General features: G+C 37.5%; 1 long non-coding RNA gene across 1 annotated transcript; it reads right to left on the bottom strand.

Moving 5' to 3' along the window:
• Positions 1-54896: 54896 nt before the first annotated feature.
• Positions 54897-64257, bottom strand: LOC116993095. Its single transcript, XR_004417184.1, has 3 exons — positions 63523-64257; positions 57125-57186; positions 54897-55140 (listed from the first exon to the last, which is right to left on the bottom strand). It is a non-coding gene; the product is annotated as an uncharacterized LOC116993095 (long non-coding RNA).
• Between the last annotated feature and the right edge of the window lie 7832 nt (positions 64258-72089).

The following is a 72089-nucleotide window of genomic DNA, read 5'->3' as shown; positions in this document are numbered from 1 at the left end:
CATGTGCAGATAATTACTACAGCTAAGAGAACACAGAAAACTTGACTAACAACTATTTGCTTGTTTTACATTAAAATTCTGCCAATTCTTCCGTGTAACATAAATGTCCATGGAGCTACTTGCATCTTGATTTGAATCAATGTCTCTGCTGAAGCTTCAGTCTCCAGAACATGGTTGGAATGCAGAATTGTTTAGAATAGGAAGTCACTCACCAAAAAAATAGTAGTTCAAGTGAAAAATTTGCTAACTTCTTTTCATGACCATTTTACATGAGCTAAACACAAATGCCATAGGAAAATCAGAATCTGATCGTGTTTCAGCAGTGAGGAATAAATTTAAAAACTCAGTTATATTGTTCAATTCACATGTGCACAAAACTCTGTGCAGTTATAATCACAGTTCCTGAAACTAATTGAACAGCCCATTCTCACTATTGCTTTTGTTCTAGTTTTTTTCCCTTGTAAATGTACTGTCATATTCGTACTGATGTGTCATCCTTCCTATCTTACAGTGACTCAAGAAATTTATACTTAAGATGACTTCCAGACATAATTTACTCAAGATTTGAAAGCTGGTTTTTATTCTAAAGGCACATCACCAACAGGAAGAAAGATTCTGGAAATGGTGTTGACTGAATAAAACAGATGTACAAACAAAAATAATTGAACTCACTTTCTCACAGTTGTCTTGACTCCAAGTAGACCATCTAAGTATAAATTGAGCATTTTTTGCAATAAAAATTTATATTTTTTTATCTTCCCACAGGTTACTTCGATCTGAGACTGATGCTGAAAAAGTTTGCAACAACTAATTCTTGCTACACCTTCTACATCACCATACTCCAGATGAATGGGCCAGACATTATCACTGAGCTCAGGTTACAAACATGTTAAAGATGTCAGAAAGACATCCTTGTTCCTGAATTTTCTTTTCCTGTGTATGCACTGACTTTATATGGCTATAGATATGTGAACACAACAGCCTTTTTGTTCGTTATTCCTTTTCACTGAAGGCATACAAAATAAGGGGTCTGTAAGATCAGAAGTCCAGAAGACCAAGGTGCACTGCATGAGGCATCAAAAACTCTTTGTGCAGTTTGAAAAACTACCAGTCCTTGCAATGAGCTTCATATCCAATCTAAAATTTTCACTTATGGGTGTTGAAAAGTCAGTATTCAGCTTCCTATCTCAGTACCTCTGGGGAAAAAAAGTCAAACTGCTGATAAAAGCCTAGGATAGGGATACCACCAGTACACACCAGCTTTTATATACCACTGTCAATAATTCATTTAAAATCATTATGTGATTTAGAATCAGATCTAGGTTTGAGTTCCTGTTGGTACCTGTATAGTGGCTTCAGACCATTGCATGAAAAACAGATGCTTTGGTGGTTTGCAAAGTTTGTTTGGGGACTGGGGGTTGTTTGTTGTTTGTTTTTGGTTTTTTTTTTCTTGATGAGGCTTTTCTAATTCAACTTCTATTTCATATTATCCAAAGAAAGATTTGATTTTCCTTATCATGGTCCTTAAAAGACAATAATTAAAATGTTATGGATCTGAACACCCTGGATCTATACACTATTAACCACAGCACTTTGGGGGTTTTGTTGCTCTTTATCATGTGCTCATCCATAGATGTGGCAGCATCTATCCTTACAAATTGATTTAAGGTCATAGTTAAAAAATGCAAGTAAGATCAAGGGAGAAAGAAGGAGAAACACATGTTTGTACCTAATACTTGCAACACTCAATTCTGCTTGCAGCATCAGATCAGATAGCTTAAAAGTACTAATTTAATGGTCTGCATCCAATATGCTCTGTTCCTTATGATCCAGGCAAGTTTATTCTCTGGTATACCCTGGAGGGTTTTCTCACCATGTGAAGAGAGAAATAAATTTAATAGGCAATACATCCTTCCCATAAAATATCTGAACTAGCTCATTTTTATCTGAGCAATGATGCATGACAGAAGGACCTGGCCACTTACACCACATATTGTATCACTTCTGAGGAAATCACTTTTTCAGGTACCATCATTATCCCTAATTTTCTACATTTAAGAAGCATCCGGTCATTCTGTGTAAATGTTGATGGTAGGCTCAGCTATGGCATTTATCAGCGCACTGGGATGAAACTGAAGTCTTCAGATGGCCTAAATTTATCTGATGAATATTTAATCTGGAAGATGAAATCAAAAGCTAAAAATAGCAATATTCAAGGATTGGAAATTTCAGAAAATATAGCAGCAATGGTCAAATCACTCTAGATGCAAAAATTGTAGAAAAAAATTTTAAAAACTCTCTCATTTTTTTGTTCCTTCAAAGGATCTCCATAGTTGACTAGGATTCCAGTGCATGCGAAATATATAAAACTGAGAATATCCCTTCTGCAAAGAGAGAGCCAGAAGTGAGAAAATAAAAATGAGATACTGGGGAATAAAAACTGTACTTCTGACACTTCTCTCACCTTAGATCTGTCTGGACATGATAGCAAGGCAAATTTTAATTAAATGATTGAAAATAAGAGAAACGAGCAAATACGGGAAATGGATATAGGAAGTGCATCCCAATCTTAAAGATAGTAGAAGAAATCAGGAGGGCACTTGATTAAAAATCTGTTTGAGGCTGGTTTTGTGGACCAATCAATAGCAGGTGTCAACTACTCTTTACTGAAATGTAAAGATCATTTGTGAGGTGGGGAAGGATCGTGGAAGCATTTTGAAGGTGAAGCCAAACCGCTTGTGTTTGAAGTGCCAGAAAAGAAGTAGCTAGTGAAGGAAGGTGTGGAGAGAGGTGAAATGGTTGAAATGACAGGCCAGGAAAATGATCTTTGCAGAAGCTGAGCAAGATTGCATTTGTCAAAGGGAGAAGGGGAAAAGGGTGTTTCAGAAGCTGAGACGTGAGATAGTTCAGCTGTGCAGATAGATAGCAAAAGCCACTTCTTAGATATCGTCTGTAAAAAGAATCTATGAAAACTAGACATTACATGAAAGTGAGGATTTAGAAAGTAGACTCAGTCAAATGAGATAATCGCCATTCTAGGTGTCACCATTACCTAAGGAAAAATTCTTCCAAAACAAAAATGGCTGACTTTTCAATAACCCATGACTGTTCATCACTATAAAGTCCCTTTGGAATATACATAGCTTTGCTGACTTTCTATATTCTGGTTTCCTACATTTCTATTTCCTCTATCACTGTGTTTCCTTCTTTGTCATCACTTTTCAAGTGCAGTCAGATTTAAAGTATGACTGATTTGCAGAACTGGTGCATGACAAAATGCAGTTTTATGATAAAAATCTTAAGCACTTTCTAGCAAACACATAATTTAGAGCTGAGTGCTGATGCCATAGCTTTATAGCCAGGAGCTCATTCTCTGGCATCTCAGGTCAACAGCTACAGGAAGTGCTAGATGCTTCCTGTGTGCAGTAACATTTGATGTTTAATATTTAAGGAGATGTCAGAATCTTTGACAGTAGGTACTGAATTAACTGTGTGATGGTGTCCAAAAGGGTTAGGTAGATGAGATTTTTAAGCCCAGAGGCATGTGATCTGAAAATCACTGGGAACCAGCACTGCTGTTTATAATGAGCAGGAAGTTATTTGGATAACAGATCTACTAATTTCACACAGATACTCAGAACGATCAGAATATCAAAAGAAAAAAATCCATCAGTTTATAATATAGTTACTGGAGTCTTGGGCACATATTAGTGAGTAAAATACAAAGTAAACCCAAATAAGGTTTTAGTGACATCTTCAAGAGCCTGAGGTCTTCCTGATACTTGATTTATGTCTCTCCACCATGAGCTGTGATCATATACCAGAACAGCACAAAAGTCCTGTTTAGATTTAGTATTTTTATCCAAACTTGCCATACACCTTGCCGTACAATTTACTTCTGCAGCAATTTATATCTTTCATCAGCATTGAGATATAGTTGTGAGTTTTATTTCTGAATTTTTAAATGAAACGTACTATATTAATACTTCATGTTCTTCTTCTTCTGCAGCCCTTTGTGTGCTGGTCATTCAGGACTAGAATCTTTTTCAACTGGCATAAATATCCAGGGAACTGTTGTTCTAAAAAGGGTTTTATTTTTTATCCAAATTTCTAATAAAATTGTTGACCAGATTCATGTAGTATTTAATACTGAGGTAGGTATTTTATCAACAATGGGCAAACCGAAATTTTTAGGTCAAACTCTTTGGTGACTACATACTATATAGAGAGATTGTTGCATAGCTATCGTTAACAGCCCTGTTTTATAAATTATTTCCTTCTGGAAAAAGCTCCAATTTTTCATATTGATTGAATGTATGCTACTGAGGGTATGAGCTTCAAAGCTCAGCACAGAACTGAATTCAAATATGCTTTTGAGCAGAGGCCTTGTTCCACTTCAGTATTTCTAGCTGGAAATTTTAAGTATTGCAGTACTTCCTGGAGCATCCTCATACCTTGCAAAATTATATGAACAAAATGGGTCTCAAATCTTGTTGGTTCTCTGAAAGGAAGACCTACAGACTAAGCCAATAGTCTAAGCTTATGTATTCAGTGAAAAAGTGTGCTGAAAAAATGATTTATTCTGTTCCAGGATAGCTGTATAAAACATTTGAGTTTCTTACAGAGCAGTCCATCTCTACACTGATTAGATGACTAACCTAATACTCAAGTCTGAGAAAGAGCATTCCCACTTTATTCAACTGAAATCCAAAGTATTGATTCAGATGAATTTCTGAGTTATCTATCTAAATATCAGTGACAGTTGGAGGAACAAATAAAGTCAAGGTTTTATTTTTCTGAACAATAGACCACTCCATATTAAGGAAATAATTTACCTATAAGTAATTTTCATTGCGTAATGGGAAAAAGGAGGAAATTCTTACTTTGTGTTTAGAAAGACACTGGGGGAAAAAATAGCAACATTTCTCCAGGTTGAATAGAAACCCAAATACTTTGAATCCTAATCCACTCTTTGATCATTGACTAAATTCCTCATTACAAGCAACCGTGTCTGCATTTGTCTGAGGTATGCTTGGGAATCCCTGCTGCAGCACTGCACTGAAAGATTTTTATTCCCTTGTGTATTTTTGTTTTATTAGCACACAAATATGTAACACTACTATAAGTTGTAGTTGAGAATACAAGATTTTTCTATCGTCTTCCACGCAGTTTTGCTCTAGAAAATGCCCCCAGGTGCAAACACTGAAAAAAAAATGAAAGTCAGTCATCCCTGTTCATGCAGTCCAAGATAAAGGGACTGGATGTGCTCTCTGCTGAATGAAATAACACTGGGGTAGAGAGAAGGCACTATGTTCCTATGTGATAGGGCATAATTCAAGTGATATGCTTCTAGAATCCATCCTTTAGTTATTTTCTTGGGTGGTTTGGGCAGAAGAAACAGGTTGGTTTGGAATTTGGTTTGTGAGGATTTGGGTTTTTTCTGGATTTTTAAAAGTCTTTCATGTCAGCATGGTTTCTATACTTTTGAAAAGGATACTGGAGCTAGGGTAAGAAATTATATGTATTTCCTTCTTATATTTAAAACTGTTTTGACTTTATCTTCAGTCCTTTATTGATCTTTTGACATGCATCTCTCCTGACTTGTCTGATATCTATTCTAAGAAGTGAAATCATTGATCACAAAGTATTTCAAATATACAGTGTTTGGAGAATGTAATATCTAATACTCTCTTAATAAAACCAACACATACAACACAGGTTTTATCTGACACTAATGCATTTTTAAATCCTTGGACTCATCAATATAATTGTGGCTAAAACACTACTAAAATGTATTTGGCACTCCCTCCTCATGTAGCTGGCAGGAGCAGGCTGTACACAGACCCCTTGGCCTTCATTTTCCTCTGCCTATTTTTGCAGATGAGTCAACCTTTGATGCTGTCTGAGAGTAGAGCTGGCAGTTGCTGGGCCCAGATGCCACACTCAGGGCTCCAAGTCCTGAACAGAAGGATTTGTAGCTGGCTGCTGCCATGTGCTACTTTAGATTCACTGTCTATAACCTGGAGGGTTTATATATAATGTGCCTGCTGCTGCCTTGGTCATTGGTATCCATGAGATGTTCAGTGTTGCCTGGCTAAGATCGAGCCTACAGTCCACAGCCGGTGCATGTCCAGCTTTGTGCTCTACGTTTGCCACTCCTGTCACACAGCAAATGTGTGCGCTGGGTGGAAGAATAATTCTCATGCCAAACATGCACACAAGCAGCGGACGGAAAGTTTCTCAGAAACAGAGAAAATTCTGTGAAGTCTTTCTGTAAAGTCACTCATTTTAAATGTCTGAATGCAAGTGATTTCTTCTAAAAAAAAGTCTTTGTGCCAATACAGTAATTCAGGTTGAGGATCTATAAATGTCCTTGAGACAAATATTTTTAAAAGAAGGTTGATCTTCACCTTTCTCAGCTACTACATAAGAAAAAAAAATTAAAAAGAAGACATTTTCTTCATAATCAAAAAAGTTATTTATTTTGAAATAGGCAAGTTGGAAAAGTAGCCAAAGGTTTCCCCTATGTAATCTTACAAGAACTTCAAAATACAAATTATCTCTTGGAGTTAACAGGGTATTTAATAATTTCTCTACATGAGGATCAGTTACTAGTAGCCACCATATATAAGAAAATTACTGCAAGAAATAAACCTTGTTTTTATACAGATTACATTATTGGGTTATCAGGAAGATTAGGGACAAGGAGATCATATATTTATATCATAGTATGTTCAATGCAGTCCTGTATTCAGTACAATAAAGACCTATTTGTTTTGTTTTTTGTTTTCCGCCAGGCTCTTAATCAGGTTCTTTTAGTGTATTTGTTTGCACAAATAATATTCCCAATTATGTTTGTAGTAAGAACTAGATACTTGAGTAAAAGACAAAGAAGCAGGTCTAGATTTGTGAAATGGAGGAAAGAGGCAGCATAGGAAAAAAAGTGAAAATCTGCAAGAACTGAGTTAAAAGTTGAATAAAACCCTATGGGATGTATCAGTGAAGGCCAAAGGAATACTAAATAAGTTTGCCAATGACACCTGACTGGGAGGAGTTTTAGACACTCTCAAGGGAAAAGTGGCCCTGCAGAGAGACCTAGACAAATCAGAGGACTAGGTAATCACCAACCCTTTGAAGTTCAACAAGGGCAAGTGCTGGATTCTGCACTGGGGACAGGGCAACCCTGGATGTACAGACAGACTGGGGAATGAGAGGCTGGAGAGCAGTGCCGTGGAAAGGGACCTAGGGGTCCTGGTCAATGGCAAGTTGAACATGAGCCAGCAGTGCCCTGGCAGCCAGGAGGGCCAACCCTGCCCTGGGGTACATCAGTCACACCATCACAGCCAGGCAAGGGAGGGGATTGTCCTGTTCTGCTCTGAGCTGGGGCAGCCTCACCTCCACTGCTGAGGGCAGTTTGGGGTGCCACAATGTAAGAAAGACATTAAACTGTTAGAGAGTGTCCAAAGGAGGGCAATGATGATGGTGAAGAGCCTTGAGGGGAGGCTGTGTGAGGAGCAGCTGAGGTCATTTGGTCTGTTTGGCCTGGAGGGGAGACCTCTTCCTCATGAGGGGAAGGAAAAAGGGCAAGTATTCATCTCTTGACTCTCATGACAGGTGCCAGTACTCTAAGTTCAAGAAGTGTTTGGACAATCCTCTCAGGCACATGGTGAGATTCTTGGTGTGTCCTGTGTAAGGCCAGGAATATGCCTTGATAACCCTGACAGTTCCTTTCCAACTCAGCATATTCCATGATTTTATGAATCTATGATCTCTGTTCCTTCCAGAGGTGTCTGGTTCCACAAAGAAATGGTTCCAAAAGTTTGTGTTTTCCCTCATAACATGGAGTCCGATAGATAGTACACTAGAGGCAACTAAACTACTACTTAGTGATATAAACAACATAGGACCAAAATTTCTGCATTGAGACAATATTTTACAAGCTGGTCCCTATTATTTTTAATAAAATATGCATTTAAAAATATTAAATATAAATTTTGCAGCAGATATAATATTTTTTCTGGGTCAGACAAAGAACAGCTATTTAACAAGAGTTTTGACCTAATTCAATGACTTCACGAAGGAGAAACCTTATTTGAAACCTATAAGAAACCTTATTGCATTATTTGCATTAGTAAGATTAGCTATCTTGGCTTTATATGATGGTGTTAAAGAAATCAGATACTTTTCTTCAGCATGTCACAAAATCCAAATTGATATTATATTATATTATATTATATTATATTATATTATATTATATATATATATTATTTATATATATTATATTATTTATTATATTATATTATATTATATTATATTATATTATATTATATTATATTATATTATATTATATTATATTATATATTGTTATTAACTATTTCTTTATTTGTAGATCAAGACTCTAAAACAGACAGGGTTTAAGCACAGAACTGAATGGTTGCATTGACTTTATATGCTTTTCAATCAGATAATTTGTGTCAGGTATAGAGATAGAGCAGGACGTGGAAGGATTATGAGGAGTATGATAGGCAGCCTGGAATTTCAGTATTGCAGCTGGTATTTTGTAACCATCACAACAAAAAGGAGATTTAAAAGAGGTATTAAAGAAGAATAGCAAAGAAACTTATCTGATTGATTTTTTCTTTTTTTTCCTCTTTCACTTCAGTTTACATGAGGCAAAATATCATTAAGATCTGTGAAAGGGAGTTTTCAGAACCATTACACATAATATATGCATATGGCAAAGCTGAAAAATGAATACTTGTGAACAGCAACAATACACACGCTGTTAATGCTTGTCTTGCCTGTGCACATCCAACAGCTGTACTGCAAAGCAGCTCTAATTAATGCAGAATCATTCAATGTATCTTCAACTGCTACAACTAACATGAATGCTAGTCATTCTTCCTGATAATGTTGTTGAAGGCAATGGTGAGGGTTAATTATTGCTGTCTGAAATATATCTGTCCAAAAATAATTTGGTTGTATAATGGTTAGAATATAAAATCAGAGGGGTTTTTTTTTCAGATGAGTTGTTTGGTTACTCAAACCTGTCTAAAAAAAGAAGCTTTCTACATACAACAGAGTATTTTTCAAATATTGTCCATTTATTCTCATGTGTCTCTTTGTCTAATTTGGAAGCTTTGGGTTCTTTTTGTAGTTCTTTTTATTAGGATGTGTGCTCTGTCTGCAAGGTACAGAGAAAACAGTGAAGAGTCCATCCATTCTTGTTTCTTATGATTTATCATGGTTGTTGATATGGATTAGAAGAATGAAATCTAAAATAATGTGGTTTTTTGTTATTGTACAACAGAATGCTATACTTCCAAATGTAAGAATTACAAATTTTTGCAGAACTCTGTCAGGCTCAGCTATATGAAATTAAATATAATATAAAGGGAATGTAACCTCTGTCATTTTCAGAATTATTTCAAATAGCTGTAGTCCCACTCTTTTTTTAGCAGAATTTCATTTTAACTTTAAGGTTAAGGATATATATGTGGCCTGTATTTAGATACATATATGCTGGTATGTTTACATAATTGTGTGAGTGTCTGTGTTCATGTATTAGATGATATAGATAGATTAGATATAGATTAGGTATAGGCATAGATATATAGATATAGATATATAAATGATAGATATATATATAGATATATAGATATAGATAGATATAGATATAGATATAGATATAGATATAGATATAGATATAGATATAGATATAGATATAGATATAGATATAGATATGATATAGATAGATTAGATAGATATAGATATAGATAGATATAGATATAGAATGATATAGATATAGATATAGATATAGATAGATATAGATAGATAGATAATAGATATATAGATAGATATAGATATAGATGATAGATATAGATATAGATAGACATAGATAGATACAGAAAAATTATATAGATGATATAGATATAGATGTAGATATAGATATAGATATGTGTATATATATACATGCATGCATACATATGTGTACAGATTTGCATATCTTCAGGTTTACTTCTTTGACTCATGAGGGGATAGATATTCCATATCAGTCTTGGTTTCCTTATTTCTGGTGTACAATATTAGAAAATAAGTGTTTCTCATTAAAAACAAACCAAAGAGACACAAAAAGCTGGTGGAGCTAGCACAGTATTCCGAAACACAACAACTGCATATAAGGAAACTTCACACTTGTTGCAACCTAACAGATTTCCTGGTCTGACTCCTACAAGCTAGGCAGAGATCCAGATACAAATCCAAGAGTATGTATGACAGCTGATTAAGTTCTCTCAGACTGAAATGAGAGTAAAACAAACCTTGAAATGCAAAAGGTAGACCATCAATTTTTCTTTCTTTTAATATTGGGTTGCCAACTTGTCATTTCTGGGGATATTTCTGCTGTTTTCCCTTTTAAAGCCTCTTCTTTCCTTTTTAGAGGACAGTCTTTTAAATGCGTGCAATATAAGAAAAAGTCTAGTTTTCTTTTATAGTAAGAGTAAACTGACCTCAAATTTAGATTAGGTTAAATCAAGTTTGGTGAAGAACACTACCAATTTAAGTGTACTTTTGCAAGGTTCTTAAGAACTGGTAAATATGAACCAAGGACTAAACTTATCTCATGAGGAAGTCTTGTGAAATGTTTTTGAATTTTGCAGAATCCTGAAGGACAGGTCTTTGTACGTCTGAGAAGTTTGCCTTGGTGACTCGCTCATGCTTTCAGCATATTCAAGAACTTCCATGCTTACAAAGTAGTTTAACTGAGAAGGAAAGATGCAAAGAATGTAAACAAAATGAATTGTGATGAACAACATTACAAACTGTCGTTCCTATTCCAATATAAAGTTTAACCACAGGATATTTTAGTTCTAACTTAAGAAAAGAATTTTTCAAAACTCCTGAATGAAAAAAAAACCAAAAAGGCAGAACAAACAAACAAAAAGTCCCTGAAGGACTCATGTCTCAAACTAATTAGGGTTTTTAAAATTAATATTCCAAATTTTAAGGGAAAAGGAAAGGAAATTCAGGTGAGGACTGGAGAACGTAGTTGATTAGATGTAAGGCAGGGCCACTCTGTGGACAGGAAATAGAGACAGAGGTACACCAAGAAGCATCATCTAAGAATGCCAAGAGCAGCAAAACTGTGTCAATTACAAGAGACACGAAATAAAGCAGAGTAGTACTGGAGCCCATCCACAGTTGCTTGAATGAGCCTTTCAGAAATGCTCTCAGCTACTACTCAGGGTCAGAAGTGGGACAGATTATTTCATGAGAAACCAACAGAGACAGGTATTGTTCAGGAGCATTTTTTGTGCACTTCAAACATATCTAAAACACTGTTGCCAGCTGATCCATAACTGCCATCTGAATGTTTGTCAAAGGGCTAGGCAAGTCAAAATAATTGTTTAATTTTCAAATCACCACTCCTACGCTGCTTGAAGATTGCCTAAAGCTCCAGATCATACAAGAGAGAGGGGTGGAAGAGATGCCAAGTTCTTGTTGCTGATGCTCCTAGGAAAATAATCTTCTTCCATTTCCTGTATTAAAGGTGGCAGAAACTACCAGAAGTCAGTGCTGATTATTTTGTGGAGGCTCTGACAAAGAGTGTGATTGCTCAGTGAAAATAAGGGAATTACCAAGTGGATTAAATTTTGGAATAGATACTAATGTTTACACTTTAATACGACTAAATATTGCAGCCACCATTTCATACATAATCAGTTGGCTAAATCAAAATAGGGAGACAATTTACTAATTAATTGTTTAACTCATGTAACTACTACTGGATAATAATTGAATTGCTGTTTTAATCTCTATTAAAAAAGAACATGTAATTTAAATATTTTTATAAGGAAACCATAGAAATCATAGAAAGAGTTTCATTGAAAAGAACCTTAAAGTTCCTGTAGTTCCAGCCCCCTCACAGGAACAGGGACATCACCTGCTAGATCATGTTGCTCAGAGTACTGTCCTGACTGGCCTGGAACACTCCCAGTGATGGAGCATTTACAACTTTCAAAAATGATGTTATTGCGGTATAGGAGTTGCATTTTTATTTTGAGAATTAAGTGTACAGGTAAATTAACACTGATCATAGTCGAGCTTCCATATTTTTCTATGAAAACATACCAAACCAAAACAAAACCAGAGAAGTTTATGAAATGAAATATGACTTTTTTTGTCCAAACTTTTTAAAAGTGTGATGAGTCTCTGCTAAACTTATTTATAAACCACCATACAGTGAATCAAGGAGGTGTGTATCCTGGTGTATAAGTTTTACAAGTGTCTTGAAATCAAACTCTAATAATTATCTCTTCTTGGAGTTGCATTTTAATAGGTATTATCATTGACATCAACAGGAATTGATGTCTAGCGGGTCAATTAGTACTAAAAAGACATAACAGATGACTAAAATCTTACTTCGATTACCTTATTTTTTCCAGCTTCAGTGGGGGTACCATTAATATTCTTAGTGTAATTCTAATGGCATTTAATCTTTTTTAGTTTTTTAAAACTCCATCTCCAAAAGTCACATAAAAATTCAACTGTAAAACAATAAGAAAAGTTATTTCTAATTTTTGTATTTGAGAAGAAGGCATTAAAAACTCAAACAAATTCTGAAGCTCTGAAGGACAATTGATCTCCAAAATTATTCTTTAAACACTTTGTGATAATAAACATATCTTAAAATCTTTTTGCATCAAATTCATGATTCTAAGAATATTATGTTTGGCAATATTATTAGTTCAGCCATAAATTGCCAGTTGCTGATATTAGCAACTAGCAAGCTGAAAATCAGAATATCTATGACATTAAAAATTTCAGGGTCTTAGATAAAGAACCAGATCCTTTTGAGACTATATATGAAAGCCAATATATTCAAAAACATATTTTTGAAAAGTTTCAAGCAGCAGTTTGAAGCTTTTTTCAGAAGAGAACAAAAGGCACTTTGATCTCCAGATGATGCTTCTATCAGTAGTAGCTACAAAAAAATGATTATACAAATAGCATATTTCATTATTTTGACATAGCAGTAGCAGAATTATTTTACATCTCTGTTAAAACTAAAGACAAATTGTAAAAAGAGAATGCAAAATGTAATTTTTGAAACTTTTAGAAGAATTTTTATGGAATTTTGGAATAGTTATCTATTCTCAGGTAGAATTTTCTCCCTTGGTTTCACAGAATTTCTCTGGGAAGACAGTTTTTTCTTCCACTGCACAACCATCTCGTGCAAAATGTTTGGACTATTTCATCTCACAACCAATTTATAAGCTGTAGGAGACTACCATACATAACACTCGAAGGAAACTGAGGGTGTCTCTTGAGATCAATATTTGAGAGCCAAGACAGACTTCAGCTCAGCATTACCTCTTTTAATAAATGGAAAAAATCCAACCTAAATTGTTCTCCTACTGCTTCAAGAATTACATGCAATTCTTGTATTAGCAAAAAGATTCAAGGATGTAGCTCTCTGCATGCTGAGATGAAGATTTGCCACTAAAGCCTAATTTGATTTATCAATCAGCCAATTAGTGTATTATTAAAAATTCACTGCAGAGTCAATCTCTTGTTGATTTACATAATTAAGTTATCTGCTTTCTAAGCTAGGGTGCTTGGTAATCAGTAAATTCTGTAGGCCAAATTCCACCCTCCCCTTTCTGCACAACTTTACAGCCAGGAGCAGTCTCATGGACTTTTGCAGAAATACTCACAGAAGTAACAGGCCTTGTGGGCCTTATTGCCTATGAAACAAGAGCAGCACATTAGAATGATTCTAGAAAGACCTTAATTTCCATAAAGGCACAAAATGAAGGGTGTCAACACAAAGAAGAGTCTTGCTTTTCTCCTAGTAGATTCAAATTAATATGTCATGATACACAATAATGTCAGTTTGTAATATTAAATTCTAGCTACTGTTCATGACACTTAATGTGAAATCTAATTTGAAATTCTTGGTCAGAAATGAGTGAAGATAGAAAGGTATGATGGAAAAATTCCTTAAAATATGAATCATGCAGAATTTAATACAAGTACTAATAGAGAAATTCTTTTTATTTTGAGAATTTTGGAGTTCCTTTAAAATATTGAAATATTATTTCTGCTCAGTTACATATCAATTGAAATTGCAATGGAAGCTTCCATAAAGTGCCACAAAATTTCAAGTGATCAGATACTTCATTGCCATGGGATTTTCTAGAGCTTAAAATACCAGATTCAGCAAATTTATCATTATGTATGTTCCAGTGCTTTCAGTGGAAACAAAGTAGGATGAACACTAAACACTTCAGAAAACTACTCCCCACAATTACTGTGTCAGGTCTTTGCTGGTCGATCTCACCTGCTAAAGGCGAACAAAAAATTTTCATGTCAAGAATTAGTGCATATGCTGATAAAATACCATACAAACAGGTGTAAGTTCATCAGAAATTTATATAATGCAGTGAAGACTTCTGCATTATTTTTTTAAAATAAATACATTCTTTAGCAAACCTTGATGTTCAGATGGTTCTCAAATCACAGGATGTGCTATAAATACTCATTAATTGGGATTGTAAACTAAAAACAAGAATTTTTTTTTTGCTTTTTGTGCGACTTGTAAATGAGATACTTGAGAAAATAAATTTTTCCTCAACAACCTCTTTTAAAGACTGGGATATTCAGGGATATTCAGGAAACAATGATTAGTTTCTGCAGTGAATCATATCAAAGTGTTGCCTTTGGCTAATGTTTGGACTCAATGGTCTTAAAGGTCTTTTTCAATGCAAGAACATCTGTGACTCTAGAATTCTAGATAAAGAATCCTTTTTTGTGCTTTCACACTTCCAACAGACATGCCATCAGAAAAAAAAGCAAACATAAAAAATATTTAAATAGACAAAAATAATGTGACTATTTGAATCATAGATATTGCTGGGGAAAAAAAAAAACCAACTAAAAACCAAGAGAATTATTTTTCATTACAATTTCCTAAATAGCTTAATAAATACTACCCATAAAGTTAGCTTCATCCTTCTTTTTTGTTGTGTGTTTTCTCTAGGATGTTACTAAATTAATATTTTGCTATAACTTTCCTTTATGTTGAGGATTCTGTTAGTTCTTAAATAACATCCTTTATTTCTAACTTAAAAGACCAAGGCGACTCTCTATTAAAAAAAAAAAAAAGGAAGTTTTGCTTATTTGGAAAGGACAAAGAGGAACAAAAGTCAAATTGCACTATAAATTTAGAAGATTGTGAATATTAGTAACAAAACCTTTATGGTTGTCCAGGTCTTTCTTTCAAATATATTACTATTTCAATCTTTTTGAGTTCAAATCATTAAGACCCACCAGATGAGACAGGAAAAGAAAGAATTTTTAAAGAAGAGTCAGGGGCATCCCTTAAAGGTGTGCTTAGATGTCTACATATTTCAACTGAAAAACGATACATGATTGGCACTCAAAATAAATACATTGAAACACAAGACTGACCTGTCATTCATTAGAAATTATATTAAGTGGCATCCAAAGCCAGTCCATATATCACCCAGACATTTTTACCCTAAAAATTTCAAATGAGGTGAATTTTAATATGTAATACAAGAAAAAATAATCAGAAAAATACAAGAAACGATAATTCTTGCTGTTGTTGCCAAAAAGAATGGGACTATGAATATTTTACTCAAAAACTTAAAAAGCACAAAATTGTCAGCAGCTATAAGCTAAAGGCATCTGTTTTAAACTGACATATGGAACTGGAAAAATAAAACTTGAACACTAAAAAGGAATGAAAGTTGTGAACACTAACCTTTCCATTATGAATATTAACAACCGATACATAAGCACATATAGAAACTGATGCAAGGTTTTGAAATTAGCAACTTCTTTTTCTTTTATATTAGCAGAAAATGTGTTGTCTTTCTTCTCAATAGTTTAGAGATTCATGAAAGGGATACTACTCAAGACTGCACATATCAGCATGCTGATTATTTTTCTTGTGCAGAAATGCTTTATGGGGTTTATAGCATCATCCCTGCAATGTACAAATACAGGGCACATTCTCATTGAGAACTTCGGAGGTTAACTTATTTAAAAGCAAGGAACTGTTCTTACTTGTTGGTTTGATGAACTCAAAACTATTTAACTGAACGGTGTCAGTGTCAGAATTATGCACCTATTGCTGTATTAGTAATTTACTGCACAAAACATTTTCCAGATAATCCAGAAGGAATAATTGCCACAAGAAATTTGTAGTCAAAGACCAAACAAATATGTAAAAAGTGAGATGAAAGTCATCCACCACATGTAAGTTTACTGTGAGCAGCACAGCTGAGATATAATGTTTTCAGCCAAATAAAAATTCTTTCTAAACAAGTATCCTGTCCTCAGTAATGGGCAGTCTTGAAAGCTTAGGCAAAACCATAAAACAGGAAAAACCACAGGGCAAGTATACAGCATCTCTCAGTGATCTATAATGTCAGTAATTCTGCGAGACAGAGATACCATCATGCTCAAGTAGCACTAAAAATATCATCTGACAGACGAGGCACAAGGGAGACAGTAGTGTAAGTGAGTCCTAGATTTGGCTTAGCATACAGAACTTTTTGGCTGAAGTCTTTTGAAAGTGTCCTCTGATTGTAAATGCTCACCTCAAAGGCTGCCAAGAATAGTAGCACTCCACATTAGCCAACAATAAAAAAGTCCACCTACTTGCAGTTTTCTCATCTGAGGAAAGGAGAATAAGAGTCTTAATTTGTGTGGTTCTTTTAGTGGAAAATAGAAAGACATGATTAAACTTTGTGAAAATATGACATTTAAATACATTGAAAGAGCTATCAACATAATAAATGCCTACAGTTCATTACCATTTGAGATAATTAAGTTAATTTATTTCAAGTCCCAGTGCCCTCTCTAACTCATTCGCTGCAAAGTAAGTCCTCTAATGATAGGACAAGGGGTTGTGGTTTTAAACTAAAGGATGGTAGATTCAGACTAGATATGTAGAAGGAATTTTCACAGTGGGGAAACACTAGACTGGGCTGTCCAGAGGGGTTCTACATATCCCATCCATGGAAACATTCAGGTTCAGGTTGAATGGGACTCCAAGCAACCTGATCAAGTTGACGATGCCGTTGTCCGTTGCAGTGTGGTGGGGACTAGATTAACTGTAAAGGTCTCTTCTAACCCAAACCACCCAATGTTTCCACAAAATGTAGGCTGACACTTTGTGTTGTTACTTAAAGTGATCATCACAGGTGTGATCTTACTCCCCAAAGACTGAATATTCCCGCAATAAATATACTTTGGGTAAGGACCCTTCCCTTGAAGTGTATTTTAGCTTCTGTACCATATGTGTTGCCATACATTACTGTGTATAACGAGCACTTACAGTGTGTCCACCAACACATGGATTCAGGTAAAATTCGAACAGTAGATGTATGTCAAAATAGTGTTCCACTATTTATTTTACCTACCTATAAGGAATGATTTAAAATATACTAAACTTTTGGCTTAAAAATTTCTTCCTAGCAGGATAACATTCACAGAAGCTATCCAATCTCAAAACTTCAGTATATACCTCCAAGTTAGTCATCAGATTGCAATTACTGCAATTAGGCTCTATTGTGCCCGTAGCTGGTGCTAATTTATGCTACTTTAGAGAATATAAAACCATGTCACTAATGTTTAATTAGAAGGGAAGGGTAGATAGGTGGAGATATTAAAGAATGACAGTGCCATTAACAGAAGAGATACATAGAAGTAAAAAAGACCATCTGCCACATCAGCAATGCTGTACCTTAAGAATCCTACTGAAAACTCCAGAGACAGTGGGTCTGAAAAATGCATGCCAAGGGGATCACAGCAGGGTGCCAACATTGCTGCCTCCACAACTTTTAGGCTTGGGCCATGTATGGTGATGGGGATCTCAGCACCAAAATGCTATTAGGGTTAGGGGTAGGGTTCAGAGAGCCACAGAGCCTAGAGTTCCAGGGAAAATGGGGCTGGAAAAGGTATTTCAAGGGGATCCTGGCAGAGTTCCTGCATTGCTACCTGCATACAGTAGTTTCACGAATACAAGCCGCACGGATTATAAGCCGCACCCCGGTGCCTCGACAATGTTGCTGTCTTTGTCAATAGTTAAGCCGCACCCCGAATATTAGCCGCACTTTCGTTCGTCGCGAGAATCCGTGCGCAGCTTTCACAAATTGGCCAATTAGTAACAGGATCGCGGTATAGCGGGCTTTACTGGCTCGGGGCAGGGCCAGGAAGGCTTGGCCTGCTCATGGTTGCCGACGGGGCCGGGTTGCCCAGCTCAGCGCCACGGCTCGGCGGGGCTGGCCGGGTGGTACTGCCGCCGCCGCAGGGCTCGCTGGCCCCCCTCTCCCGTCAGCACCGCCCCGCTGCCGCGTTCCCTAGCCCCGCCGCCGGGCTCGCCGGCCGCGGCGCGCCGCGTTCCCTAGCTCCGCCGCCGGGCTCGCCGGCCGCGCCGCGTTCCCTAGCCCCGCCGCCGGGCTCGCCGGCTGCGCCGCGTTCACTAGCTCCGCCGCCGGGCTCGCCGGCCGCGGCGCGCCGCGTTCCCTAGCCCTGCCGCCGGGCTCGCCGGCCGCGGCGCGCCGCGTTCCCTAGCCCCGCCGCCGGGCTCACCGGCCGCGCAGCGTTCCCTAGCCCCGCCGCCGGGCTCGCCGGCCGCGGCGCGCCGCATTCCCTAGCCCCGCCGCCGGGCTCGCCGGCCGCGGCGCGCCGCGTTCCCTAGCTCCGCTGCCGGGCTCGCCGGCCGCGGCGCGCCGCGTTCCCTAGCTCCGCTGCCGGGCTCGCCGCCGCGCCGCGTTCCCTAGCCCCGCCGCCGGGCTCGCCGGCCGCGGCGCGCCGCGTTCCCTAGCCCCGCCGCCGGGCTACCGCCGCCGCCGCCGGGCTCGCCGGCCGCCCCCTCCCATCTGCACCGCCGCCGCGTTTCCTCGCCCTGGCCGGCACTGCAGGCCCCCACACCGCCGGGCTCCCCCACGCTGCTGGCCCCGATTCTGCTGGGCTTCCCCCGCTGCCAGGCAGCCCCACCCGCCGGCCTTCCTGCTTCTGCCATGCTCCCCTGCACTGCTAGCCCCAGTTCTCCCGGGCTCCCCCGCCCTGCTGGCCCGGGCTCTGCCTCCCCCCTGCCCCGCCCTGCTGGCTCAGGCTCTGCCGCCCGCCCCCCACACTGCTGGCCCCGCCTCTGCCAGGCTTTCCCACCTCTGCCGGGGCCGGCCGGGCTCCAGCTTGGCTTGGGGCTGCCGCGGGCTCTCACTTCCGTGTTGGCAGCTTTTAGAATTTTGTTAATGTATTAGCCGCCCCGGAATATTGGCCGCACTTCCGGGTTTCCACCAAAATTTTGGTCAAATTGGTGCGGCTTGTATTCGTGAAATTACTGTACTTAATATAGGTCACCAGTGATGGTGGGATTAGTTGAAGTTATATGAAGATAGGGCGAGATCACTTGACTTGTTTGCCATAGACAGAGACTGAACGGTGAAGAGTTTGCAGTCTGCAGTTTCCTCACGAGGGCAAGTGCTGGGGTAGGAATCAATATCTCCTCACTGGTGACCAGAAAGAAAACATGAGTGAATGCTCTCAGGTTGTGTAAGGGGAGATTTAGCAAAAGATTCTTCATCCACAATGTGGTTGGGCACTGAGAGACGTTCCCCAAAGAAATGATTGTGGCACCAGGCCTGCAAGATTTCAAGAAGCATTTGGACAATGCTTCCAGGCATGTGGCATCATTCTTGGGGTGATTATGCATGGGGCCAGGAGTTGGGCTTTGATGATCCTGGTGTATCCCTTCTCTCTCAGGTATTCTTTGATTCTATGGTTCTAAATAAAACCCACTGTGTTTTTAATGGATATTAGGTGGAGAGATTTTGCCCGTCCCCTAGCTATTAGTATCAGAAAATCTAGACTGAAAATCTGTAGAATATAATTTGATTCAGATTTAGACTACACTTTTAAAAATAATTTTCCTAGTAGCAAAGTGTTTTTATAGAACATAAATGACATCTTATTACCCAGCTCAATCCCAGGGATATATTTTTTATAGGTTGTTAATATGTATCAACACAATTTTCCTTCTGTATCAATATCCTGGATTTACTGTATTACTTGACTGAAACAAAACTCCAAATCTGTTGATTTCTACAAGTTGCAGCAATGTTATTTCTAATCTTACATATTTACAGCTGCAGCTCCTCTTTTATAGCAGCATCAATTCTCACAGAGCAACCTCCAATAACTAACTAGATTTGCAGCTAACCAATGTATTTATGTAAGCAGAGAGAGCCAACTGTCTGTAGTCTGACAAATCATAAAAGGAACTGTGGCATAGTCTTATATTACAATAAAAAAGTATCTATCAAATGGGAAATTGTAATACTTGCTGATATTTTCAGCTAAAAGAAACAGTAGCACACCCCCTTGATCTCACCAACCATTTTCTCTAAGTACCTACAAAGCAAAATTATACACCAATCTAAGAAGTGCAGAACAGTTTGTGTGCGAAATACTGCTATCAAGTCTTCTAGGCATACATACTATCCTTTAGAAAATTCCTTTTGGTAAATCACTGATTTTCGGTCAAACAAAGATGTAATCCAAGGGACCTGACGTTTGTTACCAACTGAATGAAATTTTCCAACATATATAAGTGACACAAATGCCATTAAAATAAAATAAGTTATGGTCTAGAAGGAGGGGAGGGGAGGGGAGGGAGGGGAGGGGAGGGGAGGGGAGGGGAGGGGAGGGGAGGGAGGGGAGGGAAGGGAAGGGAAGGGAAGGGAAGGGAAGGGAAGGGAAGGGAAGGGAAGGGAAGGAAGGGAAGGGAAGGGAAGGGAAGGGAAGGGAAGGGAAGGAAGGGAAGGGAAGGGAAGGGAAGGGAAGGGAAGGGAAGGGAAGGGAAGGGAAGGGAAGGGAAGGGAAGGGAAGGGAAGGGAAGGGAAGGGAAGGGAAGGGAAGGAAGGGAAGGGAAGGGAAGGGAAGGGAAGGGAAGGGAAGGGAAGGGAAGGAAGGGAAGGGAATTCTGAATGCTGTAAGCATAATCCATTGCTTCTCGTTTTCATATCACACACTCTAGCAGCTTTAGAAGGCAAACTTATGGTTTTTGTCCAACTAAGGTAAAGTATGCACAGCTATATTTTTTATTAGAAATAACCCTAAATTGAACACAAAAACAGTCAATGTTTTCCCTTGTGTAACTGGCGGATCTTTGATGACTGGCAAAATTACAAATCTCTCACCTCAGTGTTATTGCATGTGCCATCCTGTTACTCTGAGATGGTTTTTCTTTCCAGAATGACTGTCTAGACCAATCACATATCACATATGCAGTAAGACTCATGTCTTAACCCTGCTGCATGTGCACTTCTGATACATGATGCAATAAATCCATAATGTTTTTAATTTGACATATTTCCTATGTTTGGTTTTAACAGGTTTTCCATAACCTCTTGTTTTCTGATTGAAGCAAAGGATTCCCTGAGTTTGTTATTTTCCCAAAGAAAATGAGGAACAGGGACGTTTAATTTGCCAGTGTACAGTAAAACATTCTGGGGTGGATCAATTGTCTTAACAGAACTTCTTTGCTGAGAGGATTTGTTAGTTCAATGTCAATGGCATAGCACGCTTTGTGTGTGGAAGCCATTTAAATACCTGTAGCTGGTTTCAACTTGAAATAATGACTTACACAGTAGCATTTATCTCATCTAAATTTGTCTACCTAAAAGTTCAGCATAAATCCCAATATAATTTTCAAGATTTGTTGTAATGTTAATGAAAGAGACAGGTGTCTTCATGGGACAGTCATTCCTGCCATCATTTTGGTTGGGTATGCAGCACCTTTGGCAATGGTGGTTTGTCTCTTGCCTGTGGAATTATTCTGGATGGCTAGTTTGCCATTGGCTGGCTAACTTAACACACACAGTGAATTGTTCTTTGTTTTAAAAATTCATTATACATATCTCAAGATAGCATGTCTTACCTCTGGCTTGTTTCTAGGCAGAAAGTGTTGAAATGTTCATGTGCCCTAGGTGAGTTTTTTGGGGTTTGCTTTTGGTTTTTGATCCTGGCTTTAAATCAGCAGGAGAGTACACCTGGTACACACCCGGCTGTATGGGTGTATGGGGGCTCTTTATGTATGAGTGACTGCTTTGTTCTCATGCTTCTGAAGCCAGTTGAAGGACAAAGCAAACACTGAAAGATTAAATAAACATGAGACTAGATACTGGGCTGTATCAGGGCTGAGTTGGACTCAAAAGACTCTAACAACTAGCTCATACCAACATTGTGCTTTTATGCAGGAGGAATCTCAGAAAATATGCAGCTGTCATGAAATCTCTTTCATCATCGCCAGTCTCTAGAAATGGAAGAGGTCTGAAACTGTCCATAAGTACAGTGTTTATGATCACCATAAGTGTTCACTGAAGCCATGCACAGCCTAAGTTTTCTCTGAGTTGTCTGCATATATGCTATGAACTTGGATTGTGCTGCTGGTGATATTTGATGGAAAACAATATTGTATAAATGCCTAAATTCTTAATTAGCATTTTATCTGCTCTTGCAAAATAAATTTGATTTGCATTCAATTAATGACACAAGTGTGCTTCACTGAAAAGTATCCTAATCCAGTAAGTGTTGTGCTATCTTCCATAAAAGTAAAATAAATATGTTTTCCTTGAGATGCTGAGTTAATAAAAAAGCAGCATATTTTCCAGTCAAATAATTTAAGTCTTTTAGGTCTTTTTTTGTCTCCCATGAGTTCTCTACTACTTTATCAAAAGAAAGAACAGAGAGAAAAAATAACTCAGAGGAAAAGAAGAAAAGAATCATTGCTTACCAGCTTAGCAATTATAAAAAAAAGGAAGAAAAAAAGAGAGTATCAGATAAATTTTCTTATTGCCAGCAGTAGCAAAAATCCCCAGAGGAAAGGATTTTAATGCTATCCCTAGAAGAGAAAAAAAGCCTGAGCCAACAGCTTTGTATTACAATATTTCTAAGGTATCTCTAGGGATGCTAAGGAAGAGAAAATAGATCTATATGTAGTGGTGGTGAAGAAGACTTAGACTTTGATCTAATGCAAATTTCAGTTCAATTTAACTAGTTAAATCTCCTCAGATACTTTCATCCTGGAGAATTCCTGAATACAGGTGTGCAAGAATAAAATATAGAAAAAAATAGAGCAATACATGTCACACAAAAATATTGTCCCATCAGATGCCTTAGGAAGCCCTTGTGTTTCCTGAAGCAGAGCCTTTCCTGTGACTACAGGTGCTAAAAGGGGAAGGAAACACTATGAGACCTTTATTTTTTGAACCTGCTTTCTGGTATGTTCTAGGAATTGCATGTTCCCTTTGAAAAACAGTAAAGCAAACTACCCCTTAATTCATAGTACTTAAACTGCAAAATCACAAAATCTCTCACCTTAGTGCAAGCAAAAATGCTACAATTTTTGCCAGTGAAAATTTATGGTAGACAAACTGTATTACCTCATAACAGAATGTCAAATTACTTAATCCTCAAAGTCTGTTTCTCTTCCTTGGTTATAAAAAGATGACCATATTAATGGAACTTATTCTGGTTCTGGTTCATAATAATTGAAGTACAACATTTTTCAAATGCAAAAGCCAGAGATTAGGCATGTCTGTGAATCTGACTCCTCACATTTAAATATTCAGCATGCCAGATGTCAAAGACAATAACCTCATAGTAAAGGCATTAACAATTAGAAATTTGCAGTTCTAGAGTACACAGAGATTCAATCAAAAGCTAGTTGCTCAAATACTTTTGGGATGGGATGAGAAAGTAATCTGCAAGAAAGGAAGAAAACCTTTGAAGTTTAGATATCCAGTTGCATTTTAAGATGTAGAAGGTATTAAATACACTGAAAGGCTTTATGGGATATTAGAGGATTATTTAGGTGCTTGCTTCCTGATGATAACATTGGTTATGACACTGAATCATTATAGATATATTGATGCAATAGTATCACAAGATTGCCTGATAAATGTTGCAGAAATACTGTTTATGCTGTTGGATGCTGTGCAAGCAGCTTTTTGGTTAGCTGGATATTAAAGCAAACTCCTCAGAATATGAGATCTTGAAGAAATTCAGGTGGAGATAAGCAACGTTTAGATAAAGGAAATGAAAGAAACTGATTTAAGTTCAGAGGACAAGCAAGCACATCCATACATAAACAAAAGTAGGCATGCAGTCACACTCAAGAGACTTAATAGATGAAAGATGGAGGAGGGAAAATAGAAGGCTGCAGTTCAGTGAAGATCCTTAATTGATTAGAATGCCCACAGCAGTAAGAGACAACTGGAGGAATCAATTAAATATTTCAGATGAGTTATGGCAAGCATAAAACTCTTAAATAATCAAGAGAAATTTAAAAAAAAATAGACGAGTGAAAAAGATCCAAGATAACAAGATATACTAAAGGTTTCCTTTTTGTGTCATGCACAGTCAAATGTTTTATTTCTCCACATGTTGTAATTCTTGTATTTAATACTTCACTTTATGGAAATTAAAAGAACACATTAATATTGCTGTGAATATTCAATATGACTGTCATGTTCAAGTGTGTCAGGAAGGGATGCACCACATCTCTAGCTCAGTCTGCTCATCATGAGAGGAGCAAAAACTTTCAAGTGAAATATGGTTTAACAAATTTGCATAATAAGATTCTATACCACCCCTTCACACAGAAGCCATAAATTTCTTCAAGCTGGCTATAAGTTATCCTAACACAGTTACACACTAACCACTGACATTTTAGCTCGAAGTAACTCGTTGCAAGCTTTAATAAACTCTCATGACTCTCAGAAGGGACTAGCAGTCATCTGCAACTGAGGTAGAGACTCAGTGGAGGTTGTAGGAAAGTTGTTTAGAGACCCTATAGACGCCAGCTAATTTCATCATGTTGCAAAAGAGTTCTTAGGACTTGTGGAAGCCTATTTTGAAGAATATTGGTTTACATAAAGTGCTGTAGGTATGTTTGGGTTTAATGGAATCTTAGAATTTTTGGATTGTAAAGGATTTCTGAAGTAAAACACCACAAACACAGGAATATATGTACAGTTATACTGACTTTATTATAATAAAATAATCAAGTAGTTTAACCTGCAATACATTCCAAGATTGTAACTTCACTTATCCCAGAGCATTTCAAATGCCACAGTGAAATTACAAGATACGTCTCTTAACAATAACTTACATACATATATGATTTTGCTTTTTTGGTTTTTTACCTTAGAGGATTGAAGAGCACCTTAGAAGCCACCTTCAGCTTTCTGTGGGTATTTACTTGTCTGAGGACAATATTTGAAAATGTTTTCATATCATCATACAGCTGTTTGACCTTTAGCTGCAGTCAATCTGAATCTTCTGTTTATGAAGAAGGACACCACCAAAGACAACATGAAAAGTCACACCGGTCTTGATTTGTGTGAAGGTTCACCTCATTTCCAGCAATTTTAAATTAAGGGGAAAGTGATTTTTAAGTTTCTGCAAGAAACCCTTAAATTGCACTTGTATAATTTCTCAAGATGAAGGTCAAATGCGCCACCTGAATATTGACCCCTAATTTTATTGTATAAACAACTTATTACAGAATTTCAGCTGTTGTTTTATAAAAGCAATTGCCTTATACTGTAAAGTACGTATGAAACTTTATCCTTTTACTTTTGTGACAGTAATTATGCTGCTGTCTGTGAGTAGACAGAACAAGAATTAAATATTATTTATAATTTTCTACTCCTTTGTGCACACAAACTCATACACCATACAAACACACACAGTCTATACATGTTAATTATTTGAACAGATATAAGTGGGGAAGAAAAACATCACTGTGAGGGTGATCAAACACTGGAAAAAGCTGCCTGGAAAGATTGGCTGTAGGAACACTTTCCTCAGACACAAAACACCCTCAACCAGAATGGGCCCTGATCAACCAAGTGTAGTTGGACCTGCTACATTCTTTGGAACAAGGGTGATTTCAGAGCAACTCTGTTGGTCCTTTCCAAACTAAATCATTCTGTAATTCCATGATTATGTAAATAATAAATCCTACTTACTATGACAATCTCTTCTGTACTGGGAAAAAATCCCAACTTTTAAAAAAAAATCGTTCCTCTGAAATCCTTCAAAAAGATGCAGCTCAAGGAAAAGGCAGCTTTCCAGGTGATCTCCTTCCAGATGTGACTTCTCAGGTGATTTTTTCCACGTCCTGAAAAAGTGCCACAAGGAAAAGTTGTAAGTTTTTTATGAATGACAACCATGCATTACATACGTATGACATCCTAAGTAAGATCCTGTGAACAGTTTTCAAAACCTTTCAAAAGTCTATTTTAGACAGGCATTAGGATCTTTTGTAACCTGTCACAGGAATTATTTACCTATCCCTTTATAACTACAGTAATTTCACAATTATAAGCCACACCATTTTGACTAAAATTTTGATCCCATCCCGGAAATGTGGCTTACACTTAGGAGTGGCTAATATGTGAAAAATTTTCTGAAATTTCCAACCCTGGAAGTGCAGTCAAGGTGCCAAGCACCTGCCAGTAAAACCCGGGATTACGCGATTGTTACAAATTGGTTACTCCGTTGCGCGACGGATGCAGGTAGGCTTAGTGCCGGCAGTGTTGGGGGGGACAGAGGCGGGGGCTCCGTGCTGCCATCCCCGTGGCCTGGGGGGGAAGCAGAGGGGCTCCCTCCCCCGTCTGCCACCGCCGCAGTAGCAGGCAGGCTCTGCCCTCACCTACCACTGCGGGTGCCGGCGGGCTCCATCCCTTCCTGCCACCGTGAGGCAGTGCGGGGTCGGGGCAAGCGAGCCTGGCAGCAGCGACGGCCGGCCCCGAGTGGGCTGAGCCCGCACGGCCTGAGCCAAGCCAGTAAACCCTGCGATCCTGCGGTTCTGTTACTACTTGGCAACTTTGTTGCACGTGGGTCCTCGCTGTGAACGACAGAGTGGCTTATAATCAGGTGCAGCTTATTTATGGACAAAGAATGAAAAGTTGCTGCTTTAATTTGGAGTTTCTCTGCTGAGAAAGGCAGGAGCTTCTCTTTGAAGCGGAGAATGTAAACCCCCTCCCTCCAAATTATTAGAATTTCGAAATCAAACGACTCTCAGGCAAAAATATGCGAATTAGGAATAACAGTTCTTTTCTAGGGAAATTAAAATAGAAATACAGTACTACAAAGAAACAAACCCCAAACCCTGACAAAGTCAGAGTACAACCTAACACCCTGTCAGGCAGGGTGCTGGTAGCAGTCCCATTAAATGGTGGTTGCATCCTTCTGCAGTGACAGATGTGATTCAGTTGAAGCAGTGGCTCCTGCAGAAGGTGCAGTTTCCTTCCAGAGGTGCAGTGGTGATGTGGAGAAATCCGGTTTTCGTCTGGAGTCCAGTGCAGAAAGGGGCTACCTTAGTGTCCCCAAACCTCTGTTTTATCTTGGTAAGAAATGTTGGGCTCTTCCCCCTGGCTGGAGCAACTTCCAATGGGATGAAGTAATTTTATCAGTCACACAGTGGGACTCAATGGGCCATTAGCAGAAAATGACTCGCTGGAGGAAGGATGGGTTGTGAAAAGATAAAGAATGATGCCTCACCTGGTTTCAGTGGATGGCCCATTAGTAGAATATCTCCCACGGAGATAAGGATCACTGCCCCCACCCTCAACAGATGGTGATAGAAATGATACCTTTTATCACACTCTGTATTGTAACCCAAGACAGTTGCTGACACCCGGATGTGCGGCTATATAATATATACACACACACATACAAATATATTTATATGGTAATTCTCAGTCATAAACCTCAGAGAAATTGGTCAGGAATTGAAAAAAAAAAAATTAAAGTTACTATATATACTTCATACATATGAAGTCAGTAGGACTATATACACACATACATGGTTAGAGATATACGATTTGCCTCTTAGATAAGCTAAGAATGTACTAAAGTGCCTCCTTCCAACAGAGCTACTTGAATAGCAAAAGGTTCTTGTAAGTTGGATATACCAATGAACTAGGAAAGGCTAAACCACTGCAAATCCACAGGTTATAAAAGGTCTGCAAGGGATTCCTCTTACTTAACTTAGTGCATTGAAATTAAATAGCTTCTCTGCAAAGAACTGTAATCTCAGTCTACCATCATTACTGACCACTGAGTATTCAGTCACTACTCATTAATTTTGGGCTGATTCCAGACACCAAAAAAAGTAGAAGCTGTGTTTCCATGACATTGTAGCTATTGCCAAGGACTATGTATGGGAAGAAGGAGCATAAGTGTCTTTTTATACCAAATACCAGCTTTACCCTCCTTAGAGTGGATAACGGAATGTGTGATATTAACCACATTACCTCACTCTTTTTTTTCTGTTCTCTTTCTATCTACACATGCAAACATATCAACAAGAAGGATATAAAGAAAGAGAAAAAAAAGACGTATATTTATTTTCCATTTTCTTGTCTTCAAAGCTTTCCAGAAAAAAAAAAAATTCTGTTACATTTCATTTTATTTTCAATCTTTTTCTCAGTTGGGTAGCTGGGATTCCTGCTTATGTAATGAACAGCAAATTCCACTTCATATTGAAACTCTTCTGATAAAATTTCCCTGTTTCCTGATTTCCTAGTGTGTTCAAACATCCTAGTGTTAGGATTGTCTTATTATGTATAGGAAGAAATGATCCTTCATTTTCTGGAGAGATCAATGTAAAGTTATTTGGCGACATTTGAATACGTTAATTTATGGGGGGAATGGATAATTCCATTTTAATACACAAGAAATTACATATTTTCCTATATCTGCTCAAAAAGTTGTTAATAACAACTGGAACTATTAAACATATAAGTAAACCTTTAATTTCCCAAAGAAATCATCAAGCATCATGTAGGAAAACATACTAAACCCCACAATTCAGATTAATCATAGTTTGTCATTTTTGCAGGCTCATAAACACAGTGAAAATGGGTATCTTTTCCATGCAATATTGTGGGGTGATGCTTTTTTTTTTTCCCTCCAGAAAAGAAATCAAAGGAAACAATAAAAGAAAACAGACAACATGACAAAACAGAAGTATATTAAAAATCAAAATATTTATACTACAATGACTCCAGAACCCTCAAACCCCCGAATGTTATTTCAACTAGTGCATTCCTTCTGGTATAAGTGTTATCATTGGTTTGAAAATCTTTAAATAAATCCACAGTAGTGCTGTAGGCATTGCCATCCTAGTTCAGAAGTCCTAAATAATGAAGCCCAGACTTCCTTTGTACTTTTAACTTTTTAATTACCTTTCAGACAATCTGAAATTCTGCATTTCTTGGAAAGGAGCCCAGGAATCTAGGAGAAGAGGTGTGCTTAAATCTAGAGAACACTCCTGGTATTTTCCCCCTCAAAAACACCCAGTAGCCTATTTTTCATGACAGGGACTTGCAGTCAATCCCAATAACCACCACAATTGCCTTCAAACCCTGGCAAGGTGTTCACATCAACACTGTGTATGTATATACTTTTTTCCTTTGTTGTCCTTTATAAAATTAAGGGAAGAATATTTATTTTTTTCATAGGAAATTCTTGAAGATACATATTTAAGATAGTGAGACATCTTTAGAGAGCTCAAATAGCAAGCAGCAACACACTGGTAACTACAAATTTAGTCCATGAGAATGCCTCTTTTCATCTTACCTATTCTGATTATCTTGTGAAGTCACATGTCTGTTACTTCCCATCTCTCTGATGCTTTTGAATTCTTCTAATTACTTTTTTCTCATGTTGAATTTGAGTGGTAGTAATAATAGTAAGAGAATATTAATTATCTCTGTTTCATTGTAAGTCAATCCAAGATGTCTGGTACAAACTGTTGTTATTAAAGAGGGATTTAGATGTCAGAGCTTTAAAAGCAAGCCTAGAGAACTTGAACTTGATGATGTTTCCATGAGGAAATTGGTCATGACAAGCTAAAAGGGAGATATTGATGAAATATTTCAGGCCATGTGTGTGGACTAAGCTGTGAGGCTGCCACAGCCGTGATTCATTGGAGTTTTTGAAAGTAACCAGTGATTCCAGAGTTTGCAACTCTACCCTCCAGATAGGTCGGTTACCAGGAGTTCAATGCGTGTTAATACTGAGAGGAAAGAAATTTAAGTATGTCTTCTTCTGAGACATAATTCCCTGTGTATTATATGAATGGGAATGTGTGTGTTTATGTGCACCCCAAGCTAAAAAGAGTAACAAAAAATATTTTCCAAGTTTCAGAAGAATATATTCCAGATTAACAAGAAAGTCATATAGTGGACACAGTAAACAACACAAGTTCTGACTAAAGAAGAAACAGACCTCAAGGTCTGTAAGAGACAACTTTTGTAAAGTTTCAAATGTCACTATAAGTGACTTGCTTTCTTTCTTTCTGTTTTCTAAACAACTTAATTACTACTCCCAGCTAATAGCAGGAATAAAAAAAATTTTGCTTGTTTGAATTTTCAAATTCCCACATAAGCTCAAAATTTATGGCAAGAAATAGGTGATATGAAATATTGTTCTCTCTTGGCCATACTTTCCAGAATAGTTTCCCTCAGCTCCTATTCATGACTGTATTGTTTCAACCTACCTGAAAAATCCAGTAAACTTGTCATTGACAGAAAAAATAGACAGCTTAGTCTTCCCAGGGAGATACATACTCTGCATCAATCTGTTTTCATTGCACTGTTAAAAGGCCATTTAAGGCCATTCGTTCGGGACAGGAGGCCATGAACACAAACTGAAATATTCCATCTGAACTGAAGAAAATGTCCTTTTCCTGTGAGAGTGACTGAGCGAGCACTGTCAGAGAGGTTGTGGAATCTTCTTGGAGACATTCTGAACCCTACTGGAAATGGTTCTGCACAGCCTGCCCTGAGTGACCCTGCTCGAGCAGGAGGATTGGACTGGATGGTTTCCACAGGTGCCTTCCAACCTCAACTGTTCTGTAATTCTGTGAAAATCTTCAGAGATTCACTAATCATGATATAGTATTGATGTGTAGTTGGAAAAAAAACAACTTCTGCAGAAATAACAACCTGGTAAAATCCTTTTCACAGGTTTAACTCTTAAAGGCAATGTCTTTGTAATTTGCTCTTGAGAAGATGTGATGGATTCCACTCTCTAGAAATTATCTTGATCTCTCTTTGAATGTAACATTATCGGGCTCTATGGTCTAACTCCAAATATTCATCAAGATTTAGTCCAATTTCATTAGCTCCATCATCTGGACACTGTGGATGAGGGTAGTCAGCTGCCTATTTAAAAGTGCTCGAAAATTCATGGATGAAAAGCACATGAAAAAGGGAGACACCTTTCTTGCTGGAAGTCTAAATCTAAAGGAAGCTTTTCATTCTTTTTTTACAAATTCAGTTCTAAAACTGCCTGCATTTATATTGCAGGAATCAAATCACACCTATCAGAAACATCAAAGTTACATATATTTTATTTTAGCCATTAGCATGGTAAGCAATATTCTGCAGAGTTAGCTCTGATTCCATTCCAAAGTGCAAACCTCGTTAGCTACAATGTTTTGATGTGCTTTTATCCTTCATTAGTATTTTGGAGCATTTTTCCCTCTTCACTTTACCTCTTTATTGCAAAGCATCTCACTCTCTTCTAATTTATGTATAGTTGTGCCCAGCCTAAAAATGTCATTAAGTTGATAGGTCACACTTTAAATTAAGTTTGTCATATAAAAGTGTAATTTAGATCCAATAAAACAGTTATTACCACTTTTAATTAGGAAAAGTAGGAGTTGGGTCTGTCTGAAAGACATTCTTAGACATAACCATGCAGAGAACCAGACTGCAGGTTTTTTCATTCAAGTGGAATCGCTGATTATTGCAGCAGCCCTATTCAAATTCAGCTGAGGGTGCATTCGTCTGTCAGTGGAACAAAACTCAATTAAGAAAAGAAGATATTTGGAAATTACAGTTTCAAGTGTTCATTGGATCTCGGGTTTTAGTTGATTGCAATGGTGCTGTCTCAGATTTAATGAATGTGCAGTGTCCCCCTTGCAAGTGGTTACAGATGCACTCTTGCAACATCCAAGATCATGCAATTGGGGTGAAGGCTAATATTGATCCACTTAAAAGCAGTGGATCTTTTTTTCTTCTGGTTGGTTAGTAACACACGTCGCACCCTGAGCAACAACTTATTATCTGTTCATATTGTCAGTTTTAAAAGTACAGGTAACCCAGCAATAATTTACAGTCATTTTCAAAGGGAAATACATCTGAAAGAGCAAACTTTAGTTCTGCACAGTATAAAGCAGGATATGTAGGATATAACACAGGATATAAATGTGCAATTTGCAAAATGGTTGCACTTGACAAGTCAGCTCCTGTTGAATCTTACTGCTCCTCTCCATGTTATCAACAATGTTTACATTGTCTGTTTATCAAGGAAACTAATAAAAAAACCTTTGAAAGTACAGTAATCATAAAGTGACACTGTTTTCATTTGAGATACTAGTCCTAGTAACATGTGCACAGATTTTAGGTTAGTGGAGCTGTACTGAGTTTAAGAGTGTTACAGCAGTGGCAAAGAACAATCAGGCGTGTGGTATGGACTCATCTGCAGTTTTAATCCCTCACTAAGATGGGATTTTTTACATGCAGTGTCATTTACACAAAAATACAGATGTGCTTCTGGCTGCAGAGCTAGGATACTTTTTTTCATCAGAAAACTAGATGGTTAACTCTAGAAAAGAACATCACTAAGAAAATAAACAATCCTCTATCTAAAACCAAATACTTGCCTAACACAAAAAAACCCCTGTGACATTTACCTTAAAATATAGAGGTTAACTGTTTAATTTAATAATGCTATCTGGAGTTGTCTTTGCAATTCCAAGAGATGCACAATATCCCACCTTTTCATAATACATTATATTACATCCATTAAATTTTTGGGTTTTGGCTACAAATTTTATATATAAAGAAACAGAAAGATATCTATATACATACACATATACACACACATATATATATACACATATACATATATATGAGTACACAGTCAGAGGGTCTTTCCAAGGGTGCACTTTCCAAATTTGTTACATTTTCAAAGGACTGACTGAGTTTTTAGTGTCAGTGTTTTGAAAAACTAGGTATATTTTGTGTATCTTTATTCATCAGATATTCTTGTTATCTCATGTTTTCCATACAGTTGCTCCTCAAAGTATTAGAGTGGCAAGGTTATGTGCTGTAGTAGTTCATCTGTAAGGAGAAGTGATCAGCTCACCTCTATAATTGCTTTTCTAGAGCTCCAGGCATAGCTTTGCCATGAACCTTTAATTCCCTCTCATACACCACCTACTACATCTTGTCTCCTACTCTGTTCCTGTGCCATAGGTACAATTCATTTTCCCAGCACTTTGTTGCAACATCAGCTTGGCTCCACAATCTTATGTGCTGGATGCAATAAATCAACCACAAGCAGAATTTCCCAAGAGTCTAGGATAGATTGCTTTTTTCAAAGTTAAACTTCATGTTGTCCTCTTGCCTAATATATGCCCTAGTATAGACAAAGTCTCCTTTCACAGAATCACCTTCGGTTCAACTACTATCCATTATTTGCATCTCTCACTGAATTTGTTGAACAAAATGCCAAAGATTTGCCTCTTTTATGGCACCTTAATATTCTGGTCTTGAGAATAGCCAAGAAATGATCCCCAGGGACAAATGCAAGACTAAATTAAGCATTTAGTGATATCCTTCTAGTCTTCATTTCTTTGTGACTCAAAAAGAATTCCTTCTTGGATTTGTAGATAATATGTACTCCTTGCTTTATTTATAGTTTTGTATTTTTAGTATTTGTTGAATCATTTTTTAACTATTTAAGTTTTCAGTATCTGTAGACTATGTCAGTGGTTTGGAACTAAATAGAGCCAGGAAATATTCCCAAACTGGAGCTACATCATCTGCTAAGCTGTTATAACAGTTGCTAGCACAGTTTTGGCTTGTACAAATTACAGCTCTTTCAAATAATTCCCAGGCACAATTTGGGAGTTAGGCACAAGCTAACCATTCCAGAACTAGACCATTCCCAATAGGTAGTTTGGATGCTGTTATTCTGTCTTGGAGGCTACAAGAGTTTAGTGCAAATACTAGCTGTTCCTTGCCAGTTAGCCTCAGTGCCAGAAAATTATGATCTAAGTGTATCTATATCTAGCTTATCTAGTCTGGACTTCTACATATAGCAAGAAATTATCCAGTTTACTCTTGATTTGTACTAAAACCAATGTTTTCAGACCATTTCTAATCTACCACCTCATAATTTTTTCATTTCACATTCCCTAATTCTTGTTTATTTACCTTGTTCATGTATTTGCTAAGTCACATAACCAGAAGCATAAAATAGCTGCAGTACTAAGAAATAATCTAAGGGCCAGATCTGAGGCTAATGTAGTAGAAAACTAAAGTGAGATGAGGTGTCTTTACTTAAATGTGGTGATTTACTAAATTATTATTTTTAGCAGAAATGTATTGAGAAAGTGTTCAGATGCATAGCATTTAAGTATATATATAATACATCAGGATAAATAATTAAATTTATTAAAAGATAATGCAATTGCCTGAGAAGTGGAGTACCTGTGTCTTTAAAAGAACGCTAGCATACTGCTATATCTGGCAACTCAGGAAATATTTGGGATATTTTATTAAAAATATGCTTTCTGAAATTCAGCTGTCAGATATATTAATTTGGAGGACAGCCAGGCTCCCTGATCCTATTAACCACATTTGAAAACCCTCAAACAGCTGGAAAAATATAAGATCCATCCCACGTTTCAGAATAGTAATAAGGGAACTCAGTGAGTAATTCACAATCAAAGAATTACCAAGTCTTCTATCACTGGACTGGCATGTGCCAGGGGACAAGGGTAACCTGGTAACTTTGGCCTGATAATTCTGAGGACCCCACGCTCTCCCACAGCTGGGACTTTGATTCACCCTGAAGCTTTCAGCCAAGACCTCTCTGTTGATAGCTATGTGGTGAATCCCCAACGTGGGAATTCTCCTTGAACTGCTGAGGAGTCACTGGTTGCCCACTATGCTCAAAATTCACAGTTCACGTTATAATAAAAAAAATTAAAAAGTCTGTCTATGGTCTGGATGAGAATGTTAACAAACCCACACTCTTATCACAGGGCTAATTCATCACAAGGTCTTTCTTTCTGCTGTTCTGGTCTGTATGGAGAAAATGGATGGTATTTTTTATTAAACACAAATTATAGAATGAAATAAGGATGAATGTCTCTAAGTCTAATAATTTTTAATTAATTTCACATCACTTTTCAGTTCCACTATGGTGAGGTCAAAGTTTACACCAGACTGTTCTAATGTCAGAAACAGTCAATAGATAATTAGCTAACTGTACATTAAAAATAATCTCTCTGTTGAGTCCATTAGGGTGTATGTGGCTTGAGTTACTAGAGCCAGATCTATAAAGAGTCCAGTCTTTATACGGGGGCAAACAAAGGGATAAAGGATTCATTAAATCTCAAAACATGAGAGATCACAGCAGTCATTCCCCATCCCTCTGCACCACTGAGGGGAGGAGGTAGACGGTTTGTGAGTACAACTGAGCCTAGGAAGAAGGGAGGAGTGGGAGAAGGTGTTTTAAGGTTCAGGGTTATTTTTCATTACCCTACTCTGATTTGATTGATAAGAAAATAAATTAATTTTCTCCAAGCCAAGTCTGTTTTTGCCATGACAGTTACTAGTGAGTGGTTTCTCCCTGTCCTTATCTTGACTCATAAGCCTTTCATTATATTATCTCTTTCCTGTACAGCTGAGGAGGGGAATGATAGAGTGGATTTGGTGGGCAATTGATGTCCGGACAAGGTCACCCCACCACACTGACACTGATAAACCAAAACATGAAAGAAAGACTCTGATCCTGTGATTTCAGTAGGATTGAGTGGAAGTAGAAACAGAGTTGTTCAAAATTTTAAAAAAGAAAAGAAAAAGAAGTTCACACATTCAAGCACAAATATCTTCAATAATTAGCAATAACAGCAAGGGGAACACAATTACAGGCAGACTAAATTGCTTTTTATTTAAATGTTCGCTTTTTAAAATGTATCCCAGTGTGAAAGTCCCTCTTTAAATTAGTGAGAGCATGCATAATCTCAATGTCTCCACTGGGGGTTGTAAGAATATATGTCCTCTCACTTGCTTAGTTGCGCATTTAGGGGATTAGAAGAAAATTATACAGCCCTGGGTACTTTATAATGACAGATATCAATAGTAATTTAGCTAATTGAGTGTATTCCAGCTTTATTTTAATTTAGTGGTGTTTTTCACTTTATTCTTTGTTATTTAGTTCTGCCTGAGTATTCCACTATAACTATAAGCCTTGACCCTGCAAACTCTTACTTATAGAAATAGACTTTTCTTCCCCTATCAGAAAGGAGTTTTACAAGTAGATCTGTAACCATTAGAGGACACTTTAAAAACTAGGGCAAAGAAATGCCTATCTCAGTTTCTAAAACTTTTTTAATCTACCAAGAAAATAAAACCAAGAAATGCTTCTGTATAAAAGAGAAAGTTTTTTAAAACATAAGCAGTTTCAGGTTTGTTCATACCATTCAACTTCGTGCTCTATTTTCCTTAAAACACAAAATTAAACAACATGAGGGAAAGTACCATTGAACTTCCAAATCTGCAAGTATTTGATGGAATGTACAGAAATTTACTGGTTTTGTCAAGCTCTAAAAACAAATAATTCACCCTGCTTGAAGAAAATTTCTCACGTATTACTGAATATTCTGAACATGCTACAAATTCACCTGACGGTAATAAAAAAATCTAAGCAAAATTACTACCAGTTTGTAGTACAAAAGAGAGGTTTAAAAAATGAAACACAATATTTTAAAGTATTTTCTGGAAGGATTAACTCCTGTAATTCTCATGGTGTTTGAGAAAGACTGTCTCTTGCCATATCTGCCCAAAACTGTTACAGTATTTTAGACAGCTCATTTTCTTCGTGGAAGCTTATATCATGCTAATTTTTGATGTGTTTTGTTAACAAAACTGTTATCAGTGTTGTTCACACAGGTGTGTTTTAACTATCACTGAGCATTGCTTACACAGCATCAAGGTCTCTCCTGATAGTGAAGAGGCTGGGGGGGCACAAGGGGCTGGGAGGGGACACAGCTGGGACAACTGACCCCACCTGACAAAAGGGATATTCCAGATCATACGACATCATGTTCGGCAAAAAAAAGCTGCAAGAAAGAAGGAGAAAGGGAGAGAAATTTGAGTGAGAATATTTCTCTTCCCAGTTCGTTGCATGTGAACGTGATGGAGCCCTGTTTTCCTGGAGATGGATTAGCACTTACCTGTCCATGACATATTCTGGAAAGCAAGCCATTGTCTATTTTCCTGCAATCTGCTACTTCCATTGGCAATATACATCCAGAGAAAACAGCCCCTATCAAAATGAGAGAATTTTCTTTCATAACTGAAAAGGATGTAGGTCAACCTCCTCACAGATAATACTATACAAAGAACTAAACTGCAATGGGGGTTTTGGATGTACCCTCTGCAATCAATATTTTTAGCTATTTCTTTTACAAGGAAGACATATTTCTTATTGTGATTAAACTACTTCCGAAAAGTATTCCAAAACTGAATTGCAAATATGCTTTTGTGGAGCTTCAGTTGGCTTGTTTTATTTGCAAGACCTGACCTCCCAGTCATAACAGTCACCATTCCCCGAATCTGCTTAAAATCATGTCTTTTCAGCCTGGAATTGCTGCAGCAGATGATACTGATTGATGTGATTCCCAGTGTTAGTCTAGAAAAGTCAGAGCTCTGTGGCGGCCAAAAATCCTGTTGCTATAATATTGCCATATTTGTTTTACAGAAACTCATTTTTGAAAGTCAGATACACTGCACTTTTATTTCTACTAAAAGACTGGCTAGGACTGAATTTTAGAAATGTGTTTATAGTTTAAATTAGACCATGTCAAAACACATGTTTGCTAATAGACATTAGCAATTAAAATAGCTTTATATGTATGTACAGCCTATAGAAAACATTGGGTGGTAACCATACTTATTCAATATCTTTTTAGTGCAATGATAAATATAAATCCCATGGGATGGAAACATGCAAAGTGGAAATTTTCATAATAGAATCATAGAGCTGGTAATATTAAAAATATTGATAATTTTGCCCTGGAAAGTCCACGACATAACTTGGAACTTTACTAAAGTTTTTGCAAAGTCCTTTAAGTATGTTTTTTCCTGAATTTTACTGAGTTTTGGAGGATCAGGTTTTTTTGAGTTAGTGCAAAACTGTTATAATATTAACATGAATAACCTGAAACCACAATACATTTCACCAATCCAACATTGTAGACATCAAGAGATAAAAAAAAAAAAAGTAGTAAATTTGAGGGTAACATTTCTCCTTCTGTAGAGGCTGCTGAAGGGGAAAACAAAAGGTCAGTGCATGTTGAGATGCAAAGAGTCTTTGGTGGAAAGTTGATGTAACCTTTTAGACCCTAGTCCTGTTACACGCTGAGCACCCTGCCCCTCATATCCTTGAGAACTCTGCGCAATGCAGGCATGTAGTTCAACCATCAGTACATGATTGTTTCCTACAATATATTCTCAAGTGCTTTATCCAGTACAGTATTAAATTATTCAAACAGTGGGTTCCCAATGCCTCCTCAGAGAGATTACTATGGACTAATAGTCACCTCACAAGAAGTTTCATTATGTAAAGCCTACATTTTTCTTGGTTCATTTTCATTCAGTTGTTCCTAGTTATGTTCCCTTGGACCTCTCTAAGCAAATCTTATACGTCCTAGGTGTTTACACAATTCAATTGTTTGCAGACAGATATTACATCCTCTAGTAACAAGCATCTGGCCAATGATCCCCACTGTCTTATTTTCTACTCTTTCTTCATATTCTGTCTTCCTCAGTGTATTTTTCTGTTGAGTTTCTGGACATGATAATTAGTTGGATAAATTGGTGGGTTAACAGCTGTCTTGAAATCACCTGCTTTAATACGTAAAATATATGGACTAAGGACTAACTTAAAATCTACTTCCTTGAATACTTATCATCCAGCATCAAGGATATTTTGAAAAACTGATGTTCTTGGTGAAAACACATCAAAAGTGGAAAACTGTAGTCCCAGTTGGCAGTACATGATCTAATGACTCTCTCTTAGCATCTCTACTCTTCTGCCATTAATTTTCTGAAATGTACCGTATTTACAAGCATGTCCACAAGTTATTTAGCTGTGACCTGCCACTAGTTTTCAGTTCATGCCAAATGCAAGCATACAACATGACTAGAAGTCCCCTGAAATATTGCTGAAGTTTTTTCCCCTAGGCAGATGCTTGTACTTGACTTCCCTACATATTTCAGTCTTGTGTACTATAAAATTCCATTGATTCCTTCCTTCTTTTTAAGAGTTTTATGAGATGAAAATTCAACCAAAATTCATATTCTTCCTGAGTAATGCAAAACAACAAAAATCTAACAATTCTGAATACATAACTCATAGATGTACTGTAATTAATAGGAATATTATGGAATAATTACATGTGATTTTCATTTTCTTTTAGTGTAAGCTTTTATAAGCTATGCAAGTATGTCTCTAACAGCACCTTCCAGCCTAGTGACTTAGGTGAACATGGGGGATAATTTTATCACTTAAATCGTTATGAATTATTTCTTTTATTAGTAAGTAATACAGAATTTTTTAAGGAAATAGTGCAGTGAGTTTTCATCTGGTTTTTTAGAGTTCTCAATCTTTCCACTAAGTTTCAGTTTACAGCATTTAGTTATAATCCTTACTAGTGTTTTGTCTCAACAATTTAAAATGCACTGAAATGAAAGCATGTGGTTATTTAAAATCAACCTAGATTTTCTGTCTTTCTAATTTGGATGCAAATTTTAATTTAAAAAATATTTCCAGGGATAATGGTGGAAATTTAAACCACTTATTTTTAGACCTTCAGAACAGATATTTAAATTAGTATAAGTGTGCAAGAGTGAATGGAGTGAATTTCAGCTATCAACGACTTAATTTCTCTTTGGTGACATGCAATGAAGAAAACTGATATAACTTAGATACTTCAGCTAAATCATTTATAAATAACTAATAATTCTGAGCTTCATATTTATAAAACCAGTGTACTTGACCTCCAGGTGGTATAACCTGGAGTCAGTTTCAACAACCACTTAGTCATCACTAAGGCCATGGCATCAGAAGTCAAAAACTTTAGGATTCTATAACCTTTGATGGGCCACTCCTGAAGTATACCCTAAGTTTTCAGAATTTAGTGCATCAAGGTCTATGGCAGGATGAGTTACATTTTTAATCCACTTGCTGCATTCCTTTAAAGGTAATAAGGGTAGAAAAAGTTGATGGGAAGACTTTAGTACTGAACCACAGAGAAAGAGATATGAGACAAGAAACCTCTGATGCCCATCTCTACTGTGGCAGTATTTTCTGATGGAAGCATTTGCTGTTCTCTTTCTTCCTTGAAACAGGCACTTACTTTTCTTTCTTTAGGGAAGTCCACACTGTAGTTGCAGAAATGGCTAAGCTAAACCTTCTTTTGATTTTTCTGACAAATACGCTGGCCACACTACTAACTGCACATAGCCAAAATTAAAACACTGACTGCCATTTAACCACAATAAATAAATTGTATCTCACTTCAATAAAAAAATTATTTATGCTGTACTTTGGAAATTATGTGGTGACAGACTCATCATGTCTGTGGGCCCCATTTAACAAAGTATCATTTAGCATGATTGAAAGAAGGGAAAAATGCCAAGTCAAAGCATCATTTTATGGAAAGTATAACTGTTTGCTATCTCTCCAATTGACTGAAAGAAGTATCAGCACCACACACTGCTTTGGGCACCCACATTCTTTATTGAGCACCTGCTACCTGATGGGGGATTTTCCCACTTAGGTTTGACTGTCAAGGAGAAAGCTACCAATGTTAAAAGTTTTATGGGAACTACTGTCTTGTTTTATTATTTGTCACTTTTGCTACAACAGTTGAAAATGAAATAAAGCAGTTGTTCTTAAAATATTTTGTAAAAGATGAGAATGACACTTTATTTAAACTAGTCAATCTTTTCCAGTCTCTAGCAGCAATTGCTTCAGAAGTGAGTGCCCAAAGGTTGCCTGTAGATTACGGGACAGATTTCATTGAGTTGTTTCTTACTCACAAAAATATCATTGATTTATAGGATTGAAATGTAAGGTATGTATGCCCCTCATGTGCGTATCTCTTTAATAATCTGTACTAATCTCTATAAATATTCTTTTTCCTTCCTTCCTTCCTTCCTTCCTTCCTTCCTTCCTTCCTTCCTTCCTTCCTTCCTTCCTTCCTTCCTTCCTTCCTTCCTTCCTTCCTTCCTTCCTTCCTTCCTTCCTTCCTTCCTTCCTTCCTTCCTTCCTTCTTTTTTTTTCTTTCCCCTGTAGCTATTTGATAAATTGTGTTATCATATCAAGAACACAAGACTACAGGACCACTGTATGTAGTGACAAAAATTCAGCATGTGACAGTAACTAGTGGCACCTCAGGACTTTACTCTCTCAGATGTTGATGACCACATGTCACTCTCCTTACCTTAGTCTCACCTCAGAAGCCATATAACCTTGTTATAATAAGTCCTTTGGAGAGGTAAGGTTTACTGATTCAGTCAGAAGTCCAGAGTTCAAAGGTTTTTTTTACTTGTAACTCAGAGCAGGAACAAAAGTTCTTGCACTTACCTCAACCCAGGAGTGTAAACATACCCTAAATGACACGATTTGTTCCTACATGTATGATGAATGCTGACCTCTGATGACTTTTGCAGTAAATAACAGCCAAAAAATATATAGCTCTCTGTTCTTACCTACTAGAGCACCAATATTTTCTTCCTTCAGGATGACAGTTTTTAAAAGCATACCTCTCGCCCTGCACTCTTTTTTTAAAATAAGAAAAAAAACAGAATTGAAGGAAGACGACAAGAAGGCCTTTGTCAATATCTATTTAGACCTCCTGCATTTTGGAGTATAGAGTGTAATAAATAATAAATAAATAAATAAATAAGTACATCCCAACCAATGTCACTTCCATATTTGACTCCATATTAAATATATACATATTTAAGACAAACAAGCAAGACAAGATAAAACAAAACCTAACCAAAAAACTCCACACCTTTCTTAACAGCACCCAGTGAACAAAATATGCCAAGAGGAAGCCCCTGTGATAGCCAGAACTCTGTCTGTCTAGGTTACAGATTTAAAGTAGATGTTGAACATAGTTAATGTAGAATTGAGTTAGCTGTAGAAGGTAAGGAGAAGGCAAACCAACAAGTGAAAATACCTGAGCTAAAAGCACTAAAGATCATGATAAAGTGCTGCAAGTGAGAATTTCAACCACATATTCGCAGAGTTTTTTATATATTGACTTCATGAGATGAAGCAGTTTTGCATAAGGAATTTTAAAATATAATACCATGAGAAGGTATAAACAGCTGTGGGAACTGTTAATTCATGGCGAGCTACTGTCACATTGCAATGCATTATCTCCATTAGGGCAATGTGGGATGCTCCACCTGGCAGTCAACGTTGTTGACTGATGGACAATGCACATCTGTTCCCCAAATCTGTAACTGATGGACAGCACACATCTGCTCCCAACAACTGTAACTACACAGCATCTGGGGTTTAAAAAGGACCAGAGGATGAGCTCCACCAACTTTTTAACTATGCAGCTCTTATGGCATCTATGTAAAACTGAAGCAGGCATTTCATCATCACCCTAACATTAATTTCTATTATATAAAGAGAAGAGGCCATGCCAGAGTATCATTTAGTACACCTAAGGTCTGGATTCTCCTCTAGAAGTGCCTGACTCTGTTACCCACAGACAGAGCAAAAGATAACACACTTCTGACTTAATTGTCTTGGTTATGTATGTGAAGTACACAGGATGAATGTGGCCTCTGTACTGTGCTCAATCAAGTCCAGCAACACAAAGTCTTTAAAATGCAATGAGGTATGAGGCTGCAGAGGAGTGTTGAAGAGGAGATGTGATTTAATGGTTCTGTTCTGGTCTGCTCATTTAGGAGGAATTTTTTTGCCAAACATTCACTTAAGTTCAGCTGGAATGATCCTTTATTGCTGTGAATGCTTTTATATACACCAGTAAATGAAACACCCTCATGAGTCACAAGTTTTGTAGATTCTCACACTCATTAATTAGAAAAGAGGTCAGTTTCATGCACAAGAATGTGAAATCCTATTTGGTTTCACCACCCACCAACAGAAAAAAAATGAGAACTGCAGATTCAAAGTTCAGATTTAAGTATCAAGATGCAAAATACATCTTAATCTAATTGCGATTCACATCTAAATAACGTAAAGATTTTGGCTAACAACAGAGAGTCTTAAATCCCTTATAACTTTGTGTGCTACAACCCAGCTCTCACACAACTAAAGACAATGCAGACATGAATAAAGATTTACAGATTAGACCAAAAGAGCACAAAGAAAGGCAAAGCTCATGAACCCTCTCCCAGACAGAATCTGAACTGTTCAGCTGCAAACCATAGCCTATATCCATCTGATATTCTTGTTTCTATTAATTTGCAGAATAATGGTACTCAGTAGCATCAAACTCTGATATTGTCCAAGGACAGGAAAAAAGGCAGTCAATTAGTCAGGATCTGATTTGTGAAACAATACATGTAGTCAGAGATCATACAGAGGGAAAGTGAAGGTCACAGGGCCAGAGACATTAAATCACAGACAAGCAATATGTATAGATCCAATTTCAAAGTGACCTTGCACTTAAGCATATTTTTCTTTTGCTCATTATTAATTATAAACATCAAACTTGTGATGAGGGATGTGAATGATTTTGCAACAGACTATGTGGATTACTCCAGAAAGGACATTTTTCATTATTTTATCTATAGGTGCACTACAAGCAAAATAGGGTGGGAGATCATAAATTTAATATTATGGTCAAAATCTAGTCCTTAGACATGATCTTAGGTGTTTACAAACCAATCAGCGTGTGAATAAAAACCTGTGCCACAGCTGAGAATCACAGAATCACAGAATATCCTGAGCTGAAAGGGACCCAAAAGGACCATTGAATCCAGGTCCTGGCCCTGCACAGAACAGCCCCAAATATCACACTGTGTGTGAGAGTATTGCTCCAGTGCTTCTGGAACTCTGTCAGGTTGGTGTTGCGACCACTTCTCTGGGAATCCTTCTCCAGTGCCTAAACCCCATGACACAACTTCAGGCCATTCTCTTGGGTTCTGTCACTGGTCACCAGAGAGAAGAGATCAAAGTTTCTTCTTCCTTCCTCACTTCAATCCTTGTTAGGAAACATTCGTCCTTGTAAGGAATCTGTAAATTTCCACTCTGTCTTCTCTTTCCTAGACTGTGTTTGTTAAAAGCTGCAACCATGCATTTGTATATGCCATGATGCCAAATTTTGTGTTCCAATCTTATAAATAAAAAGCAAACTCTGTAAAACGTGCAATTCTCATCACTAGAAACAAATTTGACAGAATTTTGCCTAGACTATGATTTACGTCTCTCCACAGTAACAGTTCTGAATAAGACATGCATAACTCAAAAGATCTATATCCACATCATTAATAACAGCCATAAATCACATATGTCCATTTCTATTTTAGCAGAAGACAAGATATGAGCCCTAATTCAAAAGAGCATGTGCATCAATAACTATGTTGATATCAAGTATCAGAAAATTAAAATAATAAAGTATTCTAAGTGGCGTTGCATAAACCATCCTGCAAAAACCATTTTTGACACTTTTTCTAACACTACCACTTCAAGAACTTTGTAGTTATCTGAATTGCAACAAAAATTAATTTCCAAATACCACTAATATATGATAATTTATGGCCTATTCCTTCATGGCAACTGAGGTATTACGTGTATTATACACAATACATACTATTCCAATTTTGCAGAATGACCAAATGGTTGAAATCGACACGGACCACTGCAGATCATCTAATCCAATCCCCAGCATATTCAAAAACCAGGTTGCCCAGGACCATGACTAAAAAAGTTTTCAACATCTTTAAAGATGGAAAGTACACGAGCTCTCTAGGCTTGAGCACAGTGAAAACAAGTGCTTTCTTGTGTTCAGAAGGAATTTAATGTGTAATGTGTTTTGATTTATGATCATTGCCTCTTGCCCTGTCACTGTGTACCACTGACTAAAGTCTAGCTATGTCTTCTTCTTTCCCTCAAGTTATGTGTTCATACACTGATAAGATCCCCTGAGCCTTCTTGTCTCCACGCTGCTCAGTCTTAACACTCTTAGCCTTTCCTCCTATGAACAGAGGCTTCAGTCCCCTAAACACCTCAGCAGCCCTTCCTTAGATTCTCCACAGTATGTCCTTATCTCTCTTGTGCAAGGCAGCCCCAAACTGGACCAGTCACTCCATGTCTCACCTGCACTGAGTGGAGGGGACAACTCATCACTTTAGGTCTGCTGGCAGCACTGCTCCTAATGTACCTGTTTGCCTTGGACATTGCTGGCTCATGGGCAGTCTGTTGCCCCAGGACCCCAGGCCCTATTCTGCAAAGCTGCTCTCCAGTCTGTGGGCCCATGGCATGTATTGGTGCATGGAGTTTTTCCTTCCCCCATGCAGGACTGCTGAACTGCATGAGATTCCCATCTGCCCATTTCTTCACCATGAGTAGGTCCCTCTGGATAGCAGTACAATCATATTGTCTACCCGCCACTCCTCCCAGCTTTGTGTCCTCTTGCAAACATCACCCAGGTCATCAATGGAGGTGTTAGACAGTATCAGAATCTACTGATTGATCCCTGGGACACAAAGCTGGTGACTGGTTTCCAACTGGACTTTGTGTCAGCGATCTTTGTACCAGGTAGTTCAGCCAGTTTTCTCTCCACATCCCTGGTCACCCAACTGCCCAGAAAAGCCTATAATTTTAATAGGTTATGTTAATGTTAATATTAATATACATTATATCTTGCTTTGATTTATCTGTGCTAAACAGTAAAACAATTTGCCTGCTGTAAACCACATAGAGTCTGCTCTGACAAATCATAGCTGCCCAGATATGAAAGGTCCAGAGTAAGTCTAGGGAAGGAAAGATAGTATTAACTGGTTATGTCTTCAACATATCTGAAGTTGTGTCATCACCCCAGCCATAGCAACACATAATTCTGGCTCATCTATGGTCAAGGAGTCAAAATGAGAAGGTGCAAAATCTACCAGCAAAAAAAATCCTCCCGTGGTTACAGAAAAGGTATTGTTGTGCTGAGGGGGGCCAGCAGCAATATTGCTAACCCAGAACAAATATATTTACCATAACTTGCAGATGTATAGCAGGGGATAAATTTGACCACCTATTTGCTGAGCAAAATTCCAGCAGAAGTAGAAGTCTAATGCTCTAAATCTAGAAATTTGATATTTCCATTTCTAAACAGGTCACTTAATCCTCCCTGAAAGTGCTACTTGTGGTTAATTAATCTAAACTTAAAGTAGATGTTAAGATAGAAGCGAGTCCATTACTGCATACAAAGTCCTTAGGGTGACTGGGACTAGCTTAGATGCCCAATTCCTAAAGATAGACATAATGAAATCCACTGTCTGAAAATGCTTTGAATAAGGAAAACAGAGACCTTTGGAAGTAGTGCACCGTACAAATTCACAAGAAAGAAGTCTCAAAGAGAATAAATGGGTTATTTATAGAGCTCTTAGATCAAGAGTGTGATGATGGAGGTGACAGTGACAGAAGAAAAAGAGGAGGGGTGAAAGCCGTCACAGGGCAGGACAGTAGATCACACATGGACTTGTAAAGTTGAAACTGGCAGCAATCTAACAAGGAGATGTCAGAATTCCGCATCACCTTGCTAAACCAAGCAGAGGGAGGCAAACCCAGAGTGAGAACTTAGGTCAAGATTTAAGAGTCACAGTCATTAAGCATCTGAGTGGGTAAAGCCAGTTTAAAAGGTACATATAAAATGTAATAATGAAATATGTATTGGCTTAATTAGCATCATCAGAGACAAATCATTCTCTTTTTATATATTTAACTAATCCATGTGAATGGAAAATGGTTGAAAAAATTAAAAATGTAGACTAAGGACAGTAAGAAGACATTAATGTGCCAGATAGATGTCAAATTAACCAATCAGACTTTAATGACAGTGTTTAAGAAACCTAAAAATGTAACAGGATAAAAGTTACAATGGGTAACTCAAAGGTTGGAAGTATTGTTCCTGGCAAAAGTTCCCCAAAAGTATTTGAGAGAGTTACAGACACTTTCCATGAATTAATATTTACAAATGAAAAGATGGATCTCTTTTTTCACATCTTCTGAGATTTGTAAGGTATTTGGTTTACTCTGCTAGATTAAGAGCTCCTCTCTTCACTCCCAATATCAAATTCCCATGACAATATCAGCATCCCCATAATGCTGATATTCATGACTTTTAGACAGTGAGTTCTTATGAAATTTGCTCAAACTTACTTTCTCAAAGATTTTGGCTATCCAATATTAACTCTGAGTGGTCCCAGTCTTGCTGCTCCTGGATTTTTGACTAGTTTCTGAGTTATTTTAGTCTGTCTCTGAGTCTTAATATTTTGCCTTCCGTTTCCCTTCCACCCAAAGCAAATAAAACATTGTCTTGGCATTAACTTGTTCTGGGAACATCACTCCAGAGTCTTGAAAAGATTTTTGGTTTAGAATGATATTTTATGGTTTTTTTCTATTCTTTGACTGGGAATCAGAGAAGCTGCTCTATCTGTGAGGTAACTACTTTGAGGAAGGCAAGAAAATAAGTTATAAGAAAGTGATGTGTGAACTGTTTTGCATGGAAATGGGAAAAGCAGAGAGGTGAGTACTGTTATATTTTGCCTCATATTGTCCATTTTAAAAGTCTTCACTGTAAGCTTTTATCAATATAACCATTTATTATTGTAACCATTTATCAATATAAGCAATTGTTTATATTGATAAAAAAGACTACACCTATTAAAGGTAACACAGTGTTTATCACTGTGTTAATAAAGAAGCATTTATTAAATCAAATATTCTGTATACAACAGTAGCCAACAGTGTGGACTGCAGGGAAAATGACCAGTGCACCGGTGTGTAACACTCTGTACCTCAAACAGAGATCTATGTCCCATGTTTCAAGTGTACTTTTATTATAACTGAAAATTTAAAGCACTGCATACATATCCTACTTATTTGCTGAATTCACTACAAACTGTTTATTATTCTTTGACGATTTTTTTCATCATGGGAAGGAAGATGCCCTGAAGGGTTGTGGAGAATGAGTATACATATGTAGAACCCAGAAACATTCGATCTCATTAAGCAATGAAAATTGTCAGTGTAGCACAGGAATGAAAGAATATGACATTGCTAGTCTTATTTACACAGATGATTAGAAGGAGATAAAGTAGCTGACCCAGACAGCTAATAAATACAGCTTAAAAACACAACATTTTCTGCCTTGTTTTTTCTGACCTACTTTTCTTTCCCATAATTGTCTTACAACTGTAGCTGAAGTTCACATATTGGTTGCATCCATTATTCTGGTTTCCTAGTTATTTGTTAAATTTAGTGAGAATTTGTTTGATTAGCTTTGATTTAGTTCCTCTTGGGAACCCTGGAGGACTGAGAAAGATAAGCAAATCCTACAAGTAGGTCTCCTACACATGTACTCTATCTCATTAAGGAATGAAAAGTTCTGGGTTAAGGGAAGAAAGGAGAATAAGGGTTATTCCTATTTACACTGATCTTTTCAAAAGCTGAGGCATGATTCTCTATGTTGTTAAATTGGCTTCATTGTGGTTCAACTATTTGAAGGTAACTACATTCAACAAACTTTGGAGTACATTCAAAACCAAGAGAGCTGGATATTTCTCAGTATATGAGGTTTGAATCCTTAATGAATTTTTTAAAAATGACCTTACAAAATCTAACTTTATCCCTATAATTCTACTTTTTCTCATCACTTTGTCATAATGAGTGCCTCACTAATGTGCATTTCAGATGAGGATCTTAAAAATCTTAGGTGCTATCCCTTAAAAAAACCTATACATTTATTTAAGAAACAGAGAGACTATTTTAACCATTAACAAAAAAGATAGTATTTGGTCCTCAGTCTGCTTACTCTTGTTAGCTAGGCCTCTTGCAAGAAGTAAAGCAGAAAGAAAATAATTCACAATTTTAAGCCTCTTTTTTTTTTGTTGCCATTGTCAAATTGATGATTTGTTATATTTTCCATGTACTCTTTGTGCAAAGTTGACTATTTCCACACTGTGTATCGGACCATCCCTTCCAAACCAGTGAAGTCACCTTCTACCAGCTCATTAACATTCCTGTTGCATTTTTAAAAAGGAGCTTTAGTTATATTTGCAATTATTGTATTTGCCCTTGAGAAAGGCAAATTAAAATACATTCTTTTCAACATTATGGTTATTTTCTTCTTTATTGTTTTTCCAAACTTTTTTCTACTCCCATACTTACATAATGAGCTAGATAAACACATAGAGAGGTACAGCAGGAAAACATTCCCTTTAACATTTTTTCCTCTTCAGAATGTAAGTATTCTATATTCATAGAGAATTTAAAATAAAATTCCTGAAATGCATTAACTCTGAAAAGTTAATAAGTCGCCTAGATGCGCATTGAGATATACTATCAGTTCCTGATAGGCCTCCACCTCACTGAACATATGACCTTCCTTAAGCAAGGACTGTCAAAATTATAACTCCAGTATGCTGGAGATCATGGAAACACAGAATCATAGAATGGTTTGGGTTGGAAGGGATCCTAAAGATCCATGCCATGAGAAGGGACACTTTCCACTAGACTAGGTTGCTCAGAGCCCCGTTCAATCTGCCTTTAAACACTTCCAGGGATGGAGTATCCACAACTTCTCTGGGCAGCCTGTGACAGTTCCTCACCACCCTCACAGCAAGGAATTTTTTCCTAACATGCAGTCTGAACCTATCCTCTGCCAATTTAAAACCATTCCCCCTCGTTCTATCACTGCATGCCCATCGTAGTGACTTTTCCTTTCATACACAAGGGCAGAGGTACAGACAACCATGCTGGGTCTTCTGAACAGCTGCCTCACTTTTGTGAAAAGATAAAGGCCAGAGATAGTTCTTTTAAAAATTAATTTTTATTTATTGTGAAAAATGAGGTTCTCATGTAACCTCCCAATAAAAACAGCCTTACCCATCTGGAAAGTAATCATCACTTGTTGTCAAAATGAACATAAAACCATAAAAGTTGATAATGATCGGCTTTTTTATCCTACCCCATCCTTCCCCAGTGTGGGACTTACTGGTTATAATGTTTCTGTTTATGAATACATGACAGTCTTGCTGTATTCAGTAACACACTGAAGGATTACAGAAGTATAAAATGAAATTTTTTTTAAAGGAAACCCAGTCCCTGAATCCAAGTGTAAATATTTCAACAGAATGATAAGGACTTTTGCAGGCAACTGGGAAAAAATCACCGCTTAATGCCACCACTTTAGAGACTGGTCAGAGGAGATCAGACTGAGAAAGATGCCAAGGCAAGCATCTAAACAAATGGAGAGACCTGTATGCAACGAAACCTCTACTTATTGAAATGGTTAATGAATTTAAAATTAGACACTTGTCTCAGCATGCAGTCAAACAGATGACAGGACCTTGTCCTTTAGGAACAGCAAAGAGAATAGCTTTCACAATTTCAAAGAATTCCCTGCCAAGGTGTCGGAAAAGCCATAAAGCCTCATCAGAGCCAGTGTTTTCAATCCGGGCCCTGTCTCCTTTCCCAAAAATGCCTCACATCTCAGACCCTTGAGGACCACCTACACTGTGAGCCCACAGAAGGCTGGGATCAGCACAGAGCAGCTGCCCAGCAGCCAGGTGTTCTTCACAGCCTGGTGGCCAGGGGCAGGATTTTTCCCTTAGTTACAGCTTGACACTTGTCCAGGTGTTGTTTTCTGCTGAGACAAACTGAGATATTCTAGCTTGTACCTTTTACAGTTACTGTAAGGCAGCTTGTTTGTTAAAACAACAAACAAACAAAAGATAAATAGGGACACACTATTAAAAACTAACCCTGTGTTTGTGCTGTATGATTACTACAGTGTTTGAGATCTGATTTAATGAAGGCTATCTGAGCTTGACTAAGAAATGAGAACATTAAGTAGGTTTTGTTTCCAAAAAGGTACAGCCTCCTTTATTTTTTTACTTTTACCTATAGGAATTTACATTCCCTTGTCCTTACTACTGTCTGGCATGTACCATAATATCATCCTATCCCATTAGTTTTGTTCTCTTTCCTTTCATACTATTGCTTAATTATCCCTTTTGTACCTCTAGTCTGTGGTCTCTGAGCCTCTAATACATGGCTGCATCAATTCCACCACCCCCAAGGCTAGTCATGTTAAAGATTAATGAGTAGACCTTACCCAGAGGCTTTACAAAGGTTACACATAATTAAAAATGGGTCTTTTATGCAGTGTTGAATATGTGAAAGCTAAAAAAAAAAAAAAAATAAAAAAGTAAGGGAAAAAAGAACAAAACTTATAGGATTTAAGTCAGCCATTTGAATCTTCCCAAAATCCCCCAAACAATATAGGAAGTTTTACCCTTTGTTCCAAAGACAGTGATAAAAACAAAAACACCATATGGTGGAAATTAGACTACATCTCAATCCTGCTGCATCACTAATTCTCTTTTCAAGTGCACTAAGAAGATGTAAAGACAAAAAGGTCTAAAAGGGTTGGTAACTCTCCAGTTAACTAAATTCTCATATTTGACCATTTGTGAAAGGAAAAAAAATCAAAACATTTCTCCTGTAGGAAAAATCTGAAAAGATTGCTTAGCCTAGCTGCTCGGTGAGAAAGGCATATGCTGGCTAATCATCTTAATCATGTGTCTTTTCAAATTACAGAAATACCTTAAAATGCAAACTTGGTATCTGATACAACACTTTCATAAGCACAAGTTTAAATGTAGGTACACAGAACCATGGTACCATACCAATGAAATAATCTGACTTTAAGAAGTTCTAAATTCCACTAAGTCACATTTAAGAAACTACTTTGGAATCTGTCTTCAGGCACTGCTTGTTTGCTCCCTAGTTTTAAGTCTTTCAGTATAGCAGGTAAACGGACATTATTAATTAAAAAAAAACAAACCAAAAAAAAAAAAAAACCCAAAAAAAAACCCCCAAAAAACCAAAAAAAACCCACAAACTCCCCCTCTCACTTTCATATTGTGTTATTAGTGTTTAAATATTTGGCTAAACCTGTCAGAAATGTCCAAGAAATTTGATCCAATTCTGGATTGTAAGGCTTCGTCTTCAGAGGTGCCTTGCCTTGTAGTTTTCAGTTAAGCTTAGTAGTAACTGAAGCTCTATAGAAATAATGCAAATTTTAGTATCATTACTTTTTTCAAATCCTTACTGGTGAAAGTACAAAACCTGATTACTAAAGAAAACTTTTATGCAAAAAGTGGCGCCAATCGCTAGTGATGCCACTCTTCAAGAGTAAGAGAATAACAGAGAACCCATAAAACCACTGAAGTCCTACAATTGTCTCTGGAAGTTATCTAAGCCCAGATGCTTTGTTATTTGGATTTCTCATTTAAGCATTTGTAATACAGGTGCCCTGTTTTCTTCTGCTATTTTCACTCTTTTGTCTTCTCTTTTGCCTGGGAGCAGTATCTATCTAGCCTTTATTCTAGTCATATATGAGCTAAACTCTTTCAGCAAGAGGCTGTTGAAAAGATAAAATCTAAAACTTTGCATGTGATCACTAGCAATTGGAGTTCTTATTTGAAACACAAGATAAATTGTTGGATTAAATTTTAATTCTGATTATTAAATATAACACCGTATCATTGCATGGTCAGGGACCAGGTCCCTAAGTGATTAGGTACACATTATGCAAACAGCTAAACAATCTTTGAATTACTTCAAAAATTATAATTTATAGTTATTAACTAGCAGCTCTTATGTGGTTTATGATTAGTTTATTAAATGTGAATGTCAGAATTTGACATAGATTGTTTTTCCCCACAAGTGAATTACTGCAACACAAAGCAAATATTACCACTCACAGTTAAAAATTTTCATTTCCGGAATAGTTCTTTCTCTTCAATAATAACATATTTTTATAGCTGATTACAAAGTAAATTTAACATCACAATATTTTTGAGAAGGAAGCAAACATTGAGAATCAAAATGAAAGTAAAGCCACCCAGGCACTTACATAGAAGAGCAGCATTTTTCACTGCAAAACTTGTCTTAAAAGTGAGACAGGTTTATTTAAGCTTTTTTATTAAAGAGTGTTGAAACTCTGCATGATATGTAAGGTACTTCTGCATATACAACTAGTTTCTATCTCTTTTGTAGACAAAGTCGAGCTACTCTGCAAGCAAGGAAGCAAGCTCCAAAGGTAAAAAAAAAGAAAAAAATATGTGAAGAAAAGAATCTTAGAGTGCTTAAGCTGGAGGAGGGTTAATTCTAAAATTTTTGATTTATTATAGCTTTTTTACTACAAAGTTATTGCTTAGTGTTAAAGAATCCATGCTTTTGAGAGCAACATGCGCTGTCCTACCAGTAAGAGGGAGTCAAGTTCCCTTTTGCAGCATAATCAGAATCTCTTTATTTTATTTTTTTTTTTAATATTTGACCTTGAAGTACAATTTTAGGTAAAGTATTTTTTTCTTTTCCTAACCATGAATAAGAATTTCTTCCTTTAGGAAGATCATTGCCAGCAGGCTGAGGGAAGGAGTTCTGCCCCTCGGCTCGGCCTTTGCGGGGCATATCTGGAGTGCTGGGCCCAGCTCTGAGCTCCTTCGGACAGGAGAGACAGGGAGTTCCTGCAGCAGGTCCAGTGGAGAGCTACAAAGATGATTAAGGGACTGGAGCATCTCTCCTGTGAACAAAGGTTGAGGGAGCTGTTCAGCCTTGAGAGGAGATGACAGAGAGGGGATCTTATCAATATCTATCAGTCTCTGAAGGCAGGGTGCCCAGAGGATGAAGCCAGGTTTCTTTTGGTGGTTCCAAGCTCTAGGACAAGAGACAATGGGTTGAGGGGTCTCCTTCACTAGAGATATTCAGGAACCATCTGGATGCAATCCCATGCCACGTACTCTGGGATGATCCTGCTTGAGCAGAGAAGTTGGACCAGACGACCCCCTGTGGGCCCTTACAACCTGACCCATTCTGCAATGGGTACAGAAGCAGGAAATAAGCCCTGTGTCCAGATTCTAAATATTTTTTTTTGAGGTGCACCAAATAAAGATTTCTCCTGCTGCCTTTGAGATGAAGGAAATATTGAAAGAAAAGAAGAAAAGAAAAGAGAAAAGAAATTTGGTATTGGCTAGTGGTAGATTCTGCTTTTCTTCCAAATGCTATTTTAAAATTACAAAGATGTCTCGTAGTTCCCATCAATAAAAGATACAGCACAATTCTTTCTCCCTGGACCTGCAGAGCTGAACCTTAGTCACACAAATAGATCCACATTGGCTTCAGTGAACCAGCCTGTAGGTTTGATAAAAACACAGACATATATTCATATACAATTCTGTAATTACCGACATGTATAACAATTTGCTGGACAGCCACCTCATGTTTATGTCTGACTGGCTTTAATTACATTAAGCACAGCTAAAAATTCTTGTCCTCCAGCCAGGTTGCTACACTTTTAACTCTGTATAAGGCTTCTAGGAAGGAAAATAAATCTGTGTGTTATCTTTCCCATTCATGAACTTCTTCTATTGTTTATTTTACTTCCATCTAAGCTTGAAGTAAACAGGTACCTCAGCTATCAATATGAAAAAAAAGAATTTTGTATAGATTACAGTTTGCATGAAAGCAAAAGACAGCACAGCATGCTTGCTGGTGCAAAGTAGGAGAGTAGAAGCATAAATCACATCTTTATATTGTGAAGAAATCATTCTGCTGGCACTTTCAGTGTGCTTGAGAGGCAGATATGAACGTCCAGCTGCATTTTCCGCTCCGGGTTTTGAAGGCAGAGTGTAGAAACTGGAAATGCTTTGACTCCTAGGCAGCATACTGAAAAATGTTTTGAGAAAATGCAAAAAGAATGAATATAATATATTCCTTTCTCTAAAGGGAATGTTCAAAATTACTGACAAAGCAATTTCACTGCATGGCTGGGGCTTCTACTGCTGGGTTAAGATTTTCCTTTTTGTCAGTGCCCACACCTGCATAGGTATAGACCCATGGCAATGTTACACTCTTACATCAGTATGCCTGAGTACTCAAGGTATTATTGTAAGCCAGTAGTATGGGCTGCAAAGGACCCATGAGACAGTGACTGTGCTACATTTCCTTTAAAGTGTGCTCTATTGATTTGGTGGTTTTCCTGCTGAGTGTGTTTGTATCTTGATGGCTTGCATATCTCCAATCAAGTGACGTAGAAAATAGAATTTATATTATTGTTTTATTCAATTATAGATCCATTTAAGTTATACTAAATTTGCTTCAATTTTCAGATGGATATAGCACAATAACAGTGAACTGTATCAGATGGATTTACTGCTACTGAAAAAAAAAATTAAACAGCCAAATTGAAGCCTTTTTTAACCTGAATTTTCTCAAAGTCAGTTTTTTGGTGACTTGAATATCATTACAATTGTCTCGCTAGGCAATCCCTGGAAGTGTCCTCAAACCATGGGCTTAGGGGTATCACTGCACTCATATATACATCCATCAGCAAGTAATTTAAACTGAGTAAAATCATAGATTTGGAAGGATGGTAAAAGCAGTATAATAAGTACTACTGCTTTTAACTCAATAGCATGTGTTTTATTCAGGTTGCGTTCTGAGAAACTTGGCAGCTAATGACACTCTCCATTAATATAAAATATCATCCTCTATAATTTCCTTCTACCTTTTATGTTGTTCTTTTTATCCCAAAACCACTTCGTTGTTCCCTGAAAATATATATATGGAAAAAAATGACAGCTATTCTGTGTGGCAGAAATATGAAGAGAAATTTAGTACTATATTTAAGGTTAGGTGGATTTCTGAAACATACAACATAAGAAGGTTGCCTTCATATTCAATGAACACTGCATTTGTAGCAACAGAGGAAGGGAAAACACACAGCATACAGACATTTACCTTAGTGCTACAGTGCTGTGTTTACCATGAATGGTCAGGGTTTAAAAACCTGTGCAGCCAAGTTGAAGGAAGTTAATACTGCTAGTGCACCCAAAGAATATAATTATTGCAGAAGTAGAGACCACTGGAACAAGAAATTGGGTTAAACCAAATACCCAACAGTTCATCTTCAACAATGTCCAGCAACAGATGCCAGTATAAAGAAGTAAAACAGGTCAAGCATACAATGATGCTTTCTCAGCCTCAAGCAATATGTGGCTTTTGACTTTCCTAAGCCAGAAATGCAATTTTGAGGTGGTGTTTGGGGACAGATTATTAAGAGTTGGGGGGTTGGGCGGGTGGGGGAAGGACAAAAATTAAATGCTTGTACTGTAAAGTAGCTACAATAAATTTCTAAAATACTACCACAATTCACTTTTCTTGTAGATTGTTTACTATGAAAAACCTACAGGAACCTGTAGTATTTAGTGCTAATTGGGAGTGGGGAGGTGTTAAAATTATGCAGAAGCACTGAATGTTTTCATTAAGCTATGAAACCTGTATGATATAGCTCACAGTACCTCAAGAAAAATTACACCCTTGCAAGTTGGTTACTATTCACATGTCCTGACATGCCTACATACCTACCTGTTGGCTATTGAGAATTAGGAAAATCATTGAAAAAATACTGAAATGCCACCGATGTCTCAGAGACCCAGAGCCACAAAGCATTTAATAGGGGAAAAAAATCCAACCAACCAAAGAAACCCACAACAAAGCAAACAAACAAAACAACTCACCAAGGAGCAGAATGAAAATAAGGCAGTGCTGAATACACTGTCATGTAACCCTTCTACACAGTTCTTACCTCCCCTCACACTCTAATTCTGAATTTTTTTTCTGTGTTACAGCTCCATCACTGAAAACTCACCTAAGGGGAAGTGATCTCCACCTAGAATTGGCTTCTTCGAGACATAGTCCTGTGAGGGCATCCTGGGAAACATTAATAGATGGGTGGATATATGGTGCAGGCAGGATGAAAAAGAAATCATAGTACCTTTAATACTAATCAGTAGGGCTTAATTGGAAACAGATTTCACTCCCTGGAGATATGTTCTATTGAGATCAAAAATATGACAAAGTCATCTAAGAGTACATAGTTTGACCCAGAAGTTCATCACATTCTGAATAATAAATTTGATATATTACCAAAAGAATTCACTGTGGTATATATTCAATGAATTAAAATTGGTTGATCATCTTCATCTAATAGGAGTATTTTTAGTCACATGTCACCATGATCTCTTCTTGCTTCCACACTAGTCAATATTGTTATCAATGATCTGGAAGAAAATATCATTAATGGAAAGGTCTATAGATTGCACAAAACCAGTAAAGTGGTAAATTAGGATAAGGACAGGTCAGTTTGACAGAGCAATCTAGTTCACTTAGCAAGATGAGACCATCTGAGCATCATGCTTTCTAAAACAATTTAATTTAAGGACAAGCATCTGTGAAAATGGAATTTAGGTCAGAGTTGAAGGAAGGAATGGCTTTGAAAAAGTGCTGTTTTTGAAGCGATAAATAGACAGTGTTTCCAACATGACCTCCTGGTAAAAAAAAAGCCAAGCTGTATTCAGAAATATTCACCAAGCATATTCAGAAATTAAAAAAAAAAAAAAATGCTGAAAGGAAGCACAAACTATTTATTCCATGGTGTATAACCAAAAATAATAATAAAATAGAAAAAAAAACCAAAACCAAAACAAAACAAAAAAACCCTCAACTCTGTTGTCTGCAAAAGATGATGTTTATAAATTGGAAATGAAGATGTAAAAGAGCTACCTAAGACCTGGAAAAATCTCAGTTTTCCTAGGAGCCCAGAGCTCAGTCCTGTAAAAGCATGTGGGAAACATTATGAGTTGGTTTGATCACTGTGCATGTCAGGGAAAAGTTTCTGTCTAGCAAACAATGAAAGAAAGTCTTCCACTGGTTCAGAAATTAATCTAGACAAATTTAGAGTAGTAGTAAGTGATTTTTAAGAAATGAAGCTATCAATTGGTAGAAGAATTTATTTTGCAATATGGTGGAATCTCTGTTACTTGAAGGCCCTATCTCCTGTAAAATATATTCTTCACTCCACCCAAACTTGTAGATCCAGGAAAAAGTATTTACAGAAAAAATGCTCACAAAAATCTGTACATGAATGATCAAAGATGTTGTTATACATGAAAAAATAAAAAGAGAGGAGAAAAAATATATACAATGACCCAAGAGGAAAGTACGTTCCTTGAAATATAAAATAAGATTACCTCACTAATGCTGATGAGGTAGGCCAGGATAGCGATTTAAACATTTCTCAACTTTTTTCACCTCAATATTCATCTCTGCAGCTCTAAATAAGGCTAGTAGCAGAGGGAATAGCTTTAAGCACAGCCTGGCCACAGAAGGAGAGAAGGGGACACATTTATTGGAAAATGGATTGCTGTATAATTTTGGACAAGTTTGCTGCTGTTAAAGCACTGAGAAAATGAACGTCCAGTCACCTGTGGTTAATGACCCTCAGCCAGCAGTGTAAGTGAAAAGCAAGTGACACAGGTCAGAGCACAAGGGGAAAGAATCACTTGGAGGACTGAGTCTACACAGGGCTGCTGTAGGGTTGGAAAAACATTTTGCACAGTATGTACAGCATCGTCTCTTCTGTGTACTTCATCCAAAACACGCTGAGGTCAGTCAAGCAAGAGAAAATATGCACAGGCATTGAAATGGTCCCCACAAGAGGTGGCCCCGTACAAGATATGTATCAATGCCCACCTGTAATAGGTGAGCAGCTTCTGATGATCCCGTCTTCTCAATCAGTCATCAAGTAAAAGTGGCACCATCACAGAGACAAGTCAGAGGCTTGTGTATCTCATGTAACCCTCAACTTCCACGTTTTCCCCATGTTTCTGGTTGTGACTTGTGAAAACATGTGAATACTTTCTTGTTCATATTCCACAGACAGATTAAATCATTATTTTATTTTAAGAATGTTGTCTTGTTTCCTTCTGTTTTCTAAATCAGAGTGTCATGCCCAGATATAGGCAATCTAATGATCTCTAGAGTTCTATTTTTCTGTTATTATCTCCAAATCAATAAGATTTGGGCTATTCACATAGTAGTCTACAAGAGTATTACAACTGGATTATCTTTGATGACATTCACTTAATACAGGTCGAAAGCTCATAACAAGAAAGCAACCTGACTCCACATCCTACTCCAGAAAGCAGAACCTTGCATACTTCAGGCTGCACTGTGGGTTTACTTACACTTTCCCTGAAAGCAATGTATCAGCCAGTCAGTGTTTCCAGCAGTTGCTAATTAGCACCAGTCCAGACTGGAATGCATTATGGTTCAGTGCCATGGAACAGTTCGGGACAGCCTGCTTGTGTGACAGCAGAAGTGCAAATTCTGCCTGATGAAAGTTTTCTAGGTGTTTGAGCATCAGTGTACCCATGGCAAATAAAGCCAGGTGAAGCTCTGTCCTGTTTATAGCTGCAATATATAAAGGTCAAGGAGGACAAGTCTTAGAGAAGCCAGTTTGCTCATAACTCGACAAATACTTCTCAAAGCAGCTGTTTTAGACAGACAATAAAACTCTCTGAGTGTGACCCCATCTCTAAATGCAATAATACTTTTGAGAATACTGCTACAACTCCTGACCTAGTATATACTGGGGCAGCTACCTTGCTGGAGTATGTAAAGCTTTTCAAACCTGCTAATGACTATTAGTGTCATAACACACAGGGAAAGAAATTTCTGCCAGACCCTCAGATAAATATGTCTTTATTTTTAGGACCAAGAAAAAGCACTTTCATTAACAGCATCCTCCTGGAGGTTATCAGCCCAGTCAGAGTACATGCTCAGTACCCAGAAAGGGAGTGTCTTCCGTGACTATGAGTTTGCAACTCAGTTTCACAGGTCTCCCAGCAAAGCAGCTGCTACTACATTTTGTCTCTTTGTGCTGTGTAAATGCACACTCATCCTTTCATTCCATTTTGCTTGGTTCACCTTTTATTTCAGAGTCACGTAAAGGCCATCACCACTGGTAAGAGTGTTTATAACGGAGTAAAAGCAAATATCCTTGATCCATCACATAAGTTCTATATGAGACTACTGAACCTTTCTAGACAGTCTTTTTTAGCAAAAACCTGCCTTGAGTATCTCGCTGGTGTCTCTGGTAACAGAATGTGAAAAACAGTGTCTGCCTCTATAACACAATAAAATTGACCTATAGCTCAGTCTGTTTCTGCTAGCTGAAGGTTATTTTGCTTTGACATATCCTTGTAGTGTCCTCTGCTTTAATTAATAATGTTGCTGCCATGTATTAGGAAAGTCACATTTTTGCACAATCCTGTATCTTTCCAAATTAGGCATTTTAAAGTTTAAGCCTGAAGAAATACATAGAGTATTTTCAATCAAAAGTCCAATCTATTTACATGCACAAGAGCTCAAAGATTTTTTCATGCAAGTGGTTGTACTCTTAGGCTTTTATTATTTCTGCTTGAACAGAACGCAATAAATATGTCTTGAGACAAGGGAGAAAGTTAATAAAACACTGTCCTTTCCTCTTTGTGCTAGACCCTGTTTTAAAACCAGCTTGTCTTTCATGAACAAATTAATTGGATTAGCTCTGCTTCAGCCACAAAGGACAACACTGTGTCACAAGCATATTTGTATAATGAACCATCACTGCACTGGTATAGTAGGAGACTGATCCTGAAATTGTATTCAAACAAGTATTATTACTAGCATTAACATTACAATTCAGTTTGTGGGATACAAATAAGAAGAGACACAGATTTTTAAAAGTCCCTGCACGAGTGAAATAATGATTGAAATGAAAAAAAAACCCGGTATGATGAATGAGGGTATAGAATGGAGGCTTATCCTACATAAGCCAGCTAGTCAGAGGGAAGGTCCTCACTGTCAAAAGATATTAAAATGGTGTGTCTAGAGATATTGTCAATGAAAATTTCACTCTGGTTTGAGAAGATGTCAACAGAAGGAACAAGGCTTTATAAAAAAAGTATTACTGTTTTTTCAAGGTAGAAATCAGACTGCATTCTTGAAAAATATTTTTTTTATTTTGAAAAGAACAAAATAGCCATCTATTTATCCTATTCCCCTTCATCATGTTAATAAAAATTTTAGCTGAAACTATTACACAGTTAGTTTTTACCCAAAATTGCTCATTTTTGTTTATGTAAATGATGTTTATGTAAATGGATTTACCCATCTCATAATGCTATGCACTCCAACCTTTATACTTTACAGCTTCCATTGATCCTTATTCACATTTTATAAAAATAATTTTGGGATGCTTCTGAGTGTTTTTGAAATATCTTACCTCAGAATGGGTCTCTGACTGTTACTATAACAAATAAATTAATAAGAAATAAAATAGTCATGAAGGAAACCTATGAAATGGAAGCTGCTGTAGTCTATATTTTAAAAAAAAGAAAGTAATTCTCCTTTAAAAATTAAAGTCATTTTTGTTTCTGTTGCTGGATATTCCAGGGATGGCTATTGATACTGGAAGTCCTGTAAATTACTACTTTTCAGGGTATTATTATGCTATGTCCTATATGGACCATTTATCACTGAACCTTATTTGATGTTTTGCTAAAATGTTCAATAATTAAAACAGTTAATAAGAAACAATTGGAATTTGTTCTTAATTGAGTTGCCAATTTTTTTTTTAAGAGGACTGACTTGTCCCTTAGTGGTCAATGAAAAATGGCCAGAGAATTAGACTATAAGGACAAATATCCTCTCCAAACATGTATAGAACATCTAGTCATGGCAGACATTTTGTTGTTTGAGAAGCTGATTTCGCAGTGTTATTACTATCAATTACTGCTAATTCACCTTCTTCCATTACACAACTGCAATAGCTTAAAATAAAACCATAACTTCTCACTCTGGATGTTGGACAAACATCCACCAAGAAGTAATGAGGGTCCCAAGAAACTTCCACCTGCAGTTTAAGGAGGAGCATTTATCACTAGTCAGCACATCCTGAAGTTATAGATTTGCAGCTGCTGCCAGGTTAGAGGGAGGTTCTTAAACCTACACCTGGCCTGAATAACTATTCGCACAGGGGACCACGCACGATGGAGGATACAGCACCACAGGCTTCTGCATCCAAAGGCACAGCTCCACGGATGTCTGGAGCTAGGCCTGGAAGACTAGGCATTCTTTAAAGAGTCTTTCTATGTAGTCACAACCTGTGGCTTGCAAAGACTCTTTCTTTCTTTCTTTCTTTCTTTCTTTCTTTCTTTCTTTCTTTCTTTCTTTCTTTCTTTCTTTCTTTCTTTCTTTCTTTCTTTCTTTCTTTCTTTCTTTCTTTCTTTCTCTCTTTCTTTCTCTCTTTCTTTCTCTCTTTCTTTCTTTCTTTCTTCTTTCTTTCTTTCTTTCTTTCTTTCTTTCTTTCTTTCTTTCTTTCTTTCTTTCTTTCTTTCCTTTCTTTCTTTCTTCTGCTTTCTTCCTATATTGTTTGTGAACAAAGTATGGGTGATGAATTTCTAGCACCTGTATGTATTCACTTGTAGAATCTAGATACACCTTTTGGTTATGAGAGGCATAAATCCTTATTAACTATTAAGTACTGTTATAGGTAGCATAGAATTATTCAAGCAATAAAAGAGTTTATTTTTTCCCTTGGTTAGTTGTAAATGAGCCTAGAGGGAACCCAGGAGTTCCAAGTTAAGCTCATTTCATACTTGCAGCAATAGCTTTAAAACCTAATCCTGGATATGTTTATACATTTTTAATAGGACCCCAATTCTACATACAGTATCCTCCAGTGGCTTCAGCTGCTGCAGAATTCTCCTGAACAGTGTTTTACTGTTAGGCTCAGCAGGTTCAATGCTTGATTATCTTTCCTCCAGTTCAATATCTTCTCTTTTCCCTTTGTTATATACCGACAAGGGGACTATATGCAGGTTCTCTGTGGAGGATGCCTTGTACGTGAACATGCAAGCAATGTGGAATCGATCTGGCTGAATTCAGTATTCAAGGAATTTAATTGAATTATTGAAATTCAGGGTTGAACCCCTGGGACATTGATCCTGTATTGTCAGCCTCAAAACCAAGGTGCAGTGGCTGCTTGATAATGTGTTGGTACGATTTGCAGTAGAAGGGGTGGTGAATCAAAGCAGTGACAGTATCGCTAACTGACAGAAAACAGAGGAACTGATGCTGAATACATTTAAAAATAAATCAATATAGACTGGCCTGATTGAACAATTCTGGCAATGTGTTGTGCTGGCATGGCTGCTGACTTACCAGTTTAAGAGTAGGCTCAGGATTCATGGTAGCTGGAAAGCTGAAGAGGTCTGTTGCTGCAGCAATGCATTTAACTTCAAGACAGAATATTTGCTCATCTGTTTTCCTTGCCAGAAGCTAGAAACTACTGCTGGAGTTGCCAAGTGAAACAAAGCAGGATTAAAAGAGAAATGAAATTATAAAATAATACCTGCAAAAAGGTAACAAATAAAAATCCAAAGAAATAGCTTTCATTTATACTGATATAGGTGTTTTTTCCTCAGATATCAAAAAGATCATTGAGAATTTGAGGCTTGGGTCAAATAAAAGAAAAAAAAAACAAAAACGAGAAAGTAGTTTAAAAACAATAATGCAAAATAATGCTCAGCCTTTACCATCTTTACTGAGACTTAAGTCACATCCTTCCTAAAGTGCAGCTGCTGGAAAAAAGGAGACAAAGCGGAGACAGTTGCAGGACTATTTTGCCCATTGCCTGTAGTTTCTTCTATCATTCTCTCTCACCAATTCACCTGCTTCATTCAATATATCATAGTCTGCTTCCCTTGAAATGGGACCTGAGAACACTTGTCTGAACTGGATTTCACAGCTGTCTCTTTTGCTGCTGCAAGAGGAGGGCAACTTTATGGCCTTTCTGCAGCCTTATTCCCTTCGGGAGGAATAGGCAATAGATGGTCCTTTCTTCTATCATCATAATGCTCTGAAGCCCTAAGCCAGCCTTCCTTCCTTCCTTCCTTCCTTCCTCCCTTCCTTCCTTCCTTCCTTCCTTCCTTCCTTCCTTCCTTCCTTCCTTCCTTCCTTCCTTCCTTCCTTCCTTCCTTCCTTCCTTCCTTCCTTCCTTCCTTCCTTCCTTCCTTCCTTCCTTCCTTCCTTCCTTCCTTCCTTCCTTCCTTCCTTCCTTCCTTCCTTCCTCCCTCCCTCCCTCCCTCCCTCCCTCCCTGCCTTCCTCCCTCCCTCCCTCCCTGCCTTCCTCATCGTGGCCAGTGTATGTCAGTGGCAATATCAACAACTCCAGGCCTTCAGGGTTGGTTCCTTCAAGGGACCTAACGCTCTCTATCCCTTTGGAGTCAAGGGGCTCATCCCACTGTGCATGTATTTCTCTGTAATCAGACATGGCATTGGTGCCATGCCATGCTGTATGTGCAGGACCCCTGACTCCAGAGGGAGCCAAGGTCATCACTGCATCATTGCCTTACAAAACTGCAGAGTGTGTATGTATCTACCTAAGGCCAAGGTTTAGAGGAGTAGGGTGAAGTCAAGGAGACAAAAGTGGGTGCTTGGCACCTTTCACCCTCAGAAACCACCTTTCACTTCTCACTTAATCAAAGGTGTATTTGGATGTATACAAAGGGAAAGGGAAAACTACTCTAAAGCCAGAAGAAATCCTTGTCTCTGAGGTCTTTGGGTTGCACACCTCAAACCAAAAGCCAAGTAGATACATTGTCTCCACTAGGAAGACTCACCATGTAATATGAGATGTAATACCAGAATCCCTCTCTCCGCACCCTGAAACTCCTCATCATGCAGATCCCCCTTTCCACCCATGAATTTAGAAGATATAAAAACTCGACTGCTATTTTACAGCATGAATTGCTCTGTATTTGTTGAGATACTGAGGTTGTCACTGCTTTTCAAGCAACACTACAAGCAAGAGGGTATTTTAAAATCCATTTGCTTCAAAATGTATTCCCAAACTATTTTCAGTTTTCATCCTTTCGTGTTTGTTTGTCTGCTTCATTCTACCCTATTCATATTTTACTTCTGTGAATTCTAAACAATAAATTAATTTATTAGAAAAATGACACTCTGTAAGGGCTGACATAACAGAAGCCAGAAGAAGCAATGTTGAAAATGATTCAAAATAAATAATCAGTGCTGTGTCAAGGGACACTACCTTCAGTCCTGGCAAAGCATTTGCTATGTTGAAATGATTGATGTTATGCCAATTTAAAAACAGGCAGGAGTTTTGGCAGCAAGAATGCAGAAAAACCTTCTAAATGGTAACATACTTAGTTTTCAGAACTCACAGGGCATGTCTATACTTGCGTGTGAAATGAGTCAAACCGTCTGTTGTCTGGCCATGAGGGGAGGTGACAAGGCAAAGTCAGCATCCCTGCAGCTAGGAAGCTCTCTTCCTGTAAATGGAATGGATCCTCTGTCCTTCAAACTCAGGGCCACTCCAGATCATACCCACCCCACACCCATGTTCGTAGTCAAGTAATGTGTCAGGGAACATATTAACTATGAAATCAGGTCCAGGAAGTAGAAACAGGACTTGTGTCCTTCCTTTAGCTCAGAGAACTTCATAGTGTTTTATTTTGATCCAGGTAAATAACCAAGTGATCCTCTGCAACACAGGCATTCCTGCAATTCTGAAGAAAAAGAGCTTTGATTACAAAGTATTTTGGATTAAAACAAATTAAAACAAAACAAAACATGCAAACAAGCAATCAAAGAAACTAAAAAAAAACCCACGAAAACTCACCCAACAAACAAAATCTCAAGCAAAAACCTCCCAACAACTTTTAAGTAATTCCTATTTTCTCTTTCCATGTAGTTCTTTGGAAGGTGGGACTGTAATTTTTATGGTAATAAGTTTTATTTAATAAAAGCTGCTAATGAACCTCAGTATCTCTTTTTCCACTAAGGACTTTTTACCACAATGAGCTATAGCTCAGTGAAATCAGTGTAAATGCTCCTGAAGAATTTAACAGGAAATGGATCCAAGTCTCTTGATCTTTTGCTTCCCCTGCAGCATTTTTCTTTTTATGTTGGCTCTCTATTCCTTTTTCGCTATCATCCAATTACCATCTTTATTAACATAAATCAAACGCTAACATATTATCAGTGCATTCAAGTAAAAACAGAAAAACAAATGTGAATTCAGAAAAATTAAATACATTGATTTGTAAAAGTTACTTCACTGAGATCTCCGTAACTTCTTATTTAGAAGCGACTTACTTCACTTTTGGAGAAGGCACTGAAATATCTCCTGAATGCTCAGTATTCTCTTTGGTCTCTGTGAAACCCATTACTCTAGTCCACGTACAGGAATTCTGGGGAGGGTCTCTAATACACCAGAATAATCCTGTATATCTTCACTGGGGAGGGAAAAAAGGCACTCTGAGAAAAAGCTTTGGACTGGGAAAGTGCTATAGCATTACCCTGTTTATTTGCACAAATACAATTTCTTTTACTTCACTCCAAGAGGGAAAAGAGAAAGAGAAGAATCAAAAGATATCTTTGTTTCAAGTTCATTGGTCTCAAGCACTGGTTGATGCAAAGGAAAATTAATTGCCTTTCCCTCTTTTGTGCAACAGCACAGAGGGAAATTACCAAGGAATGTGAATAATTTCTGTATTGCTTTTGCTGAAATAAGAGTGCTACTGTAGGGGAGCCTGGACCAAATAGAGCTATGTGGAATATTCAAAGCAAAATTTAAAACACACACGACACACACCATTGCAGCTCCTGGGAATTACAGTACTCTCTTCTAACCCTGATATATCCACCAGCACTTTATCAGCACTTGGATTATTTTCAGCACTTCTGCATGCCAGGAAGAGCTTCAGCAGTGCTTGTGTCTCCACACAACTAACTGCTTCAGATTGCATGCCTAGAAGAAACCATCTGGATTTCATGTTGTTCTATGGTTTGGCATTGACAGATGCCAAAGAGAGTTCCAGAGTACTTCCCAACTCCTGGGCTTCTCTGCACATCCTACCCAGGTCCAGACTCCTTGCTGAAGAGCCCTCCTGATGCCGCTCAACACTGAGCAAAACTAGATTTACAGATTAAAAAGGAACAACAGCAAAGTCTTCCTAGGTTCCCAGGCAAGAAGATATCTTTTCCTTCAAAGAAGTAATATCAGATTATGAGATCAGTTTAGTGTCAGAGTTGCTAAGGCCAGGGCCACTTGGACAGGAAGGGAATCCTGGGTGGCAGGGCAGGCAAGGGGCAGTGTCCTGCCCAGCATGGTCACAAAGCAGTGTTGCCTCAGCCAGGCCAGCAAAGTGGGAACATGGACAGACAGACGCTGTGAGCTGGCCCTCAGACCAGGCACACAGATCCCTGCACAGGGAGTGATGCCCACAGTGCCCTGAGAGTCAGCTTGGGTGGGTAAAACAGCGTAGAGGGAGATCTACATACAGGTATACAATAATGCATGTCACTGATGTGAACATAGCAAATGTGAAAATTTCCCATTGGATAATTTATTTAGCATTTTTATCCTTTCTGTCACTTAGTCTTCTGTAAGTTTCAGTCTCATTACTCATTGTTTGCTGCTTTGTCCAGGTAAATATTACTTTGATTTCAACAGGCCAGGTTCATATGCATAAGGACAAGGTAGATCTTAGTAAAACCAGATCTTTTTTGGCTTCATTTTCCCAAATTCAACATGAATTCTCTTGTTCTGGGACACTTTTCCATCCTTAGCTTTCATCATAATCAATCTCGTTGTCAAATCCTTTTCACTGATAGCAGTCAGCATTTAAACTAATTTAGGTTTTCTGCCACCACTACATCTATAATAAGACTTCTGTAGAGCACATTTTTTTCAATTTTAATAACACATTTATTATGTCCTATTTAGGTCAAAATTGTTTCTTTCATGGGTATTCTTTTACTTTTATCAGCTTTTATCATATCTTTATACAAATAGACCAAAAGTACTCTTGGATTTTATTTTGTTATATTAAAAATTTCGATAAGATTTGGCCACAGAACTGGCTTTCCGTTCCTACAGCACTTCTATTAACTCTTTTCCTCTCTCCACCTGCTCCATTAGGAGTTTAACTTGTTGAGTTTTTATGACTGGAATTCTAAACTCCATACCAGATAATGTCTCAACAGTGCAACTTATAATTAATACTTAATGCTTTCGTTTTGCAAAAGCCTCACTGGATACATCTGAGAATTGTATTTCCATTTTTTACTGCTACATGCACCTAGGTGGTGCATAATAATTCTTTGACTGACTAATACCCCTAAGTCTTCCTGTTTCAACCAGTGGGCCTTTTGATTGAAGAAATTCTCATTGCTCCCTATGTTCATTACCTCGCATTTCAAACTAATTAAATCACATACCTTGTCCCAGTTCTAAAGCCTATCCATTTCTTCCCAAGTGATATTTTGATCATCTTCCATATTGTCAATGTCTGCTACATTTGTATTTCTTGAAAAAAACATTAACGCTTTCCTATATCTTGTATTCAAGATATTGCTGATACTTTCCATAACATTTGGTCTGATTCAGATTCTTGAGGAATTACAGTCAATGATTTATTTTTACTTTAGAATCACTTTTTGTAGTTCACACACTATGATCTTGTGTTAATCTACCTTTTATTGCCAATATGCAATTATTTTCCATGCACATTGAGTCCAAGTATATTAAGTGCTAAACAATCTCTTTAGACAAGCTCAGTTATCCGAGTTCAGTTAGATGCAATCCACTTGCTAATTCACAGGCCATTCTATCTTTTTCATTCATCTCCATATATTTAAATATAATACAAAAAGTGTCCTTAATCTTCATATACAATTAATGTGAGAATAGTAGGTTTTATTTGGCCATTCTAATACCTTTCTCAGACAAAGTATGGCTTGGTTCTACCTGCATCTTTACCACAAGTTACAGTCATTGCTTCCAGATTATTCCAGAATTTGTGTGCCACTCTCTCTCCTGAGTAGTCCCTGGTCCATGGCTGAGGAGTTCAGTTGTCTCAGCAGGATACACTGAGCTCCAAGGCATCCCCTGAAGGCAGCCCCAGCAGTGCCAGACTTTCTAAGGGGGAGCCATGTGTGAGCAGGTCTTGCTGGTTCAGTCAGGGATCAGGATCTCCAAAGAGGCTCAGCAGCCCTTATTCCTCTAGACAGAATCTCCTAGGAAACAGCAAACTGAAGCTGTATTATCTTTTCCCTGAAGCCTGCCGATCTCCAGTCTTACAAATAGGCACAAACAGGCATAAAAATATAGGCTCTTGCGTGGACCACCCTGCCTGGAGAGATGCTGGAAGCACTGTGCAGGGTGACCCCAGCTAGACATTCATCCTATTGATGTTGGGTTTGCCTCTGGAGGGGATGATCTAGCTCTGTGTTGTCAGTACAGAAAGGAAAGATAAATGCAGAGTGGAGAACAAGTGATGAAAGGGACGTCCTGAGAGCAAAGCGCTGTAGGAGGTAACATAGCTTTGTGCAAATGGTGTGCACTGAGTGGAGACTGCAAACTCCAAAGATGACTATCCTATTTGCAAAGAAAGGGAATTCTATTGAAGCTTTTGCTCCAGTGTCTGGATAAAACCTATCTTTTTCAAAGCAGTTAATGAAAATATGGGATTAGATATTAATGAATATGGTTTTTCAGTTCAGGGATGTCATCTTATAATGCATGATAAAATGAAATAAAACCAAAAAAAAATTAATCATATTTTTGTAGATTATATCAAATCCAAAACATAAACTACATATACCATAAAAACTAGATAGAATTCATATGATTTTATGAACAGGAATGCCATTTTTTAATCCTTGTTTTAAAAACACGTTCCTTGCTGATAAGAACCAATGAATTGTCACAGACACATATCTTTCCCTTTGCATGCGAATAATAACAACAGGGCCAAACATGAAATTTCCAACTCTTTCATTTCCCTTGTGTCCACCCATAGCTTCTGGATTTGTTCCAGTTGCACCTGGGGTCATTAGGTGCTCCATAATCCCAAGACTCCTGGTGCCGCTTTCACTTGGCCCCTGACTGAGATGTATCCACCACTGTGCCAGGTGAACACCTATAAACTGGGGCAAGTAGGATGTTAAATAAAATTGAGGGCATGTGCAGAGAACAATAAAAAAGCATTCATTTTACATAGTCCCTGCCAGAAAATCCTAAAGGCTAAAGCCTCCCTCCTTGCTGCAAACAGCTTGACATTTACGTAGCTTAACTGTCAGAGTGTGTCTCTACCCGTTCAGGGATATAGCCCAGTCCATAAAATTATCCATGTGCTTAACAGCTGATGGGTTTAGAACAGCAGAGGTAAATGACTTAGAAATAGATCTCACAGATGGCAAAACTGTTCAAAGAAGGTTCTTTTTCCCTACTGGTGTGAAGTTGACTCTGAGGTACATAGCTGCTGAAGCCTGAGAGAGGCCAAAGAGCAGGTAGAAAAAAGAAAAAAAAAAGAGTTGGTAGACATTTTTGCCTTGCAGCCTGAGCCCTTCTGATGGCATATAGGACACCATCCAGTCAGAGTTTATTTGCTACGTGTAGACTCTCAAACCAAAAATATACAGGATTTGAAGGTGTTCATAGTTGGAATAGCGGCTTTTTCAGCAAGGTGGTCCATATTCTGCATTTAATTTCAGGAGCTGAATGCAACTTTCAGAGTAAGTTCTGTTGAAGAAAAGCCATTATGGGATCCTACAAAATAAGCAGAAAAATCAATATTGTTCATAAAGTGAGAACAGGAAGGAGGGAGAGACAGAGAAGGAGTACATATACATATGTAGTATAGTATGCTAGAGAATAAAAATGACTGTTCTTAGTTTTGCAACACAGTACCACAACCATTTTCCTGAAAATATGGTTACCACAAAGGAAAATAACATGAAGATGCACTGAGATTTACAAATGCTTTTTTACCTGATTAGATTTACTATTAATTCCCCAAGGCTTCTCTCTGCTTTCAGGTCTCTTGACTTTCAACGATAAACCAATTGCACTGATAATTTAACAATCCATATGACTTCCTTTTCAGAAGAAGTAATGTCATATATAGCAAATTGAGGCTTCATGACATTTGAAAATTATTAACAAATAAAATCAGGTTTGGAAATCAGAGAAAGCAATGTCCATGAACTCCCCTCATTACCATAAAACTTTATGTTAAAAAATAAAAAGTAAATTGCAGTGTGCAACACTGGAAATATTTCTGCTCTTTCAGTTCAAGTCACAAAATATATATTTCCTCATTTATCCTCGCTATCTTAACAAACAAAAGCTCAGTAATACAGGGAGAGCATTCATGCATGAGCTTGCAAACATAGCACAAAATAGAAAGATTTGCAGTGTTCCAGTCAAGTATTTTGTCAGCTTCTTCTGTTTGTGTGTTGTTTAGAATGCTAGGTGTTTAGATTCTGTGATAATAGGCTCTACGCTTGGGGGACGGGGTGGCGGGGGGTGGAAATCCACAAAAAATCTACCTAATTTTGTGAGAGGCAGATAGATATATGTGTATTTATTGAGGTTTTCAAATACTTCTTTACTTTTGAGGCCTTTGTTGACTGTTCATCTACAAGTAGAACTTATCAGCCTTCCCTGTTTCCAGAATGTGTTATGTTAGAGATATCTTAGTTTGATAACTTGTAGATATTTTAAAGACAAGTCATATCCCTAGACTCTGGTACAACAGTTAAGAGTTAAGAGAACAGAATATGACTTCTAGAATAATTTTGCTTTTAATTAATCAAGAGGAGAAACTGAATTTTTTTAAGTCTGGAAATTCTTTTTTCTGCAAATATTGGCAATAACCAAGTATCCATGGGAAAAAATATTAAAAATAGCCAGAGAC

The sequence above is a fragment of the Catharus ustulatus genome, chromosome 2, assembly GCF_009819885.2.
Source record: "Catharus ustulatus isolate bCatUst1 chromosome 2, bCatUst1.pri.v2, whole genome shotgun sequence".
Taxonomy (NCBI): domain Eukaryota; kingdom Metazoa; phylum Chordata; class Aves; order Passeriformes; family Turdidae; genus Catharus; species Catharus ustulatus.
The sequence above is the reverse complement of the archived record's forward strand: the minus strand, read 5'-3'. Positions and strand labels throughout refer to the sequence as shown.